The sequence below is a fragment of the Nicotiana attenuata genome, chromosome 2, assembly GCF_001879085.1.
Source record: "Nicotiana attenuata strain UT chromosome 2, NIATTr2, whole genome shotgun sequence".
Lineage (NCBI taxonomy): Eukaryota > Viridiplantae > Streptophyta > Magnoliopsida > Solanales > Solanaceae > Nicotiana > Nicotiana attenuata.
This window is the reverse complement of record NC_031990.1, coordinates 94,576,989-94,649,077: the sequence shown is the minus strand read 5'-3', so window position 1 is coordinate 94,649,077 and position 72,089 is coordinate 94,576,989. Positions and strand designations below refer to the sequence as shown.

The 72,089-nt window shown below is 37.1% G+C and overlaps 5 protein-coding genes across 6 annotated transcripts; 2 read left to right on the top strand and 3 right to left on the bottom strand.

The window, feature by feature from the left end:
• LOC109215461 (vacuolar protein sorting-associated protein 51 homolog) lies at positions 26,862 to 39,574 on the bottom strand. The gene is made up of 20 exons (XM_019379535.1): positions 39,154 to 39,574; positions 36,213 to 36,352; positions 35,860 to 35,914; positions 35,623 to 35,730; positions 34,843 to 34,941; positions 34,664 to 34,741; positions 33,829 to 33,906; positions 32,495 to 32,632; positions 31,504 to 31,604; positions 31,312 to 31,379; positions 30,904 to 30,977; positions 30,759 to 30,825; positions 30,310 to 30,425; positions 29,166 to 29,432; positions 28,961 to 29,077; positions 28,558 to 28,629; positions 28,411 to 28,461; positions 28,005 to 28,235; positions 27,750 to 27,926; positions 26,862 to 27,461 (listed from the first exon to the last, which is right to left on the bottom strand). The coding sequence occupies exons 1-20, from the start codon at positions 39,340 to 39,342 to the stop codon at positions 27,345 to 27,347; spliced, it is 2,343 nt and encodes a 780-aa protein (XP_019235080.1). The 5' UTR covers positions 39,343 to 39,574; the 3' UTR covers positions 26,862 to 27,344.
• On the top strand, positions 45,777 to 47,925 carry LOC109215455 (bZIP transcription factor 53-like). The gene is made up of 3 exons (XM_019379529.1): positions 45,777 to 45,867; positions 46,582 to 46,798; positions 46,907 to 47,925. Exon 3 carries the CDS (start codon positions 47,262 to 47,264, stop codon positions 47,697 to 47,699), a length of 438 nt encoding a protein of 145 aa, XP_019235074.1. The 5' UTR covers positions 45,777 to 45,867; positions 46,582 to 46,798; positions 46,907 to 47,261; the 3' UTR covers positions 47,700 to 47,925.
• On the bottom strand, positions 50,003 to 50,587 carry LOC109215448 (calvin cycle protein CP12-1, chloroplastic-like). Its single transcript, XM_019379521.1, has one exon. The coding sequence runs from the start codon at positions 50,528 to 50,530 to the stop codon at positions 50,132 to 50,134; it is 399 nt and encodes a 132-aa protein (XP_019235066.1). The 5' UTR covers positions 50,531 to 50,587; the 3' UTR covers positions 50,003 to 50,131.
• Positions 58,391 to 64,558, top strand: LOC109215437 (pentatricopeptide repeat-containing protein At1g09220, mitochondrial). Of its 2 annotated transcripts, XR_002066349.1 has the most exons (3): positions 58,391 to 59,794; positions 63,192 to 64,062; positions 64,309 to 64,558. XR_002066349.1 is itself a non-coding variant. In XM_019379513.1 (2 exons), the coding sequence occupies exons 1-2, from the start codon at positions 58,476 to 58,478 to the stop codon at positions 63,205 to 63,207; spliced, it is 1,335 nt and encodes a 444-aa protein (XP_019235058.1). In that variant the 5' UTR covers positions 58,391 to 58,475; the 3' UTR covers positions 63,208 to 64,103. The 2 variants fall into 2 exon arrangements, 1 of the variants encoding a protein (XP_019235058.1); XM_019379513.1 differs by lacking the exon at positions 64,309 to 64,558 and having other exon boundaries at positions 63,192 to 64,103.
• On the bottom strand, positions 65,554 to 66,444 carry LOC109222364. The gene has a single exon (XM_019386733.1). The coding sequence runs from the start codon at positions 66,442 to 66,444 to the stop codon at positions 65,554 to 65,556; it is 891 nt and encodes a 296-aa protein (XP_019242278.1).

Sequence of the window (72,089 nt, the reverse complement as noted above, 5' to 3'; positions counted from 1 at the left end):
GATGTACCCGATCGACGACATCACTAGCCTTATTCTCTCAAAATTACCCGTGAAATCTCTCTTACGATTCAAGTGTGTTTCTAAGCCGTGGTGTTATTGGATTTCAAGTCCAAACTTCAAGTTCTTGAATCAACAACGTCGAGAAAGTCGAGTCGTCGTAATTGTGCATGCCGACCAGCATCCTGGACCCACCTTTCACTACATAAACCAACAACTCAATGAAGAAAAACTCAGCAGCCCTTTGGATGAGAATATTATTTTTGATTATCTTCATCATTATAGGATTTTGGGTTCTTGTGACGGTCTCCTATTAATACGTGCAAATTGGGATATGTTTTTCTTGTGGAATCCTACGACTCGATTATGCACTAAAATAGAGATTAAGTAAAATTTTGATATAGGATATATTTTTCCACGGGGCGGACTTAGTTTTGACTCCTCCAAGAATATTTACAAGGCTGTGATGTTTCCTTTAGAGAAGTTTGTTATGGTTGCTAGTCTTAAGGAGGAGGACAAAACGTGGAGGAGAGTCGATTTGCCTTACCATGATATCCACTCAGTGAAAGATGGGATTACATTTCATGGACGACTTCACTGTAGGATATATTCATATCAAAATCCTTATAGAGTTATTACTTTTGATCCTATCTCTGAAAATTTCGGTTTGTTTCCAATTCCCGAGCCGCCTAAGCATAAATACTTTAATTGTGAAATAGGTGGTTTAGGAGTTTTAGATGATTGTCTTTGTATGAGTCGTGGTTTTATTTGTGATTATGATTACGGCATTGAGATATTGGTTATGAAGGAATATGGAGTAAATGAATCATGGACATCTTTATTTTTCATAAAGAACCGATGCTTTAATCCTTATGGCGAGTTTGCAGTATTGCCCATTAATTACCGCCGCACACAATGGAGAAGTTGCTTTGCTAATAGACGATCATAAAATTAAACTTGCTGTATACAATCCTAAGAATGATGAAATGCGACAACTTTTTGTTGTCGATTATATGTATGGCTGTATATCAGCCTTTACCTATACGGTAAGCTTGAAAGATACATTTCTGTAGTGACGACCGTCACAAAAAGTTTGGATTGCCGTCGCCCGTGCAAAGAAAATACCAGAAATTGAGTTACTCGGAAAAAGTAAAGTAGCTATAGCCTGTAACATGAATTATTTGATCTTTTTAATGTGGGAAAAAAAAAAAACAGTTCTTTTTGTGCATATTTATTTCTCTTCAGGAGTTCGCTTCAAAACTTCAATTATTGATCTCGCTAATAATTGCATTTCCAGTACTTTTTAGCTCAGTAGGAATAGCGTCAATTGCATACTCTGTAATCTGGAGGAATAGAATTATATAGATGCACAGGAATTCTTGTACGTTACTCCCTCCTGTTCACAAATAAGTGTTCAATTTGCTTTTTTATTTTGATTCAAAATAAGTGTCCAGTTATGTAATCAAGAAAGAATTCAATCGCTTTTTACAAAATAACCCCTATGTACATATCCCTAAAAAGTTTTTTTTACTCCTCACATTAAATGTTTAATTAGGGGTAGTTTAGTCATAGTAGGTATTTTTGTATAGAATTTAGTATTTTCTTAATGGGCGTGCTAAAAGTAAATTGGACACTTATTGTGAACCGGAGGGAGTAATGTTTTTTCTTTTTACCAACAGGAAGTAGTTATATTATCTATGTTGTTCGGGCTCTCCAAAACAGTTTCCGTACCTGTGTCGGATCCGCCAAAGATACATTATTTTTGGAGGATCCGACACACACCCATCGATATTTTTGGAGAGCCGGAGCGACATAGAATTTAATATTAATTGCGTACAGAAATATCACAAACCATATATAGTTATGCCACTTAGAGCTTGTTTGGATGGTTGTTACATATCGTTTCATAATATATCGTATCGTACTTTATTATATTGTACTATATCGTTTGATAAATACAATGTTTGGATAGATTGTATCGTTTGCTATCGTTTCATAATTTCAAGCACCATCAATATGATGAATAAACTTGCAATATTATAAAAAAAATTATAATACAAGGTAAATTTATTATATAAAAAAGTAGGGTAAATGATAAAATAAAATTATTTAATAATAATGAAGGGTGAGATTCAGAGAAAAAGACATGGTAACGACGCGACCACACCAAATCGGTTGTTACGTAAAGTGGCACATTGCATCGTTATGTAACGACAGATTCAACGATACGATACAATAAAATTTAAGTAACAATCAAAACAAACATCGTATTTAGATATAATTGATGAGAATTGCTTCTTCATCTTTTTTCCAAGATCACAAGTGTCTTTTTGATTTATCATTTTCAGCATGATCAAGAGTACTATAATTTTATATTACACGGACCATTAAAACAACTTCTCTTTTGGTATAATCATTTCGTATCCACCAGAACTAATTCATATTTTCGTCATATAATTAAGGCCAGTATTTAAGAGAACAACTCCCTATAAGACTTTCTCCATTGGAAGATAGAACAGGAACAATTGCGTGTCAAATATTTGTAAAAGAACCAAAAGGTTTATAGTTAATTAAGTATTTATGCTCTTGTCATATACCCGCCGAGCTTTAATTTCTCCAAACCCAAAATCAACTTTTTCCCCTTCAAAAACTTGTTTTCCCCCTCTAAAGTTGAAGTGTTTGGCTAAACTTTTAGGGTGTGTTTGGTATGAAGGAAAATATTTTCTAGAAAATGTTTTCCAATTTTCCCATGTTTGGTTGGCTTAAATGTTTTGGAAAACATTTTCCTTATCAATTCATTTTCCTCCAATTGGAGGAAAATGTTTCCCTTATCAAAAGAAGGGAAAACATTTTCCAAAGTTCCTTCTCAACCTTTCTCACCCTCACCAACCCATCCCACCCCCTTTCCAAAAAAAGATTTTTTTTTTTTTAAATTTCAGTATTTCCGTTACCATCCACCCTACTACCCCTCCATCCCCCCTCCCCCCCCCCCAAAAAAATATTTTTTTACCTTAAATTTTTTTTTTGCAATTTCAAATTTCCGTTTTTTTCATTTTTCTGCACCACCCACTCCTCCCACCCCCCACCCCCCCCCCAACCCCCGCACTAATTTTTTTTTTACTTTTTTTTTGTAATTTTAAATTTTTGTTTTTTTCGTTTTACTGCCCCCCCCCCAGCCCCGACCCCAACCCCTGCCCCTGCCCCTGCCCCTGCCCCCCCCCCCCCGAAAAAAATTTAAAATATATTTTTTAGTTTTTTAATTTTATTATTTATCGATTTAAAGGCTCAAAATTTTACAAGTTCCAAAATTATGAGTTCAGAGGTTTATGTGTTTGAAAGTTTACGGGTTTAGAAATTATAAAATTTACGGGTTCGAAAATACGCGGTTTTTGCGTTAAAAAGTAAAGCATCACATTAGTTCCTTTAGATTGTGTCAATTTTTAGAGACTCGGGAAGGGGTGGGGGAGGGGGAGGGGTGAGGAGAGTTGCATAAAAAATATTTTCCTAAAAAAAACTATTTTCTACTCTCTAACCAAACAATAGAAAATATTTTCCAGAAAATATTTTCCACTTACCAACCAAACACGAGAAAATAAGTGATAAAACCACTCATTTTCCATGAAAACATTCTCTAGGAAAACATTTTTCATGGAAAACATTTTCCTTCGTACCAAACACACCCTTAGAAGAAAACAAACGCTTTAGTAAAAACAGAAACAATTTTGGAGAAGCAAAAAAGAGTATTTTCTCCCCAAAAGTAGTATTTATGCTCTTGTCATATATCCTGTTTGGCCAAGCTTTAATTTCTCCAAACCCAAAATCACCTTTTTCCCCTTCAAAAACTTGTTTTTCCCCTCTAAAGTTGAAGTGTTTGGCTAAACTTTTAGAAGAAAAACAAACACTTTTTAGTAAAAACAGAAGCAGTTTTGGAGAAAAAAAAAAGAGTATTTTCTCCCCAAAAGTATTTTTTCTAAAAAAATATATACTTAAAAGCACTTTTTAAAAGCTTGACCAAACACTAATTGCTGCTTAGAAGTAGGGCTGCTTATCGGGCGGATTGAGCGGATATTTACTCTTAACGGTTTGGCTTATCGGTTATCGGCTTTTAAACGTATTAATCCGCTAGCCACCCGATAAGATATCGGGCGGATTGGTATCGGTTTACTCTTATCGGACGGTTATCAGAAGGTTTATCGGCCTAATTCAATCTATATTCACAAGTGGTAGCACTATTGCACTAACGACGAAAGAAATGCATGTCATCCAAATTAATCTCTAAACCGTTCAAATGCTTTAAGACAAATTGACTTTCTCCGGATTTGAGCCAAACGATGCGACTTATCAACCTTATTTTCTCAAGATTTATTTTGGTAAATGATAAAGAAAATTCTAAATCTAGCGGATCCTTAATGGCTGTTAGTTGTAGTTATTTGACCTGTATTTGTAAATAATATTCTGGAGAAATGAAATTTAGCGTATAAACGTAAATATAAACGTAACAATAATTAATTCGAGCCCACTGAATTCACAGTGTTTTCTTAAGGAATTTAATCCCCTCCTAGTACCCAAGGTTATGGATTTTTTTGCTTCCAGGATAGAACAAATTACACATTGGTGTAGCGGTACATTGATAATAGGTGAATTTGACTATAATCACACCTTAAATAATCACCTTCTTGTGTAGTTTTAATGCTAAAAGTGATGACAAAATGCTCTTATTAGTGCTTTTCATGATTTGTAGGTGATATATGTATAAAGACGGCTAAGGAGCAGTTTTGGAGTCAAAAGTGATGAAAAAGAGGCCAACTGTGAAATTTTCTAAGTGACCCGGGCAAAAACAGGCCGAAGATTCAGAGAATTGGATCCACCGCGGTTTCACCGCGACCGCGGCAGAACCGCGGTGGGAAGCAGCTGCAGAAGTTCAGAGATTCCGCGAGGGTGTTTGGCCGCGGTTCTACCGCGACCGCGGCAGAACCGCGGCAGGCGCAGAAACTTCTGGGACCAAAGTGTCAATTACGGGATTTTTAGACCTAAACCCTATTTAAAATATTAGACTTCGCCCAAGAGAGGCATGTATTGATTTTTTAGGTTTCTTAGCAAGGAAAACAATTGTGAGAAAGTACTCTTAACATCTTTCTTCTTTTCTTTTGATTTTATGATGAAGTCAATCTTAGTTTATTTTCCCATAGTCATGAGTAGCTAAATTCCTTGTCTAAGGTGTTGATGGAACCTATTGGGTGATGAACTTCTTGTTTATGTGAATACAAATTGCTAGTTTAATCTTTATTTGTTCAACTTCGTGTTCGTTGTAGTTAATTGACAGGATCCTCAATTAGCTGTGTCTATTTAGTGTGCATAACTTGGAAAAGAGTGCATATTTAGGGTATTGTTGAACAACACCACTCCTAGATTATTAGAGGAATCTATAATTGCGGGTTTAAAGGCGGGATTAGGAATAACGAAGCCTTGGGTGCAATCTAAATTGAATTGTGCTAAATAAAGCAAGCTAGTGTATCTCGGGAGAGTGCAATAGTAGATTACTGTGATTACTCGGGAGAGATTTGCAGCAAGATTAGCGTTCATGATTGATAGAGATGTGTGGGTAAATTTGTATGAGCATAAACAGAAGAGATTCCATCAATAGGGGAAATCATTGCCTTAGCTTTTTCTCATAATTGTTTACAACCCTTTTAATTTAGTTACAGCCATTTAGTTATTTGCAAGCTAGTCATTAAAGAACACTCAACTGAGATTTGAATATTTGGGAAGCTGGTTCTGAAGAATTAGTGGGTCTGAAGATAGTGGTTGATAGGTTAACTCTTTGTGGATTCGACCCTGGGCATAATACTCGGGTTATATTTGCAACGTCCGCAGAGTCCTTTTTATAAGGCATAGTTGGGCGTGATCAAATTTTGGCGCCGTTGCCGGGGAGTTAACGGAATTATCAATTACCATTGATAGAAATACAAAAATTCTTAGTGTGGTCAGTTTTCTCTATACCCAACTTGTGAATATTTGTGTAATTAATTTTTCTTACCTTGGTCTATTTTTATTGTTATTCGTGTTTATTTTCTTAGTTTTGAAAAATGGCATCATATAATGAAAATTGGTCGGATGGTAGTTGTTCACACTTTGATGACCCCTGTCCTTATTGTGGAGGACCACACTCGTGGCAAGATTGTTTAAGTTTTCCCAGGGGTGGATTGTGCGCACAATCTCAAACCCATGAGTGGAGTATTTGTGATAAGTGTGGTTTTCAAAATGGTCATTGGGATGTTTGTGCTTATTTGTCCTTCCCTTCCCCAAGCCCCCACTATGATGATTCTACTTTTTGTGATGAAAATTATAGGGCCATGGGAGTTGAAGAAGTTGAGCATGGCCGAAATGGAGAGTTCAAGCTCATGTTGGAATGTTACTTGAAGGAGGAAACAAGAACAAAGTGCCTTGGAGGAGCTTTTGGAAAATAGTCTCCGAAATGACTTGGCACTTGAAAGGTGTCACTCNGGACATCGTATGAGGATTTTATGGCCATTTTACCAAGGTTGCCCAGATTTTCAGGTTAATGACGAAATTGCCCCTGACGGCGTATTAAAAACCTGCACTATTTGCAAATCTTAAAACCTACATATCTCCTTCATTATAAGGTCAAATTGAGTGATTCAAAAGCCTAAATTCATTAGAGTTTCACAAGGAATCCATTGGGAGCAGTAAAACGCGTGAAAAGTATACCTATAATGAGAAGATCGAGTTTTCTTCCAATATTTGAACTGGAAGAAGCTTCTGAGGCGATTTTTAAGAGAGAAAATCAGTGGGTATCACAGAGGTAAGTGATTTGATTATTAAAACTCGTTTATGGGTGATTATAGACCATAATCCCAGCCTTTAATTCATGAAAAACAGTAGAAAAATAGGATTTTGGGGCCTGAGATTATGAGACCTTTAGGGGTCGATTTGAGGGGTCAAACGGACTCCGATTTTGGTGTTCTTTATATGTACGGAATCGGGAGAAGATGAAGAACACTTTTCTGTAAAAATTTCTGAGTTTCGAGAAGTGGGCCCGGGGCTCAGGTTTTGTCAATTTCGGGATTATTGATGTTTTTCGATTATTTTCGATTGGGTATTGATCCTATAGCATAATGTGACGTATTCGTTGTGGTTTTGGTCAGATTCGACGCGCGAGGAGGTCGATTTGAGAGGCAAGGGCATAGCGAGCTAGGATTTTGGCCGGCTTGAGCTGAGTAATAGATGTAAATGCTGTTCTGAGGGTTTGAAACCCCGTGTTTGCACATCGTAGTGCTATGTTGAGGTGACTTGCACGCCGGATAACGGGCGTGGGGTAGACCACCGTTGGGGATTGTGACTTGGTCCGTCCCGGTAGATGAATATACTGCGTATTTGACTGAAATTCACTTATTATTATTTTAATTGAGCTGATTGCTATATTTGGGCTTCGTGCCAATTGATTAAATCCTTCAGGGATTGTTGTTACTGGTCTTACCATTTCTACATATCATTGAACTCAGTCCTAGAATTTAATATTGTTTTGCAAACTCAGCCACTTTTCTCAAACTAGAAACTTAATTAATATTTTTAAATGAAGTTTGGGCTGAATATTTCTATATTAATGTGCCCGAGAGACTTGTGTGATTTTGGACTGAGTACGGGATCGGGCTGCGCGCCGCAGCGGTATGAAATTTATATTGATATGAGGTCGAGGGCCTAGTTGATGCCACGATATGGCTTATTATTGCGCTTGGACTGTAAGGGGCCCCTCCCGGAGTCTGCACACCCCCAGTGAGCGCCGTCGACGATAAATAAATGGAGCGGGCTGCACGCCGCAGCGGGTACTGGAGAGTACCGGTCTATGTGTTGCATTGCATATTTGATTGTCATTTAATTATTTATCTGTTGTGGGATTTTCCATAATTGTTTTCACTAATTTTACTGATTTTATACTACTGGGTTCAAGTTGCTGTATTTATAGAATTACTTTGTGCCTATTCAGGATTTCTTATTCTCAGCCTTTATTTATGTTTATTACTCACTGGGTTAGAGTACTCACATTACTTCCTGCACCTTGCGTGCAGATCCAGGTACACCTGAGGCTGTGTGAGGACTTCTCTGCCTAGCACCATATCTAGAAGTTTCAAGGTAGCTGCATTTGACGTTCGCAGTCCTGATCTTCCTTCTATCTTATTTGCTTTATTTCCGCATTTCTAGAGAACGATATGTAGTAGGTTGATACTCATGTATTAGAGGCTCAGACTTGTGACACCGGATTCTTCGGGCTGTGTAGTAGTAGTATTTCTACTTGGGTTTTCCGCATGTTTTAACTATATTTCAGAGTTTCAGTATTATGACTTAGTAATTATTTGTGTTAATTGAATCGTGAGCTGTATTAAAAGGGTTAAGGTTGTTGAATTGGTCGGGCTTGCCTAGCAGTGTGTTGGGCGCCATCACAATCGGGGTTGGGGTCGTGACAAGTTGGTATCAGAGCCTAGGTTAGTTGGTCTCGCGAGTCATGAGCCGGTTTAGTAGAGTCTCGTGGATCGGTACGGAGACGTTTGTACTTATCCTCGAGAGGCTGCAGAACCTTTAGGAAAACTTCACATTCTTGAATTCTTATCGTGCGTCCTTGATTCAACTTGAAAAGAAACTCTTGAAATTCCTTCCACGTGTTCGTACGCGCGCATGAGCGCTCAGTATCAGATGTGCCTTGATGGCTTGTGATTCCCCGATCGAGGGGCGAGATGTAATCTCTGTGAGTTTATGTTGCAGTATGAGTTCAGACTCAGGAAGACTAAGCGACTGCGTACAGTTTAGGACGGTGGAGGGTATACAAAAATGGTAGTTGGAGGCAAAGCAGGTGGGTCATCTCCTGCGGAGTGTTCTAAAGTTGTGTGATCCTTATGTTATCTATTAGAAGATCTCATTTACAAGTGAAGAAAATGTGTTGACATCTAAATTGGATCGCCTAGAGAGTGGGCTTAACTGTTGTGTGAGTGAATGCGAGATTTGCAGAAGAGTTTAAAAAAAAATTCTAGATGATTTGTGTTTCCACAAGCTTATGAAGGATTGAGTTTAATCTCACTATGGTATTAAGGCAGCAATAGAGTATGTGCGTTATGAGTTGTTGGGAGTGTTTTGATCTATGGCTTCGAGCCAAGTTGGGGAGTTTGCTATTGATTAGCTAATTGTACAGTTATGTGATATGTTGGTTCCGGTTTGAGGCATGCTGGCGAATCAGTTCTGGTTGCGGAAATTGAGCCGAGGATGGCACGAGTGAAGCAAAATTTTGACAAAGGTTATATGGTGCTTCGTAGATGTGTGAGAATCATAGGATGTCTTAAGCTGTTGTTGGTAAAGAATGCTCGATGCATAGAGCAGGAAGATGCTTGCTTGTATTGTGATGAGGTCATATCCTGCGGTGTCAGAGTGCTAACGAGGCACGGGTGGTTCTGTTCATTTGATCAGGCTAAATGCAGTTAAATAGAGTAAATGACTCTCGAGAATGGTACTAATGTGGTCGAGATTCTACATATGACAATTGGGTATCTTAAATTTGTATATGTGATTAGAAACTGAGTCTCCATTGGGAGAGGTCAAGATGTGTAATTTTTCTATATCAATTGTGGGCTTCTATGTAGCACTATCAGGAAGGTGCAGGTAATGGCTCGGAATTCGTAGAATATTTTATGATGTTTTGACTTGCAATGTAGCAGTTGGAAGGTACGAAATGGTTCGTGGGATGTGAGACAGCATGGTCTCGTGATTCAAAGTCACTCGGGATGAGTGCAGATGGATGGAGTTATATGTTGAATACAGTTACCATTATTCCTAAGGAATCAGGGTAATTCGAAAGAAGATGGATTGTTTAGCCATATATCTGATGGCATATTGGTGGTAGAGGTCAATTCCTTCAGCATGATCAAGTTATGCGTGTGATTTGTGGCGGTACAGGTGAGGCCTGTCGTCCGTCGTAATTGATGTTATTCAAGAGTATTCCATTGTTATGGGCCTGTTACGTGTAGGCGGATCCCGAAAGGGTTATGGTGGGTTAGACCACTACTTAGAGATTGGCATATTCTACGGTTATGAGAATTCACCTGTGTGTTGCTATGGTTCTCCTGAAGTGAGTTAAGTGGAAAGTTTTGTATGATGAAGTGTTAATCTAATAGTGGTTCTGAAGCTTTGATGAAAAGCGTGTCCTATCGTATGTTGGCATGTTGGGTGCAATGAGTGGTATGGAATTTGAAGTGAAGATAGAGGTAACAGCTCGGTATGGACAAGAAGTCACGAGCTCGGATGAGCAGAGAAGTAGTTTCGACGTTTAAGGTAAGTCGGTATTGTCTTCAGCGTCACCTGAGAACGGTGTTTTGTGAAAAGGCTTTGCATCCTGGTTGATATTTCTTGATCGCTTTTCAGCGTTAGTGTGGCTGATGGTTTGGAGGTACGACCCAGTTATCTGTAATGGTAGGTTGTGGGAGGGTGTCCCATAGGAAGAGTGTGTAAGTATGGCTATTAGTCACTTGATTGATTGAAGACTTGAACCAAGTATGAAGGTTGTGTTAATATCGTTGAATTGAGAATATATGCCCGGAGGGCACTCAGTCTATTGAGTTGTGGACTACGGATGATTCCTCCGACTTTGATGGATGTTCTTATGTGTTACGAGCGGAAGATGAGTTGTTAGGGACCTTTGAAAGGTAATTAACCTAGTTCAGCGTGATCAGAATCGGCTTGAAGTCGATGGATGGATTCAAATGTGAATATGGGCTCTATGTCAGGCCAAACGGGTTCATTTCAGTGATGCGCTCCTTATGGAGGAGTCAAGGTGTTATTTCGTTGTCAGATGTTTTATGCACTGACACACTGCGCCGTGTGAGTTGTGAGACGGTTTGAGAAAATGCTTATGTGTTGAGGATCCACGTAGAAATGATGTTTATGAGCAAAATGGCTCTCGATATTCAGATTGTATATCGCTCCTCAGTTGAGCTTGAGTTTTGGTAGCTTATAGCGCTATATGTCCCCTCAGGGACGGTATTATGCACTTAGCGTGCTTGTGACCGAAATTCGGTATTTTATATTAATGAGCAATTTAGCTCGATGTACACCTCCTTAGGTGAGTGTTATGTGTGGATCGGGTGGCACGCCGCCATGAGTGTGTTATTTGGATCGGGTTGTGCGCCGCAACAGTGTGACATTGAGCATAGTTTCCTATATGCTATTTTTGTATGCCTTACTTCCTATTTTCTAAGGAGAGCACGTATAAGTGCGTGAGCTAGGCAGTTCCTTCCAGAGTTCGTCTTCCTTTTTGTACCGCGATTTAATCGGTAGCCTATCGGCACTTTGTGGCATCATACGAGACTTTTGATTATGTACGGGTGGCTTATTTCCTAAGCGGTTCGTACTGGATGAGGTCACGCATTGGGACGAAGTTATGTGGAGGCATAATACTGCGAGTAGATTTATGTGTTCTGTCTCTATGGTAGGAGACGGGTTCTCAGCTTTGTGTTGTGGTGGTACTGGAGGGCTTGAAGTACAGCTCTTTCGTTTGAGCCATTTTTTTTCATGATTTGAGTATGTTCGGACTGTTGCTTATTGGTGCGCGTATTGTGTGAGTTGTGGCTTAGGCTTGTACTAGTGTGTAATATCACCAGAGTGGTGTGTTGATAAGATGAGATCGTTGGGATATTTAATGAGTACGAGCAGATTTGATTTCAGTATGTCGGAAGGATAATATCGAGCTTCGGCTAAGAAATTTGATGTAGTATTTGCTAAAGGAGAAGTGGTTTCATGAATGGTTGATCTGAGGAATGGTGATGGCTTGCTGCGTGTTTTAGTTATCAGTTGCAGTATATGTAAAAGTATTGGAAGGAAACTTTAGTTGTTAAGAGGTTTTCTACCGGTATTCGGGTGTTGTGGGCAACTGCTGTGAAGTTATCGTTTCGAGTGTTTGGGTTAGTAGAATGTCATATGATTGCACCTGAGGTAGCAGGTATGGGTTATTATAGCTGGTTCGGGCTTATTCTGAATATAGATGTGAGGTTCTGATCTTGTGTATGATTTCGGAAAGTGCAATGTGGTTCTATGGTTTATGGACTAGATGGGTTGTGAAATTTCAGCTATGTTGTGTTATCGGACCTATGCGAGATAGGGTGACGTGGGATCACCCCCGGGTAAATGCTTGGTAGGGTCATTCAGCTTTTGGTTGGATTCTAGGACAACTCTGGTTACGCTCGAGGACGAGCGTTTGTTTAAGTTGGGGAGGATGTGACGACCCGACCCGTCGTCTCATGAGTTACCGCCCCGTTTCCCCCATTTTATGCTCCTTCATGTTTCATTATCAGTATTGGTGTGTTAGAGTTGATTTGGATTGGTTTTGGTAGAAAATGAGACACTTAGTCTCTTTAAGGAAGGTTTGGATTGGAAAAGTCAACCGGATGTTGACTTATGAGTTAGAAGGCTCGGATGTGATTTTCGGTGATTTGGTTAGCTTAGGGGAGTGATTTGTGACTTAGGAGTGTGATCGGAAGTGAATTTGGAGGTCCAGTGTAGAATTAGGCTTAAATCGGCGTAGTTAGTATTTTGGCGATTTCCGGTTGATAGGTGAGATTTTGATCCGAGGGTCGGAATGGAATTCCGAGAGTTGCAGTAGCTTCGTTAGGTGATTTGGGATGTGTGTGCAAAATTTCAGATGATTCGGAGGTGGTTTGGTCGAGTTTTTGATCGAATGCGTGTTTCGGAAGTTTTGGAAAAGCTTAGGCTTGAATTCGATGAGAATTGATGATTTTTGTGTTGTTGGATGTGTTTTTATGATTGGAACAAGTTTGAATAATGTTGTGGGATGCATTGGTATTTTTGGTTGAGGTTCCGGGGGACTCGGGGGGAGTTCGGATGGTTAAACGGAGAGTTTCGGATTTTTTGCATGGTTAAGGTCTGCTGGTATCTGGTATTTTCGCACCTGCGGCTATGGGACCGCAGGTGCGGTCACGCAGAAGCGGAGGAGGAAGTCGCAGAAGCGAGTCTTGGACTCAGGGCAAGTTCCGCAGAAGCGGAAGTGTGGACCGGAGAAGCGGTCCCGTTGGTGCGATTTCTGGGCCGCAGAAGCGATCGAAGCCTTTAAGTGAAAAACCGCAGAAGCGGTCCCGCATAAGTGGAAACGGGACCGCAGAAGCGAGAAGCTTGGGCAGAATATTAAATTAGTCTTCTTCGCGAATTTTTGAAAGAGTAACCTATTTCACTTCGGACTTGGAGAGTTTTTGGGCGATTTTGAAGAGGGTTTCAAGGACTTTGATCAGGTATGAATTCTTGGACTTAAAACATGATTTTATGGTGTAAATACATGAATTTAGACTGAAAAATAAAGGAATCAAGGGTTAAGAATGGAGGTTAGGGCTTGAAACTTAACAGAGGTATAATGGGGATTTGAGGGGTCATTTAGACTCCGATTTTGGTAATTTTTATATGCATGGACTCGGGGCGAGATGAGGAACCCGTTGATGTTAAATTTTCTGATTATCGTGAAGTGGGCCCGGGGCTCGGGTTTTGCTAATTTCGAGATTTTCGCTATTTTTCGATTGTTTTCGATTGGGTGTTGTTCCTTTGGCACATTGTGATGTACTCGTTGTGGTTTTGATCAGATTCGGCGCGCGAGGAGGTCGATTCGAGAGGCAAGGGCATAGAATCATGTTTCTCTCACTTGAAACTTAATTAATATTTTCAAAGGAAGTTTGGGCCGAATATTTCTATATTGTTATGCCCGAGGGGCTTATGTGATTTTGGACATTATCATGGATCGGGCTGCGCGCCGCAACGGTACTGTATTGATATTGATATGAGGCCAAGGGCCTGGTTGATTCCACGAGATGGCTTATTATTGCGCTTGGGCCGTAAGGGGCCCCACCCGGAGTCTGCACACCCCCAGTGAGCGCCGTCGATGATAAATAAATGGAGCGGGCTGCACGCCGCAGCCGGTACTGGAGAGTACCGGTTTATGTGTTGCATTGCATACTATTATTTTTCATTTATTTACTTATCTGTTGTGATATTTCTGTAATTGTTTTCACTGTTACACTGGATTTTATGCTGCTAGGTTCAAGTTTCTATATTTATAGAATTACTTTGTGCCTATTCAGGATTTCTTACTCTTAGTCTTTATTTATGTTTATTACTCACTGAGTTGGAAGTACTCACTTTGCTCCCTGCACCTCGTGTGCAGATTTAGGTGCACCCACTGAGGCTGAGTGAGACTTTCTCTGTCGAGCATCATATCCGGGAGCATCAAGGTAGCTGCATGACGTCCGCAGTCCTGATCTTCCCATCTATCCTATTTATTTTATTCCACATTTCCTCAGACTATTATGTAGTAGGTTGACACTCGTATATTAGAGGCTCAGACTTGTGACACCGGATTCTTCGGGCTGTGTAGTAGTATTTTTACTTGGGGTTTTCCGCATGATCGAACTTTATTTCAGATATTCAGTATTATGGCTTATTAATTTAACTGTGTTAAATAAATTCATGAGTTGTATAAATGGTTAAGATTATTGGATTGGTCGGGCTTGCCTAGCAATGTGTTGGGCGCCATCACGACCGGGGTTGGGGTCGTGACACCCCTCTTGTCAAATGCAATATTGAATCTATTTTATTGTTTACATTTCCAATGCCTTTCTCTATGTAATATTTTTGAATGATATTTTATTCTTTTTACTTTGATGATTTACCGATAATAAATTATAATATAGTTTATTATAAATAATAATTTTCGTTCAAATTATAAAATAGAATAATTCTTTTATGACTTTGTTACAAAATCTACTGTTATTTTTTATGATTATTATTTTAAGTATGTTCTTAAGTTTCACCTTCTCTCTTATTCTTTATTGTGAATATCGTTTTACTAGTTACGACTGTCATTAGTAAAATATTTTCAAAATTAAAATATAATAATTTATTGAAAGTATAAATATATAATCTTTTAATATTAATAGGTTATAAGGTAAAATAATAATAATTTCTCTCTATAGACTTTCTCTCTCGGCACATGATTGCGTGACTTGCTAACGTGCGCTAGTCGGAAAATGGGGAGGGGACGACCTAGGAAGATGGTGACAAAGGTGCAGTTAGCTGAATTCATCGTTTCAGGAAGTAGGAGTGGAAATCTGGGACGAATTTGTGAAACTGTTACACAAACAACAACTCAAAGTTGTGACAAAGGAACATCAGCGATTACGGCTAAATCTGTAGGATCGAGTAACATGCAGCTGAAATTAACACAGGATCTAGAGAATTTGAGTCCTAATATGAGGAATTCTACACCTCAATCAACTGCTGGGAAGACAGGTAAGGGTAATTTGGAAGTGAGCATTGTTCCATTGGGTAGTGTTACATCAATGGAAATAGTGTGTAAATAGAAGGAGAAGGAGAAGAGCATCATGGAGGACAGGATAACGGGCACTATGAGCAGAGAAAAGACCTTGAAAGAGCAACAATTACTGAATCAGAACATAACAAAGGAGGTAGAGAAAGAGAAAACAAAAGCGGAGATGGGGGGAAATGAGAAAAAATGGTCAAACCTGGTCACTGGGAATAAAATGGCTGCAAGAGGTATGGATCTAATTTTCATACCACCTACCATTCAGGATGGAGTTAGAAAGGTACAATTACAGCAAGGAGGAGATGGAAATGGAGACTGCAAAGTGGCAGAAAGCTATAATCGTTTATGTCATTGGAGAATCACCATCAATAGGAGCCATGGAGAGATTTATAGCTATGCAATGGAACTTTGCTGCCAAACCTACAATTTATTATCACAATGAAGGCTATTTTGTGATCCTATTCAATAGCATGGATGATAAAAATGCAGTACTGTACTCAGGACCATATACAATGGGAGCAAATCCTTTGATTCTAAAGTCATGGGCAGAGGACTTCAATTTGTACAATGAAGTTCTGAAAACTATTCCACTGTGGGTAAGCTTTCCTAATTTGCCTTTAAATTGCTGGGGAAGGATGACTTTAAGTAGAATTGCTAGTGGATTGAGAACTCCTTTGTATGTTGATGAATGTACAAGTAATGCATCTCGAATTTCATATTCTCGATTACTTATAGAAATGTATATCAGTAAAGACTTACCTAAGTGTATTAAAATACAAGACCCTGTAGGAAAAGAGTTTGAGAAAATGGTGGAGTATGATTGGGTTCCACAGTATTGTAAGAAGTGTTTGATGGTGGGACATGACTGTGAAAGAGATCAAGGAAAACCTGGAGCAGAAAGAAGGAATGTTCAAAATGATCAACAACAACAAAAACAAGCAATGCCTAAACAAAAAGGAAGGAGCAATAATGTAACTGCAAATATACAGCAAGTAAAGAAGCCAGTTGCTCAATGGGTGGTAGTAGGGCCATCAAGACAAAAAGAGAAGAACACGGGCAAATAAATTGTCCAACAGGATGATGCACAGAAGCCAAAAGAAGACCAGCAAGTGTGGATAAGAGCAAAGGGCAGAGGAGGAGTGACAAGTCCTATACAGCAAGTTATAATGACAAATAATGGATTTTCTCCTTAGAGAGAAGAAGCAAATGCAGGCAAAACAAGCTGGGCAGATGATGACAAAGCTGGAGGCAGTATGGGAGAAGGTGAAGAGGACATTCAAACCAATCAAAAAACTATATGAAGATAGTTACATGGAATGTGAGGGGCTTCAATAAGGTTCATAAGCAGAAGGAGATGAAGATTTTTTTGAAAAAATAAAAAATCAGTCTTATAGCAATAGTTGAGCATAGAGTTCAGAAGAATAAAGAAAAGGAGGTCATTAATAAATGTGCACCAGGATGGAGTTGGTGTTCAAATAGCCAAGCTAATGAAAGAGGAAGAATCTGGATTCTTTGGGATTCAAATAGCATTCAGTTCACTATGATACAATCTCATACTCAGTACATTCATGGCATAATCAAAAATAGCAGTTCTAGCAAGCAGTTTGCTTTTACAGCTATTTATAGATTACATACTATTGCACATAGGGGTGACATGTGGGAAGAATTAAGGAGAATGGACTCACAGATGACTAGTTCTTGGTGAATCATGGGAGACTTTAATGCAATAATGGACATTGAAGACAGGGTAATTGGCACAGTAGTACAGGATAATGAGATCAAGGATTTTAGATCTCTAATAGAGGATTGCAGATTAAATGAACTTAGAACTGTGGGAAGAACCTACGCATGGACAAACAGCCATGTTTTTAGTAGAATTGATAGAGCTATTGTAAATGCACACTGGATGATGAACATGCCACCATTGCAAGTCTGTGTAATGGATCCTCAATTCTCTGATCACTCTCCATTTTGTAGAGAGCCGGTGTCAGAACTGGAGTATAGAGGGAGACCTTTTAAGTTTTTTAACTGTCTTGCTGAGCATCCAGAATTGAAAACATAATATGAGATAGATGGAACAAGGATAACAGAAATATGAAGGATATCTGGTATAATTTGAAACATGCCAAAGAAGGTCTTAAGAGTCTGAACAAGAGAGAATTTTCCAGTACAACAAGTAAGGTGCATCAATTAAGGGAAGAGTTTGAGAACCACTACCACATCAGCTGATATGTTTGATGCTGAGAGAAACACAAAGCAGCAATTAGAGAAGTGGAGCAGAATAGAGGAAAGCATTTATAGGCAAAGATCTAGAATTCAATGGCTACAATTGGGCGATTCCAATACAACTTTTTTCTTTGCAAGCATAAAAGGGAGAGTAGCACAAAATCAGATCAAAACCTTAACTGATAGCAATGGAAGACTGATCAGCAATCCAAATGGCATTGAACAGGAGATAGTGGGGTTCTATAGAGGATTGTTAGGGAGATCAACTAATAGCATACTGCTATTAACCCTAACATAATGAGGAATGGACCAAGGCTTATAAGATCCCAGCAATTGCAACTTATTTCCCCTTTTACTAATGAAGATGTGATGACAGCCTTGCAAGGGATAGGTGACTCAAAGGCACCAGGTGGAGATGGTTTCAATGCTTACTTCTACAAGAAGACTTGGCATATAATTGGCAAGGACATTACTACAACTATTTTGAAGTTCTTTGATGATGGTATAATGTATAAACCAGTAAATAGGACAACAGTTACTCTGATTCCAAAAGTGAAAAATCCCTCTTCTGTAAAGCAGTTCAGACCAATATCATGTTGCACTATTATTTACAAGATTATATCCAAAATGCTCACAAATAGGTTACAGGCAGTAATGGGGTCACTAGTTGATATGAGTCAGGCAGCTTTTGTACCAGGGAGAATATTGAGTGATAATGTTCTATCGGGGCATGAACTTGTCAAAGGGTATGGGAGGAAAGGTGTGTCACCAAGATGTATGGTTAAAATTGATATGCAAAAAGCGTACGGTTCTATAGACTGGTGTTTCTTAGAACAAGTACTCACAGAAATGAATATTCCAGGAAAGTTTCTTTCTTGGATCATGGCATGTGTTACTACAGTATCTTATGCTATAAAAGTTAATGGAAAGCCAACAAGTCCTTTTGATGCAAGAAGGAGTTAGGCAAGGTGACTCATTGTCACCATACCTATTTGTTCTAGCCATGGAGTATCTCACTAGAGTTTTGAAGAATCTTAAAGAGAAGCCTGATTTCAACTATCATCCTAGGTGTGAGAAGCTGAACATTGTTCAACTCAGCTTTGCAGATGATTTATCGCTGTTTTGCATAGGAGATGTGGTATCCATAAAGCTATTAAATGAGTGCTTTGATCAGTTTTCAAAGGCTTCAGGTTTGATTGCAAATCAAGACAAAAGTTCTATTTATTGTGGAGGGGTTACAGAGGATACTCAACAGGAAATTATCCAGTGCTTAGGTTTTTCTAAAGGCTCTCTACCTTTCAGATATTTGGGAGTCCTATTGAGTAATAAGAGGCTATCTATAACTCAATGTCAACCTTTGCTGGATAAAATATTAGGCAGAATCAAACATTGGACAGCAAAGCTCCTTTCTTACGCAGGCAGGTTGCAACTGATCAAGAGTGTATTATTTGCTATCCAATCATTTTGGTCACAGATCTTTCCTCTGCCTAAGAAGATCCTACAAGGAATTGAGACAATTTGCAAAAGGTTTCTATGGACAGGTGAAACAGAAATCAAGGCTAAAGCTTTGGTAGATTAGAAATAATTATGCTGGCCAAAGTCTGAAGGGGGTTTAAACATCACAGATATTTTCATATGGAATAGAGCTGCATTGATCAAACAACTGTGGAACTTAAACAAGAAGAAGGACAGATTGAGGATACATTGGATTCACACATACTATATCAAACAACAGATAGTATGGAATGTGAAAGCTAAACAAGCCTCTTGGCTAATTCAGAAAATACTGGGTGCTGGCAAGTACTTAAATGAGGCTAACATAGAAACAGAAGAAGTGATGAACATGAAGGAATACTCCATTAGAATGGTATATGATAAACTAAGAGGTGATCTACCTAAAGTGGAGTGGAGGAGATTGATATGTAATAACTGTAGAAGTCCCAAATGGATGTTCATTTTGTACCTGGCAATTCTGGGAAGATTATACACACGAGATAGACTACTGGGATGGGGTATAGTAGTATGTCCAGACTGTTCACTATGTGGGAGACTAGCAGAAAGCCATGAGCACCTTTTTTTCAAATGCAACTATTCAGCAAATGTATGGAGTAAGTTACTACAATGGCTGGGGATAACAAGAGATGTGCAAGGATGGGCTGCAGAGATATAGTGGGCAATAAGACATGCATCAGGGAAGAACCAAATGTGTGAAATCTATAGAATGTTGTTAGCTTGTGCTGTTTACTACATTTGGCAGGAAAGGAACTGGAGAACATTTCGAGGATCACAAAGAAGCTGCGAGGAGCTGATCAAACTAATAATCCAACAAGTGCACTGTCGAGGAAGTTTAAATCCTAAGATAGTTAGACAATTACAGAATTTCAATTATTATCCATAGAATGTAGCTGAGTAGTTATGTAGATTTGAGGACACTAGATTAGGGGCTGCATGTCCAAATCTACATGAGTTTGATAGGGTTCTTGCTATACAGTGTATTTTTATTAAAATGTATACATTAGTATAGTATTCGCGCGAAAACCGTGTACCATGAGACTATGAATAAAAAGGTTTCAATTTCTAGATTTGGTTGTGGTTGTTCAAATAAGTAAACAGCCAAATAGCAACCACAACCCACATTCTCGTTTGGACCCGAATGAGTGAATAAAGGACCATGTCGCGTCCTCGGAGCAAGCAATTGAAACATATCGAGGCTCAAACGTTATCATTGCTAAGGTATAACCCTCTCCCTTTTCATTTATGCTTTATACTAACTTATTGCAGGTGTATGATTGAGAGGAGTCGAAGCACCTTTCAGCCCGAAGACCTTGGATTTTAAAGCATGTGTTGCACTCTTTTTCCCTTGGATCGGGTTTTATCCCAAATGGGTTTCACCGGCGAGGTTTTTAACGAAGCATCACCTATATGCTACCTGAGGGAAACTCAACAAATATTCAAGGCTTCTTTTCAATCAACCTCGAATACTGGGGGGCATCACCCTCGGAGGTTATCTTTTCGAAGGAATCAATTTATGCCTAAGAGGGGCCGGTAGGAGAATGTTGTGTTGGGACAAATGGTCAAATGAATCGTGTCTATGTAGAATAATCGAGCCCCCGAAGGCAAAAACATGTACACATGTACCAAGTAATCAAAGAAGCCTCTTTGCTTATCAAAATGCTTTTTGCCTCAAAGAAGTTTACTACTTTCTCATAAAACAGCTCAAGGGCCAAAAACTCTCGAACGCTCGGGGACTGTCATCGACAGTCAGCTCATCGAGCGGTCAAAAACTCGAATTCATAAGACCTCAATGAGGCAACTTCGAGCTCGTAAGCCCTCAGTGAGGCAGCATCGAATTTGTAAGACCTCAACGGGGCATGCCCAAATTTATATGACCTTAAAAAGGCATAACCCCGATATTAAGTCCAAGGCTATATATTCGAACTTGTAAAACCCCTAAAAAGGCATACCCTCGATATAGACGCCGAAGTCATCTCACCCGGGGACTAAAATGGCTGCGGTCGAACACAAAGACTACGGTCATATCAAAAGGCTACGTCCGAACACAAAGACTACGGTCATATCAAAAGGCTACGACCCAATTAACGTGACTCGGAGACGTCCGACTTCCGCCACAAAATCTAAAGGCCGTCAAACACTTAGAAAAAACTGGTTAATCAGGCTACCCTCGGCATAAGCAAAGGAGCTTCGATCATATCAGCTCCGAACAATGGAAAGGCGTCGAAACAATCAGCCTTCAGTGAAAAGGCTTCGAAACAATCAACCTTCAAGAGAACCTCACGAGGTACTCAATTATCGTCACATATAAACTTATAATCGAGGTTCTTATTTGATCCGTCGAAGAGTCAGACGAGCACAAAACATGCCAAGGCATAATCAAAACTTCAAAAGTCTTTAGCCAAAATAGGGGAAAACTATAGCCACATTAGAGGTCGAATCGACCAAACATAAAAAGAGCCTCAGGGCCAACATAAAGAGCCTAAGGTCCAATCCAAAGAGCCTAAGGGCCAATCTAAAGAGCCTAAGGGCCAAGTTGAAAGTTACCTAAGGGCCAATGTGTGAAAAACCTAAGGGTCGGTGAGCCCGAGTCAAAACTTGATTCGAGGACCAAGCCCTAAACGGTCAAATATTATCAACTGCTCATCAAGCACAAAAACCTAAAGGTTTTTATTTTGAAGTCCAACACATTGAACTAATTATCGGCAAGCATCAAAAGTCGAAACAAAACAAAGACACAAGCAAGTTGGAAATTTATACAAAGGTAAAACCAAAGGGTTTTTTATATATAATGATGGCACAAAGATACATTTACAACACCCCATAGGGAGACCTTTACACAAATCAAGAAAGAAAGACCTAGTCTATCCTTGGGGCCTTAGTCTCCCCCCCCCCCCTCTTGGGGGCTATGTCTTCGTCAACCCATAGGGATTAGCTCCCTCGCTGGCCCTTTACTCATTATCTTCAAATATCGGCTTCGAAATCAGAAAAATAAAGGGGTATGTATACACGTTCAGAAGCCCTTCTACATGGGCCATAATATCCTCTTCCCGAGAGGGTATCTGCAGCACTACTTTCTCTCCCCATCCACACTCTCTCCTCACAGCTTCGAGGTGTCTCTCCTCAATTGATCGAATGTACCTCGAAGCATGTTCTTGATGGCCAGGGGCATTGTGGAGTCTCTGTAGTGTAAGATCTTTCTTCAAAGCAAAACAGTTCGAGGTTAGCTCGCCAAACGTCGGCGGTGTACCACCGGCCGGTGGGAAGCAGAGGTGGGGCTTCCCTCTATCTGGTGAGCGGATTTGTACATGGTAGGCATGATTCCTTCAAAATAAGAAAGGGAAGGTGAAAACTCAGGCGAAAGCTTTGATCTGATGCGGCAGAAGAACTGGTGCAAGAAAGGAACTCTATAGAAAGAAATGGTTGCACAAAGAGGTAAAGCTCTTCATAAGAGGAAAAGCAAGTATATATAGGTAAAGAGCGGTGACTATTCATTAATATAGAAAGCCAACTAGCTCTGGCAAAGCAATTATGACTTCTGGGGAAGTGAGCCAATGGGTCACTTCGGTCACTTCACGGTCACATCATGAGAGTGACGCCATCGCACAACGTTTCGAGGGGTCGAGAAGCTAAATCGATTTCTTACCGAATCACCATAAGAAGGGCATGCGATTGGAATCAGAGCAGCCCGATTATAAAGGTCTCTGCTACTTCAAGGCCAAGCCCGAAGGATTCAAAATAAAGTTCGAGTTCGACCTTTGCATAAACGCTAAAACGCGGAACATTGAAGACATTAATACAAATTAAGAGTGAAACGAGAAGATTCTTTGTATTCCAAAAAGTGTATTTACATGAATACATTTACAAGGCTCTCACGTAGAGCCCACCACAAAAGAAGAAGAAGTAAAAAGAACCAAAAAGAGACCTAGTCTTCATCTTCACTGCTCTTCGAGCCGCTAGCGGAGCCCTCGTCGAAAGTGATCAGTACCGCCGACTCCTCTTCTAAGGCCTTCGCTTCCTCGATTTTGGTAGAGAGATCGAAACCCTTGGAGTGTACTTCCTTGACCCTGCCTTCGGGCTTCTAGTCGAGTATGGCCGAGGGTGCGAGTCAGCTTGAGCTCAGCCTCTTCAGATATCTTCCTGGCTCGAGCATTCGCCGCAGCGGCATCTTCCCGATATGAGAATATGAGTGCATCGGCTTCATACTTGACCGTGGATAAAGAGGCAGCCTATTCAGCATGAAGTGCCTTATATTTGTGGGCCTCCTCTTTCGCGCCCTGAAAAAGCTGTTGTGCCGAAGCCAACTTCTCTCGAAGAGTGTCCTTCTCAGAGGATATGCTGTCCATGCCCCGCTTCAGCTCGAGGATCTCAGCATCTTTGGCAACAATCTCGTCCCGAAGCTGCTCCATTAGATAATCCTTCTGCTTGATCTGAAACAACCAAGTCAAATTATTGGGCACCGAGCTATGAAAATAGAAAGAAAACCTTCAAAGGCTAAGTTACCTACTCGGCGAAGTTAGCCCGTTCTTGGAGCGCTTTCTCCGATCTAGCTCGGAGGTCGTTTAGCTCCTCCTCCCTTCGATCATGAAGAGTTTTGAGCTCATTGGACTCTAACAGGAGCTTCCCGAACTCCTCCTCGCAATGAGTCAGCTCGGCTTGTAATTTGGAAAAGGCCTGGTCATAGAGCATTGTGACCTATAACACAAAGGAAAGAAGGAAAAACGAGAATCAAAGCCCAAAGCACAAATGTTGTGTCAAGAAAATACCTATTTTTGGAGTTTCGCAGCCTCCTCGAGAATAATTGGGGCATCGAGATCAGCCTCCTCCTCAACGCCGGCAAAGTAATCTCCAAATATATCATTCTCTCCCTAGGATGCCCCCATATTATGAGTTTCCCTGTTTTGGGCATCCCTTAGTTGCCCTGGGGGAAACGACGAGCCTGGCGGAAGTTCACCTATGTTAGCAACCCCAATCGAGATCTCCTCGGCATAAGATGTTCCCTGGTCGATGATTGACTCGGGGGCTTCATTCAAACTCTCCTCGAGAGTCTCTTCAGCTCGAGGAGAGATCGTATCTGCAGCCCCTAGCTCGGCAATCTCCAGCTCAGCAGCCTTCGAAGCATCAACGTTTTGCTTCCCCCTAAGTACCAGTGGGAAATCATCATCATCTTTGTCTTCAGCACAAAGACTCTCAGTAGATACCGAAGTTAAGACCGTAGCATTGGCCCTAGGCTTTCGAGCCTTAGCTCTCTCTGGTTTCGGGGACTCCGTCGGCGTCTCCTTATTTCTCTTTTTGTCTTTGGCGGGTTTTTGGGTCTCCACTTAGCCAGGTGGAGTCAGTCTCATCGAAACGGCTTCCCTGAGGCCTGCGCAAGCATAAAAGGTCGATCATACCGCCAAGAAATCTTTTAATAAGGAATTCAGAAGCGACAGTGGTAAGAGCTTACCATGATTTTTGGCCTCCCATCGAGTTTTGGTCAAGTCACGCCAAACGCGCTTGTCATATGGGGAGGTGGAGTTTAAGAGTCGAACCCAGCCCGGAAGGTCCTTGGCCACTCCGGGGAACCACACGATGGCTATGCAATCGGAAATGAATCAATTCAAAAGGGAAAGGAATTAGTTCAAAAAGGGAAAACAAGGCATTTAGTTGATAAAGCATGTTCAGTGTAACGACACTTACGCCTCATATTACATTCCTTAGGGAATGGCATCTTCTCGGCAGGGATGAGGTCTGAAGTCCTAACTCGAACAAAGCGGCTCATCCACCCCCAGTCAAAAAACGCTTTTGAAGATCGACGTTGCAGTTTGATTAGGCCCCCTCGATAGAGACGAGGGATATACAATCTAATCAGATGGTCGAGGGTGAAAGGCATCCCCTCGCCATGTTCGAGAAATATCTAATCAAATTGACGATTCTCCAAAAAGAAGGATAAATCTGACCGAGCGCCACTCGATATTGTCGGCAAAAATTGAGGATCACTGGGTCTATTGGCGGAGAAGAAGAATCTACAGGACCAAAGGTAAAGGGATATGTGTATATGCTGAGGACACCAGCTTTGTGTGTAGTTATATCTTCTTCCGATGAAGGGATCTCCACTTGCATCGCCTCCCCCCAGCGGAAATCTACTTTAACCTTCTCTATGTCGGTTACTAAACTAATGTACCGGGACATGGGTTCACATCGGCCCGGTACCGAGGAAGGTTTATCAACTTTGAAATCGGAGGATGTTTCACAGGGCCCAGGAATACACTCCTCAGTACGGGGAGGTGCCGCTGTTTTGCTCTTAGATGAGCGTGACGAGGAAGGGGCTTTCTCTTTTTGAGGGACTGTCTTAGAAGTTTTTGCCCTGATTATGATAAAATTTCAAAGCAAGAAGAGATGAACACAGAAAGAAGTTGAAAACGGAATACTATTGGTGAAGATTTGAAGATTTGAAGATGCTGTAAAAGTGAAAAAGGCAAAGGATTGAAGTATTTATAGGAGCCATCTAAGTATATTGGAGGAGTTGAAAGGGCGACCAATAGCGATTCGTGGGCTTTTCGAGAACCGTGTTGACAAGACCTCTGTACAACCTTTCTGTCACATCAGTTATTGACCTCACGTGGCTGACGTCACGATGGGGATATGGAAGGCAAGGATTCAAAATCATTTCTTATCGTTTCACTCTAAAGATACGCGGGGACTATCTGTATACGGCCAAAATCGGGGAGTCTGATTTTGAGGTCTCTATGGCACTCCAAGCCCGGCCTCGAGAGGCTCGAAGCAGAGTTTAAAGTTCAACCCCGAAGTGCATCCCTCGAGAGAGCATATCGAACTTCAGTCAATCTCGAAGCAATACAAAATCGACGATCGTCACGGAAAGGCGGAAAATTCCCAAGGACACGTGGCTAGAGCTGATAAGGTCTACAAGAAATAGTACAAGTCCGTACTAAGCTATTATACAGTTGTACCAATAGCATTTTTTGTCATAATTAGGCATGTACTATGTTGGAATTCTCCTCTCATATATAAAGGGGACCCCTGTCATTTTGTAACACACATGAATATTCACTGCAATAGAACATTCTCTACCTTTCTTGCTTAAACGTGCTCAACAATTACTTTACAGATTTATTGTTCTTCATTTATTATACTTCATTTACTGTTCTTCATTCATTGTGCATTATTATTCATTATCAACCGTTAAAGACTGCCCTCGAGGCTCGATATCACTGAGCTCGAGGCCCCCTGTCTTGTGACAACTTTGGTTTGCATTTCTTACTTTCCTTACTCTTAATATTTCTCACTTAACAACTAGTATTAAAATAAATCACATATTTTTAGAACCACAAATCAAATATAATTGTTAATACTGTTTTTCAGGTAAACAATCTTGAAGAGTTAGAAAATAAACCTTGAGTAAAAATATACATGAATTTTATTAAAAATTTATGGTACCTTGGTAAATTTTGACTTTAGGCCAACGATTTCAGTGAGTCGGCCCTGATCCTCGCGTAGAAATTTATTCTGCCAGATTGCATGTGCTTAGAATTTTTGTGACTAGGTGCTTCTATGCCATCCAATTCTCCTCAATTGATGTACTCACTAAGTCTTTTATCATCTCAATCATTTTTTTCCCTCAAAGTTGGATCATTAACTCATATCAGGAGTCCAATTCTCTTGATTAAAAAAAAATTAAGAATCTAATTCTGGCAGGCCAGAAATTGCTCAAGAAAGTTGATGATTATCATAAAGATGGACTGTAAGCTAATTAAAATTGACACTATTATTCTCGCTACCAGCTAAAATGTAAACACATGTTTTATTTGGTAATGTCATATATTAACACAAAAGAGGAAGAAGAAACATCTTCCATTGTAGGTGGGCTTGACTAGCCCTTTCAGGATACAAGTCTCATTACATTCCAGTAAAGGCAAACAAAGACAAATGTTAAGAGTCTGCTCAATACAACAAGTTTTGGTTTCCCCTTCTAATCGTTCGGAGGAGCTTCTAGCAACACGGCATCTTCAGGAATTCGGGAAACAGAAGTTCTCCAGGGGAACTTAACGTCTTTCTATGGAAATGGTAGCTGAGGAATAATGCTTATATCCAATAGGTTGTATATAATCCATACACCAAAAGGCTTACATGGCTAAAGTGTTTCCTTATATACGTGCATAGCCTGTTAGCCAGCATCTTGTGAACGCTTTCAGATCGCAGCAAGCTCAACAGTAGTACGGCTCCCACATTATTATGAGGTATTACCCTGCTCCGAAGTCTTTGCCAACTTTGCTTGGGTAAGCCTGTCCAGGATAGGAGGTTCCAAAGGAATGGGATCAAGACAACGCTCAGCAGCAGCAACAATTACCTGTTTAGAAAGATAAATTCAGTTCGACTCTTGTTAGGCGAGAACAATTAGAAGCATTCAGCATATCATGTACAATTGCAAGCAACTAAACAGAGATGCTTCTGAGGGAGTTAGGGAGAGATGTAACATAAACAAAAGCAAGTAATAATGACGAAAGGAATTTTTTAGGTAATTCTCTTACTGCAGAAAAAGAAGCTATTAAAGAGGATACTATCATGCTACTAGTGCCAAAAGGTTCCTTCGACATAATAGCTCTAGAATACAATAGCGAGGCTTTTGTCTCTTTACCTCATCAAGTAAAAAATCAACAGCAGCTTCATCATCGGCAGCGTCCTTAAGAGTGGTTTTAAGAAAATGAATGTCCAGCTGAATTTGTTGAAATCCGCTACGGTTAAAAGTCTGAAGTCGGACATATTCTTGCAAACTCTTCAAGCAAAGTTTTATAATAGTAGTTATTACTGATTCCTGCAAATTAAAGGCATTCTAATCAATTGTTTTTCAAGATAAATGCAGTTTACCAAGTGACAAGCACTAGCACTCAACCTGTGTATGTTCAACTTTTGTAAAAATTTCCATCTTCTGCTTAAACAATTTCGCCAAATGGGACTCAAGAAGCTGACTTCTAGCCTTCTGGGTATTTGACCGTACCATTCTGTCATCTCTTAATGGATTACTACGGGAGGAAGTGGTGCTCCCATTGCTGTCAGTACGGCGATGCTTACGGTTGAGCCCTTCAGGTAATATACTCTTTACTTCATTGAAGATACCATCTAGCTGGCGATGAGATCAAATAGAAAATGTTAATCTTCTACTAATCTTATTTCATGTCTCTTCTCCGAGAAGAAGTATAATCAATTACATAATTACAACAAGGATGTAAGTTTTCTCCCACGCTGCAGTTTAACTTCCCATTCTTAGAACAGGAAAAGAAGATAAAACCAAGGTTTACCTCTTGAAGAAGCAGATCAACAAACATATGAATTTCCCTGGGTTCTTTATGCTGTACAAAGAGGAAAGGTAAGGAAACATTAGCACAAACCATTCACATTGGTCTGCTCGGGTAATGAACTCCAACCTCATCGTATGTTCTGCTTACCTTGACCCAATTTGGTGTGGTAAACCTTTTTTTCAACACAACTGATATCTTCTGAGTTCTCATGTTAATATACTGAGAGTAAATTGAGATGAAGAGAATCAGAATTTGATTTCATAATCTATTAATGAAGGTAATAAAACAAACACTACAAGCTTCATGTTTCATTTATAGAATTATCATCAAGCTAAGAAGACAATTTAAAATTCAAAACAGAGAAATATGCTACAAAGATAACTGTGCATACCATGCACGTTAGCAATATAAGACTACTCACGGCAGAGACATTAAAACTTTCTCAGTAGTTAAACACGATAATTCAAATTCTGTAGTTAAGCCAGTCACTGAAACAGAATAATGGTGTTGGACATCTGAAAAGAAAATGCACAGATTCTATGGTACATACATGTTGCAAGAATTTTTCACCGGCTGCTCTGAAGGTGCGACAAATTTCTGCAGGAATAAAAGCTGGGCCATTTTCATAGCCCCGAGACCCACCACCAGAAAAAGAGGAGGCAATTTCCTGAAAGATTTGAAATGTTCATAAATACCCAGTTAAATGGGGCGGAATATATAATTATACTGGTTATAACTATTAGACAACTCCTTACCTCGGTAATTCTGGGAATAGCATTTTGCTCCACAAAAACAGAGAGTTGAGCCAGTAAAAGAACAAGCCCAGGAAGTATTTTGTCTCCCTGTATTCTCTCCCGAAAGCTTAGGTCTTGACTGGCTGAATATTTCTTTCCAGAAAGTAAGAGAAAATGATCATTAAGTTTCCTGAAGAAGTCCTGAAATCCTTCTTGTACCCAGTCAACGATCAAGTCTCTCAATTTAGAAAGCAGTTCCAAGTTTTCATCAAGAAGTTGACGGAAATCCTGTCATATGAGAAATTAAGTAAAGGTGTAACTCAAACTAAATTGACTTGGAACTTGGTGCCTGTAGTGTGATACTGATTTTATAGCTTCTTTTTGTCCGTTGGACAGTAGGATTTCTTGTGACATAGGGAGCAAGTTTTGGTCTAGTTGAGTTATATTCCAGGCAGTTGTTTTGGCCTAATTCGTAGTTAAAACTATCTGTCAGTTACTTGAGATCAATTTTATTGTTGTCTCTTACAACAGAGAGCATAGAAGCATTTCGGTAATTTAATAGCGGTACAAATTTGTTAAAGCATGCTTATATTTTTGGCAATGTAACTTCATCAGTAGAATCGTTCAGTATATATGACATTGCTATTCCAAAAATTTTAAAAGCATTCCAGAGGACAATTCACAAGAACATGAACTCACATAACAACAACAACAACATCAACAACGAACCCAGTGTAATCCCATAAATGGGGTCTGGGGAGGGTAGTGTGTACGCAGACCTTTACCCCTACCTTATAAAAATAGGGAGGCTGTTTCCGATAGACCCTCGACTCAAGGCACAATGGAAGAACATGAACTCACATGGAGATGGATTTTACTGATCGAAAGTTCTCAACCTATTACTTTTAAGAACTTTTCAGTCTTTTACTTCTATATCATGCAGATTTCTAAATTTATTTCCAAATAGATTCTGATGCTGAAACTGAACACTGTAGAGGGAAGAAGTAGAATTGATCATCATATACCGACAACTTGACAATCTCTCTCAGCCTGCAGTCCTATAACCGGCAAACTAACAGCTTTAAAAGCCTTTGGGCAAATACATGAACTATTTGACACAAGGATATATAAGGACTCTGCATAAGTGCACTTCTTCTTATTTTACCAGTAAGACATCCATGCTGCCTTGAACTAGAGCCTTTTTACTGGCCTCAAATGTGGCCTCCAAAGAATATTCTTCTTCAATACCCTCCATTTGCTTACCGACTTTTACAACAGCACCTGCCAGTTCAAAAGAATAAAGTACAATCAAAATTAAGATGAATTAGAACTCCCGCAAAACATGTGATTTCAATATTAAGGTCATAGTATTTATAGACATAATTTATTTTCTCAAGGTTAATTATTTAGAATGAAAAAAATTCTTTGGTAACATAAGTTTCCTATCCACTGTAAATTGAGCTTTGCATCTTACATGGAACAAAATATAAGATAGAACTCAAACTTCTGAAGAACAATTTTCACTCGTATATCTTTTGAAATACAAAAAGGTAAGTTAAATCCATATTTTTTAAGTTAAATATTATCTATTTATTGCAATTTAACAGTACAAACCTGAAATATCAAGTAGAAGATGGCTAAATCTGCTACCAACGTATTGTTTAACGGCAACGTGAGCAGCCTGAAACAACACGGTCAGTACAATGACGACAATAAAACATTACTGACTAATAAGAGGTAGCTGTCTATTATAAGCAACCTCCATAGTAAAATCACGCAGACCAGCCTCAGGTAACACTTCATCCATCAGAAGCACATCGGTCCAAATAATCCCTGACGAAGTACGGGTGTCATAAGATACAATTAGATCTTGTTACAGTGTCATCATAGAAGTGCTATCCATGAAAAGCTTGGTTATAGAAACAGTGGACATGACATTTTAGAAACCAGAAGAAACAAATAAACAAGCAAGACTGAAACCAAGAAGAAAATCAATAGTATCAAGCATCTATTACAGGGAGCAATGCTGTAAGGTAACATAAGAAAATGATGTCCAACGAAGGAGATAAAGAGGAGCAGTTGAAATGCAAAACTAAAGTTGAATATGCAAAATAAAATAGAAGCCAATAGTACATCTGTTCATGAGGCAAATGCTAGTGAAACTTACTTAACATGGCAACAAGATTGGAAGAAGCAAGTCGTTTCTTGATGTGCTGCTGGGCGGCTTCAAAATGCCTAAATTTGGAAGCAGGTGGAATTGTAATATTAGTCGCAGATATGACAATATTCCGCACAAATGATGATGAGATAACAAAATCAGCTTCACCAAGAAAGGGGGTGGTGAATAAGAATTGCGTACATTTTAGGTAAATTTTGTGCAAGTCTAGAGAGTTGCTGTTCTGAATCATGGAAAATAGCTCGATAAGCACGGAGAGCCTCGGCAAATTCGCGAATAGATGCCTAAGTCATGAATAGGACAAACATAAGGATAATTATAATTAGTATCAGGAAGGAGAAAAAATAAGTATTACACCAAACAATTCATATCCAGAAGCATACTTATTTTTTGGGTACGAAATCCAGAAGCATTTTTTTGGTTTCACCGTCTTATTTTAAGGAAAATGGGGGGCACTAGCATGTTGCATAACAAATATCTCAGCAAAGTAGTCTTTCACATAAATGTGCAAGTCATGTAACAATGCAGTTCAATTGAAGTTTAAATATGTAGAGCTTCTTTTCCCAAGTACTATTCACACTCTTATCGTACATTCCTCCCTTTTGTAGTGATAATATCCACCTCTTTGCAAGGTTAGGAGGGGTACCCATCTTACAAAACAAATAAAGGGAATATTATTAATGTAACTCATCAAAAACATCATTGACATTATTTCATATCACTATCTTTAGTTTTAGTCATCTGTAACCTTAGTTAGAGATAACGTCTTATTTAGTAGTTAAAGATAGAGTCTTCGCTGTCAAAGATATTTAACTTGTTCAGCGTTTCCTGTTCTATAAATAGGATCTTTACAAACTTTTGAAAACAACATTTCAAACATATTTGACAAATCAAACCGAATATTAAAATCTCTAACTCCTGATGCCCTCCATTCTCCCTTCTTCCCCCCTTCTTTTTGTGTCTTCCTCCCTGTTTCTATCTATTCTCTCCCTACCCTCCCCCCCCCCCCTCCTCCTTCTCCTCTCCCTATCTTCCATCTCTCCCTCATAGTCTTCTCTCTTTCTCCTTCTTGTTTCTTCCCCCTGCTTTTCTCACATCTCTTTTGGTACTACATCAATTAGCCAGCATAAAATAGCAACTTCAGACCATGAGCAATGACCTTGCTTTAACGCACCTCATGTGCAGCAGAAGTAGCTGATTCAGGAGAGTTTCCTTGATCTGCTGAAGCGTGGGGTATTTCCTTAGATTCCAGATGGAGATCCACAAGGAACTGTTCTAGTTTTTCAAATAGTTGCACTTTCAAATTATCAACCTGAAAAAAAACATAGACATTCAAAGACCAACATGGAAAGAAGAAGGCAATAGAGCTTTCATTAATCTTAATCACAATATTGAACTAGTTAGCAAAGAGTAACAACAAACACAAGAATTTTATTGCAGTCAATTTTTTATATTTACAAACTAAACTCAAAGATAGATAGTTATTGTCATATTGATATCCAGTGAGTACGAGGTCGCGAGTTTCCTCTTTATATTTTTTTTTTTTTTTTTTGGATAAGGCTAGACTGCAAGTTTCCTCTTTACATTTATTTTTCTTTTCTTGTTGAGGAACTTATTTCAACAAGCATGCGATGTATATTCCATATCATGAGACCAGCATATAAATAACTTTACTTACCAACAAACCACCATGTCCTTTTGGCTCTATAAACATAAAAAAATGACCGCATTCACCGCCGTTAGCACTACATAAAACGCATCCTTCAAATTTTCAAGTCTCTACTTGAGAAAAGAAAAGGATAAAATTGAAGAGGCATATTAGACAAAAGAAGCTGATTTCAATTCAGCGGTATTGACAACTGTAGGGTTTTGATTATAGTACAGGAGACATAAGGTACTCATATCTTTTTTCCTATCTTAATAGGAAATTTACCATAATCCTTTTAAATACCTAACACGTTTCCCGTTAAGGTATGTATGGCTAAGAGAAAAAGAAAAGGACCTTACCATATGGCTATTAATATACGAAAATCATTTCGCTATGTACTTCACATGTTGCTTACCACATTCCTCCTGCTATGCACTTCACATGTTACTTACCCGCATCCCTCCCCAACCATTCTTTACATCAATGATGTAATGCATCAAGTTAATCTATTCTGCAATTGCTTCACTTGGACCAAACTTTTAACAAAATGCAGCAATTTCATGAATTATTGGAGCAAGGCACGGCCAAATTGAGGTCAACGACATGCTCATCTTCACAGGATGGAGAGCTTAGAAAGCAACTAGAAGTTAAGCTTCTTTCCGAGAAAGGGAGGGTGACATGTAAAATGGGAGGGAAGGACTACATCTTTTTACTACACATTTACTTGAATTAAAGGAGAGTGAAATTCTTATAAAATTGAAAATCTCATCTAAAATAAATTCAAGAATAAGGTGAACCATGCAAAACAAGTAATAGAAATGCTCCTATATGGAAGCAGAGGAAAAAGGTGTGACACGGACCGGAAAATTTAACAGCTTAAGGAGCATAACAGCTTCAGCCCTAGCTTGTATTGAGTCAGAATCTGAAAATACCTTTCCCTGAAACCAAAGAAAAAGTAATATGAAAGATCACCTCTGATCATTTTTGCCAAGTTCTTGAGGAAAAAACAAATAACTTGAACTAGTATCCTGTAAACTTGTATTCAGATTCACCTTTTTCCCCTACTTGAAAATTAGCCCTTAGAGAGAGGAAGATGAAAACAATCCCCAGCATGGCATAGATCTAAATGGTTCATAGGGATTATGACACTTAGCTTCGTTTATTTAGAAAGGAGATGATATAAAGGGAAGGAGAGGGAAGTAGGGAACCAGGCGACCACTCTAAACACAAAATAAGTACTCCCTCCTGATTGTAAATGCTAGAGCCGCCCAAAGGGTGGTCTTTAGCACCCCTTGTGGGTGGCTGCCACCGAAGTGGTAATTAGTACTCCCTCCATCCCAACTTATGTGACAATCTTTCCTTTTTAGTCATTCTCAAAAAGAATGACACATTTCTATATTTAGTAACAATTTAACTTTAAAATTCATGTTTTACCCTTAACGAAGATGATTTAAAGCCCCACACACTTTTATGGTTTGTTTTAGACCACAAGTTTCAAAAGTCTTTATTTCTTTCTTAAACTCCATGCCCAATCAAACACCCTCACATAAATTGGGAGGGAGGGAGTACTATTCTTTGTCTTCTCTCCTCTCTTTCCTTCCAAATCCTTCCATCTTAACATAATGTTTGACTCAGTTTAAGTACCTCAACCAACTATGGCATTTCTCGAGAAAGTAACTAGAAAAGAGAAGAAACCTGCAAATTCTTTGTAATAACAGCAATTGCTTCCTCTGAGGCTCTTTTGCAATCCTGGAACGAAGAGTCCCCATATGCCTGGTGATAAAAAAGTACTGACATTAAAGATGAGACTTTTACATGCGTTAACATCATATAGACGGTGAAGAACAGTGGAGCAAGGACCCCTATGCACAAACCTTGAAAATGGGCATGGCTCCAGTGTAGTATTTCACTGCATCAGCATAGGCTTCTGATTTGATACACTTCGCTAACCTAGCGGGTAGATCATATATGAACTGCTCTTTTCCACAGAAGATGAAATCCGTGTAACTCACACATCACCAGAAACCAACTTTTATACAATGCATAGCAGCACACGACAAGGAAGTAACATGATGAACCTGAATAACAAGTCTATATGATGGCCAAGGTAATAAGACCTTTTATTTTCTTCAATTAACATTAGTATTAATTTACAACTTCACCAATCCTTTTTTGGCAGTGGACTATTTACCAGCTCCAAAGATCTGGTGGCTAAAATATGGAATGGCTTACTAGTTCCTCTTCCTAAGAACAATTTTCAGTTTTTCACTTAATAAGTAAAATTTGCTCTACATATCCCCATAAATAATGAGTTCAAGTAAATTGTACAGTAAGTATGTCATTTTTCGATTAACATCTGGATCAATCTACAATTTCACTGTCGACTGAGCATCTCATTCCCCCTTGCTTAAATCATATTTATAAGCATTTCCCTTTGCTTAAATCATAAAAAGTCAAAAGTTAACCTGCTCAAGATATCGGGGGGCTATAAAGGAAATGTCTTATTACTCTCTCCTCATCCCTAACAGCAAACATAACTTAGTTCAAAAGGTTGTTATAAGAATCCAGAGTTGGTAACTTCAATCCTGAATAAGAAAAGACATGTTTTACAGTGGAGTAAGACATTGCAAGAGTTTAACACCTCATTTTATTACCTGCACTTTGCGTAGAAGATTACGGGTCCGATGCAACTTCTCTATGTGCTCTCTCTTCTCAAAAAGAGAAGTATTGACCCCATCACTTTTAGATTGCACGGACATTATCTGCAAATAAATGAAAGAAATCAAACTCTTGACACGCAGTTTTCAATGTTTTGCTGCTTGAGTCATGATTATAACCAAAAAACAATAAAATACTTCTTTAAAATGGTAAAAATAATACTAAAGAAAAACCTTTTCAAGAAGCTGCTCCATATTTGTCTCCATGCCAACAATATTATTTTTCATCCTGGAAAAGTAATCTTATAGGTGAGTTCTTCTTTAATGCCAAATGAGAACATGACAAGATAAAACCCAGTTAGTCCTGATTCAGCATACAAGCTGAAGCCAAGCATAATAATTTAGGAAACTACTAACAATTGCATGATCTCCCTTATTGTTGAGCACCGATACTGAGGAGCCATGAAACATGCTATAAGTACTAACAAACTCAACCTACATAGAGTTAAGTTGCAACTATATCCCCCTAATATCTGCCACATACGAGATGAAGTGGGTTCAGAACAACATTCTGAAATAGGGTTTACCTTTTAATTGTATCTGTGGCACTTACGAACTTGTTGTAATTTTCATATACCAGCATTTGCAGGTCAGTATCGAGATTCTTTATCTCAGCAGCCATTTCGACATGCCTGTGAAGCAGACCTTCCAAATTGGACTTCTGCACCTGTATGATTGGTGAAATATGTCATTTCTCTTTTCCGGGACTAGAAAAGATGCATGATTAAAAGAGCAGCTTACTCCTTGGGAAAGCAACAGACTAAATAAAGACCCCCCCTGATAAGTACATAACTTCGCAAATACAAAAGCTTTTAAGAAGACACTACGTTAAAGCCAAACAATCACGTCCATTGTGTCAAAGTTTGCTCCTCTAACTTGAGTAGGATGAGATAAATGGGAAAAGTATATTGTACTAGTAATACTGATTGATTCTGTTGCAATAGACTGCTGAACAAAAGTGTCACAACTCATTTTCCTTTTCTTTTCTTCCAGCTACAAGGATTAAACTGACATGGGGCTTTTCTGCCTCTTCTTTGATTCTTTCAGCCTTCTGCTAAGGTTACCAAAAAACTGCCATGGTAATTAGTGCCCTCCATCTCAAAAGGAGCAGTTACCCTATTCCGTTAAACAAGGTGGAGCTTGATTATTACATTGACTATGCATATCCAATTTTACATCCCAAAACCCAACTACCAATGTAGTTTTCAGGTATTGCTATTTGGTAGTAATAGAACCCAAAGTTGTAGTATCATTTTTCATGCTTGTTTACAATTTCTATTCTTTTAATAAGTAATAACTGTACTCGTATAAAAGAATACACAATAGGTGACCGTTCTTATCAAAAGCTTTACAGAATTAATACAGTTTTAGAAGATCTTAAACTAGTAACATAACGTTGTCTGCTCTGAAAAACGGGAAAAGAAAAAAAGAGTATAAGACATTTTCTCGAAAGGATGTCAGAATTATTTACTACACGGTGAAAACATTTTATTTTCTTTCTTTCAAAGATGTCGATCCAACGCAAAGAAGGAAAGCAATCCATATTTTTTCTAGTTTTTAGGTATTGCCTTCCCATGTTTGTTGTTGATGCTATAAGCATCGATGCAAATAGATCAGGAGAGAAGAAAGAGCGAAGCCAAGATAATTTTTTATGACGGTGGTGTCCGGGATAGTTTGCGCGCACCTCAATTACTCAACCGGGTAACTGCTATCTTCCACCAGCACAAGTACTGGGTATCTCTGCCAGTGGCGGATCCAGGATTTTGAAGTTGTGGGTGCTCGCCGATAAAAACTTTAAAAGAAGAGGAAAAATGAATTTACTTGTGGGTGCTCGCTCAATATTTATCTAAATATTTGTACAGTTGCCTATATAAATTTATTAATATGGTCAAAGTTAATGGGTGCTTAAGCACCCATAACTCCCTATGTGCATCCGCCACTGATCTCTGCCCACCAAGGGTAGGGAAGTCAAGATTTCGAAATTGTACTCGATACGGAGTTCTAACCCAAACTAAAGGAGCAACCATATACACATCCCAAGTATTCTTTCTTTTTCGAGGGTACCTAAAATATGTAAACCATAGAAGGATTTCTCTGTGTTAAAATAAGGGCAATGGTCAAGAGTAACTAATTGAAGCCTCTCTTTGTTTAGCTACATAAATGAATTAGGTAGAATATGGCGTTATAGATCGGTACTGAGCACTTCTATGCTCCTTTCTTGCTACTGGATCTGTCATCCATTGCAGTTAAGGGGTAGGGAAAGTTCCAGTTACTTCCAGTTGTGGAGAATGATATTGGATGTGCACAATGATGATAAGCTGCAACCACCTTCCAGGCCATGAAGCTAACAGTTCTAAGACATATTACCAAGAAGAATTCTTTCTTCACCTCCATAAGCCGGGAAGGTAAGAAGTTAAGCCATTATTGCAAGGTTGTCCATGGGGGGTGCAATTTTTGGTTTCTCAGGCAAGAATGAAGGAAAAGCTGACATCTTTGACTTGCTTGATTGAACTTAGAATTTCTGGAAGACCAGCGAGGAAGTGCTAGAGCTTGGACACAAAAGATAGTTACGGTTCATTATTTTATTCCATTGTTCGTTAAGCAATTAAGGAGCTCCATTCCATGTTCAAAATCACAGTATCATCTAATTAAGCCTTCAATATTACAGATAACTTTAGAAAGCAAGAAAACTGAACACCTGAATCTTTCTAAACTCATACGTCCCCTTAATCAGAGTTGATGAAGCTTTTGAGCTACGAGTTCAATTGAATCTGGTTTTTCTGACATGGAACATAGATATAAATATACGTGAAAAACAACAAAATTCCAATAAATATTATGACTTGAACACATATGTTCAAAAATACGACGAGTTTGATGCTAAGAACTTAAAGGCCGAACCTATCAAGTTCAAATCCCGAATCAGCCTCTGCTACCATTTTCTTAGCTCTACCAATATTTATGTATGAACTCCATCAAACCAAACCTCTACATTTCTCCAGCATATCTTCAAAAAAAATTGTTTGAACGGGCCTCTAAGATCATTTTACGTGGCATTCCACACAACTTCAACCTTCTTTGAGCTACATAAATTAGCTTTACTTATCAAAAATATTTATTTTTTTATGATACCCGTACTTCTAAATGAGTTTAAGCTCTATGCACTAACGATTTACAGGTACTTGTAACTAATAAGATTGATTGGTAACCTAAAATAAATGGTCAATAGCCTGCTATAACAGGTCAAATTACACTGATTATGTAAAAACATATATTTTACAATGTCAGTGTATATAACTTAAAATTTTCAAATTGCTAAGTGAAGAAAAAATTGGAATAATATAAAACAAAACATATTTAATTTACTCAAAATTAAAACTAATCCAATACCATCTATTTTTTTTATTCACAATTGATCCGTAAAAAGTAAATAACAGATGTAAAAGGAGAGAAAAATGAGGGGCATACAAGTAAATTCATGTACTGATCGGGGTCGAAGGAGGTGGTATTGATGGTATCCAAAGTGGCGAATCTGGAAACAGCATTGAGCGGCGGCGTTGAAGAAGTAGAATTAGGATCTGGAGAGTAGAAACTTGATAATAGATCTCTCATTCTCTTTGCTTTATCGTCCATTGCTACATCTTCCTCTGCCCCCATTTTTGTTTCTATTGAATTCACGATTTGTTCCTTTTTGCTCGAAGTTTCAAAGACTGCTGCTGGAGTACTGAAGATTTGAGATCTGCTGTTGTTGGTTGTTTATCTATGGCAGCGAAACAATCATGTAAAAATACAGTGATCAAATGAGATTTTAGAATAACAGGTTATTAAAAGGCAGAAGTCGAATATTCTAATTGCGATTTTTAATTCGCAAAGACTAAATGCGATTCGCAAAGGTGACTTATTGCGGTTAATAAGTCAAGAAGGGTAAAGCGATTTGTAAGTCTCGGAGCTAATTGCAATTTATAAGTCGTGGAAGCAAATTGCGATTATTAGTCCCACATGGTAACTACAGTATAGTAACCCCCGAGCCCGGGGTCGGCGGGGGTTGCCAGACGAAACAAGAGAACGGAAGACCACTTGGCGTTGGATGCCCTTTAACCTTCCCACAATTTGCAATTTATAAGTTGCAAATATTAATAGAATTAATATCAACAGCATACCCAATATAATCACATATGTTGGGGCTTGGGAAGGATAGTGTACGCAGACATTACCCTTACCTGATGGAGATATAGAGTTGCTTCTAATAGACCCTCGGCTTAGGAAAGCATAAACACCACATTAGTGAAAAGAAAAACAAGAAGGAACAACGCCAAGAAGCCATGTAAAAGCAGCATAAATATCACAAGATAGTAAGATGACCGAAATGCAAGCAACGATACGAAGTCATAGGAATTTAATACCAAGAGAATGCAAGAGTATAGACTAATACTATCGTTACGCTATGAACAATCTAGACTATCTAACCTACTACGTACCCTAATTTTCAACCTTCACACCTTCTTATCAAGGGTCATGTACTCAGTGAGCTGTAGTTGCGTCATGTCTTGCCTAATCACCTCTCCCCAATTTTTCTTCGGCCTACCTCTACCTCTTATTAGGCCCTCCAATGTCAACCTCTCAGACCTCCTTATTGGAGCGTCTGTGCTTCTCCTCCTCAAATATCTAAATCATTTAAATTTCGCTTCCCGCATCTTGTCCTTAATAGAAGCCACACCCACCTTGTCCCGAATAAATTAATTTCAAGGGTTATTGTTCAATTTTTACTTTATTGCATTCAAATTATTAAACTATTTTTTATTAAATGAATTTACTCATTTTTATCTAAGTATCATGAAAAGCTACGTACTTATGGGCAAAGTAGCTAAAGTAGGTGTTTTAGGCCCCATAATTGTGGGGACCCAAATTTCCAGTTAGTAGGTGTACATAATGCTGTATGGTGGGCCGGGCTGGGACCGGGATCGGACCGGGCCCGCGGTCTTAACGGGCTAAACGGTCCTGGCGGGCCGGTCCCCAATGGTGCAGGAGGCCCGTGGCGGGCCGGTTCACTTCTATAAGCCCACGAGCCCGGGACCGGCAGGCGGGCCTGGGCCGGTTCAACCGGGCCTAACGGGCTCCAACGGCTATTTTTTAAAAAAAAAAATGAACGGTCGGATTTTTAAAATCTAGCCGTTGGCTTTCATAATTTATCCGTTGGCCACTTTAAAAAATAGCCATTTGGCCCCCAAACTTTATATAATTATACTTTTTCCCAATTCTCAACTATAAATACCCCCTCATTCTTTCATTTTTACTCACCAATTCATCAATCTCTCTCAATCTATATCTAATTCTCTTCTATAATTGATTATTTTATTATTGCAATTTCGTGAAAAATTGTGAAGTTGGTGAATTGAAGTATTCAAGTCTTCAATGATTTTCAATTTTCAAGAAGTTGTTCGGCAATTCGGTAAACTCGTTCTAACTCTTAAGTTTTAAGAATATATTTTTGTGTGTTTTAGTTTGCATAATTGTAATTAATATGGCATTTTCTTTGAAAAAAGTGTTTGGTGGTAAGGGAAAAGCTAAAATTGGTGAAAGTAGTCGCCAACCTATTACCTTTCCCCCGGCTCCCCGACCCAGACTTGTTACCCGTCCTGCTGCTCCTATTATTCTTGGCTAGGCACATACAAACACACCCTAGAGATAAAGTTAGATATTTGCAAATGAAAGCGCAGCTAGAGGGGACAAGTGTAGATACTGCGGTTAACCCTAGCACAGGTTCAAATCTAGTTCAACCAGGAATTAACACTGTGACCGGAGGTATTTTATATTACGATCCAAATAAAGATCGTGAAGAATTAGCAAAGATGGTTACCGTTATGTGCTTACCCTATACTTTTCCTTCTAATCCTAATTTTGTGCATTATATTAGAAAAGTTTTTAATCCTACTTATAAAGGTTGCCTCGCGCAACAGTTAAGAACGATATTTATAAATATAAACATGAATATGAACAATATTTGCGGTATTTATTTACTCATATAACTAATCGGATTTCTATTACTACTGATATTGGTAGAAGTAATAATGACTGTGATTATCTAACTGTTACAAGTCATTGGACAGATGAGGAGTGGATAATGCAAAAACGCATTATTGCATATAGAATAATTAATTCACGTCAGACAGGTAAGTTTATTGCTAACACTGTTGCAGATATTTGTAGATATTTCTGCATTAGAGATAAAATAATGGCAATTTCTATGGATAATGCTTCTAGTAACACTAGTGCTATAGGCATACTTACAACAACACTAAATCCTGCATTTAGTAATATATTCCATGCAAGATGTATTTGTCATATTTATCATTTAATTGTCGGTGATGGTATGCGAATTTTAAATTTAGAAATTGAAAAGGTTAGAATGGCTCTTAATTGGCTTTTTTATTCAAACCGTAGAAGTAGACTTAGAGAGTATTTTAAAAAATGTGATGAATATGGCCTTAGAGAAAGAAAGGTTCCTAAACCTTGTCCGACTAGATGGAATTATATGTACGAAAGTTTAGTAGTTGCATATGAATATAGAAACCCAATTAATGCAACGTTTAATGCTCGTGTTGGTGGTGAGGATGATGATGAAATCCTTACAAATCAAGATTGGACGAATGTTAAAATTCTTATAGATTTTTTAGAACATTTTCGAATTGCTACAAATGCATTTTCTGGGCAATATTATCCTACTATTTCAAGCTGTTTAGTTTATATTGCAGCACTATGTGATTTGTTTGTTGAATTTTTGGAGGGTGGGAAATTTATAAACTTGCTATAAATGCAATGAAAGAAAAGTTTAAAAAATATTTTTTCCCTATCCCCCCTATTTATGGTGTTGCTGCAATGTTAAATCCTACAATGAAATTAGGAGGTCCTCACTTTTGGTACTCAAATATTTATAAGGCTTTAGATCTTTCAATGAGGAATTTGCTACACTTGCAGATGCAAAAGCCTCAATTAAAATTAATACTCAAACAATTTATAATGCTTATCAACTTGCCTTAGATCATGCTAGGCCAATGTTCCAACCCCTACTTCGTCTAGTTCAGAATCGTCTAACTGAGCTGTGGGCTTAAAAGCACTTAAATCTTGGACGGAGTTCATGGGTTCTCAAGGTGATAATTATGATGAAACTTCACATCTAGATGAGCTTCAAGTTTATTTGTCGCAGGGACTTGAAAAGGAGAATCCAGACGGCACTTTTGATCTTTTGGAATGGTGGAAGGCAAGGGAAAAACATTTTCCGGTTCTTGCAAGGATGACTCAGGATATTTTAGCTATTCAAGCTTCAACTGTTGCATCAGAGAGCGCTTTCAGTCAAGCAAGACTTCAAATAGGTGATCATAGAGCGTCTATGAGGTAGAGCTTGGAAAAATCAGTACTGTTCAGAGATTGGATCCGCTCGGAAAGAAGAAACTTTGGACTTGCGGAGTCACAACCGGAGATAGATGAAGCTTATGAAGAAATGATAGCGGAACTTGCGGAGGATGCTGCTTCGCCCGGAAGTGGTGATGAACAAGCTTCTTTTCCACCACCACCAACGGAACCTCCTCCGAACCTTGAAGGATTTATGAGATTTGTTAGAGATACAATGTAGATTATGGTGTAACTTGTACTTTGGCACGTCTTCTTTAGTTTTTTTTCCTTTTAATGGTGGTATTAGTACTTGTTGTGCTCATTCCATTGGGGGGAAGAAGACTAAGAAAGATATGCCATTTTTGGTAATAAAAATTATAAGACATGCCCTTGAATATCTCTTTGCAATATTTTTTTGTCTTTAACTTGCAATTATTTATAAGCTATAATATATATACATAACATACAATATATACTAAAAGAAAATATATAAGGGAATATATATATATAACATACAATATATACTACAAAAAAATATATAAGGGAATATATATACATAACATACTATATATAGTATACTATACTAGTATACTATATATATTATATATACTTGAAGAAGTAGTACTATATATACCACAAAACAAGATTTTTCAAAATGAGGGCCCCACCCCCAATGACCACCAACGGTCATATTGCACAAATAGCCATTTTTTTTAATTTACAAAACTAACCTTCTCTAACACTATAAATACCCCCCTCCCTCTTCTTCATTTCAATACTCAATACTCATTCTCAATCTAAATTTCTCTCAATCTCTCAATCTCCAATTTTCAAGACTTCAAGTCTCAATCTCAATTTTCAAGTTAAATCATGCCTCTTTCGGAAAGAGTGCGCTTATTTGTTTCGCAATACAATGAAGTGCTTGAAGAAAATGAAGAAGGCCAAATATTAAAGTGCAAAAACTGTGGAAGAGTCTTAAATTTTCGTTCAGGGTGTACCACAGGCATTTTAAGGAGGCATATAAAGTATTGTGTTGAGGGTATTTATCCGCAAATTCGTCTTTAAGATTTTTCAACAATTTGTGTTATTTTAAAATTATTAGACGTATTTATGCTTCATGTTGTACTTTGTTATTAATTTATTATGCATGCCAATTTAGTTTTACTATTGTTTTGTTATTTTACTTTTTCGTCAAGCACTTTAATAATTAGATTTCTATATTATATATACTACATATATTTATATAGCCATGTATAAGAGCAATTTATATATATACATACATATATGGTTTACAAGAAATTGCCTTAAACAAAAAAAATTAAAAAAAAAAGCCCGGAAATAGAAAAGCCCGTTAGGCCCGCTAAGCACACGAGCCCGGCCCATTTAGCCCAGGACCATATGGGCTTAGGCCCGTCATGAGCTGGTTCCACCCGTTGAGCCCACGAAGTCCGGGACCGTGAAGCCCGGGACCGCTAAGCCCGGCCCGTTTAGCCCGGCCCGTTTAGCCCATTTAGGCCCGGGCCCGGACCACCATACAACATTAGGTGTACATGTTATCTTGTAAACAATTATGTTACATTTCCAAATGCCCATGTAGATTTCTCATAAAATAATGTTAACAGTTCCTCTAACAATTGTTTCAACAGTAAGAATTTTTTTAAAATTAAAATTAAAATATTACTTAAGATCAACATGTCTCAAGATTGATTAAATGGGTTAGCTATATTTTTATTAGAAAAAAGTAATTATAATATTTTCTGAATAACTTTACATCTCAAAAAACTAATAAAATGTTAACTTCAAATAAGGCCTCTCATAAGAGTTTGCGCTTTAGGCCCCCAAATTTATTGAACCACCCAATTTACGAAATATTTTTTTTAACCAAAAGGTCAATCAACAAAAAGTCTTATTTTGAATTTTTATTACTAAACAAGACATGAAAAAGCCAATAAATTACATAGGTTAATCAGTTATTATTCATTGCTCACAAAAAAAAAAAAAAACTTTCATTACACGCGGATAATGATGGACAAATTAGACAGATTGCAATGGTTTACACTAATGATAATCGATAAATAAGAAAAAATAATTATTACAAAAATATAAAAATAAGGAAAAACTATAATATTACAAATCACAAGAGAAGTTATTGTTACAAATCAAAATTCAAAAAGAAGGTATTTGAAACTTTTTCTTATTAAAACCATATCATCAAAGGATTAACAAAGAAATTAGATTATTTATTTTCTATAATAATATCGGGTAAGATCTTCAAGACTTACATAATAAAGATATTGCAAGTATCACCAAGGATTGCGAGAGAATAAATATGATCCTTTCATCTTTAATTATAAATCTTAAATTTGATAGATTAGTTCAAACACGCTACATATGAAAATGGTAAAAAAAAAAAAAAATTGTTACATGCACAATAAAAACGTGGATTAGGTAATAAAAAATTTGGAAATATTTTGAATTTTGCAACAAATAAGGATAGGCGAGCGCTTCCCTCGAATGGAACTCTAGCCGCGCAAATTCAAGTATAATTGAGCTGTAATGTGGATAAAAAAAAAAAAAGGAAAGGCAAAGGAAGCTTACCTCAGGCTTTAAACTCAGTTTAGCTGTCATGAGGCTGCAGCCAACCACATTACACCTATGATAAAACTTTCCTTAAAATAATAAAAAAAAATTCCTTAATTTTCTCAAAAGCCTTGTTCCACTTCCCCTATATAAACCCCTCTTCTCACCCTTCATTACATTCTTTCGACCCTTTTGTTCTTCTCATTTGCAAAGGTATGCCTCATTCTCCTTTTCCTTTTTTTTTTTTTTCCTTTTTGGTTTCTTTATTTTCTGTATTTTCATTTTATGTTTTTTGTTGTTTATTATTTTTATTGTCGGCTTTTAGTTCTTCTATTTGTTTATTTTAATTCCGATTTCTGTTAAGATTAACTCTTCAACCCTTTTTTTATATCTGGGTCTTTCTTTGATTTCAGTTTCTTTTTCTATCCTTATAATTCTTGTACAGTCGTGCAGAAATGACCCGCACATAACGGGAGCTTATTGCACTGGACTGCTTTTTTTTTTTTATATATATAATTCTTGTACAGATAAAGAGAAGATGGATAATTAATCTAAAAAAAATTAGAGGCAAAAAGCAGATGGATTTTATGTCGAACCCAATAATGAATACTTATTAGTATATATATTGGTTGAAAGATCTAAACTTTTTAACCCAAAATTAGAAAAGATTTGAACTTTAGCAGAATTACTCATATCCAAAGTAATTATCAAAATAAAGGTGTCTAAAATAGTTTTATAGAGCTGATTATTGTAAGTATGAAGCTCAATTAATTTGGGTGGGAATTAGTTTATTGATTTGGGTTCTTGTTAGGATTGAAAGATTAGAACTTTTTAAACATTAATTAAGAAAAGATGTGAACTATAGTACTTTTACAGTTTTACCTTTCCTTTGTATGGGAATGTCTTATATCCAAAGTAATTTTTTAGGTCAATCATCAACATAAAGACAATCTCGTGCCGAGGGTCTACCAGAAACAACCTCTCTACATTCACTGTAGGGGTGAAGTCTGCGTACACAAATCCCCTCCCCAGACCCCACTTGTGGGATTATATTGGGTTTGTTGTTGTTGTTCATCAACGTAAAGATGGTCTAAGATAGTTTAATAGAGCTGATGATTCATGAAGCCGACCTCAATTAATTCAGGTGAAACTTAGTTTATTGATTTGGGTTCTTGTTATGATTGACTTCGGTTTGCCCTTTGATCTATTTTTTGGCAGTTTTAATGATATTGATTATTGTGTATGATTGCAGATCTTTTTTGTTAAAACCTTCACCCCCTCTTTGGATTTGGATCTAATCAGAGACTTGACTGATTCTGGAAAATTGATTCGGGGTTCTTAAACAATTTCCATGTTTTGTTCCTAGTTCCAAAATTATTAATGACATACGCTATCCAGATGCGTCGTATTCGTATTCTGCACTCTTTCTCAGTAGTCTTTCTTTACTGGTTCTACGTAATTTCATGAACTAGCCATCGTCATCATTGTCCCTGTCCAATTTAATTTTAGGATTTTCTTAGCTACACTACCAACATTTTCTGATCTAACAAAAAGAGAGAATACAAAGTTTCCCATTGTTTCACATATTGATTGTCAACCAAGTCGACATGGCTTCCACTCAGCAAGCGGTGAGTTCTGCTTCTGATGCAGACCAGCAGTATGCAAAATTTGACGAAAGGAAAAGGAAGAGAATGGAATCCAACCGTGAGTCTGCTCGTAGGTCACGGATGAGGAAGCAACAGCGATTGGGGGAGTTGATGAGCGAAACAACACAGCTACATAAACAGAACAGTATCTGCCGCGAGAGGATTGATTCTGTCGAGAGAAATTATCGTGCGATGGATGCAGAAAACAATGTGTTGAGGGCTCAGATTGCTGAATTGACTGAACGTTTGAATTCATTGAACTCGCTCACTCAATTTTGGGCTGACGCTACTGGATTCCCTGTGGACCTCTCTGAAATTCCCGACACTTTGCTTGAGCCATGGCAGCTGCCTTGCCCTATTCAACCTATCGATGCTTCTTCTGATATGTTGCTGTTTTGAGATTCTAGTCTGAAGATTTACGATGAAATAGAGAAATTCATATTAAATGTCCTTGGTATTTTCTTTTGCTCATCAACAATGTAGCTTTTGTTTCTTACTAGTCCGGTCGCCTTAGGCTATTATTGGTATTAAGTATATGGTTTTGTTACTATGGAATTGCTTTGTTATTTTGTGATATTGTAGGATCTGTTTGTCCTAAGTTTTGCTTGTTTCATGTGTTTGATCATTGATGTGTTGGTCTTTGGGATGTCAATGCTCTAATGCAAAGAGTGTTCCTTGTTGGGAAAATACAAAGTTGGCCGGTTGGCCAAAATTAATTGCATTCACTAGCCAATTGGAAGGGGAGCCTTGACGTAATTGGTAAAGTTGCTGCCATGTGATCAGGAGGTCACGGGTTCGAGCCGTGGAAATAGCCTCTTGTAGAAATGCGGGGTAAGACTGCGTACAATAGACTCTTTTTCCTGGACCCCGCACATAGCGAGAGCTTGACCGGCTGATTTTTACTAGCCAATATATATATATATATATATATATTTGTCGGTTATTATTTTTGGGAACGACTAATAAGGGTATATTTCTCTTCATCACAAGAGATGATTTTCAGGTGATCATGGGATTTCTTTGATTTTCAGGAAATTTGATGTACTATTTCATAAGTTACGAACTGAAGTATGAAATTTTGGCCATAATCAATCACTGAATCTTTGATATTTTGTAAAATCATACTATTGAATGTGGGGCCAAATAACTCCTCAAGATTAGCCATAAATTTAGATTTGGTGTGACCAATATTTAAATATTAACATTAATGATAAGTGGATCTTCTTTATAAAAAGAAAAAACTTTACAAGGCACAAGCTGTTACTTTAATCTAAAGTAATTCATCGATCAGTTTGTAGGAGCCTGATTCATTATCGACAGGAGTTCATTATTCTTTGAGTTCGTTTGGACATAAGGATTTTTTCACTTTTTATCGAATTTTTTTAAAACTCTTTTGAAATTAGTTTTCGGTCATAAAATGAAGATAAATTTTGAAATGTTTCTGAAAATTTGGAAAACTGCAAAAGGTTATTTTTCAAAATTTTCACTCAGATCAATCATAAAATTTCAAAAACAACCTAAAATTATATTCATGTCCAAACACAAACCATTTTTCTCTTTTCCCTTTTCCCCCTTCAAAAGGAGAGAAAAAAGGATACTCTTTTCTTTCTATCTTACATTTACAATGTCATGTACTCACGTTGCCTGCCTCCGAAGGTCTATTGCTCCACACTTTTATGCTTAGAAAATAAAATTTTAAATTCATTTATAGTCTACTACAACAACAATAAAAAAAATCCAGTGTACTCTCACGAGCGAGAGGTCTGGAGAAGATAGTTTGTGCGCAGACCTTACCTCTACCTTGAGAAGGTAGAGAGAGTGTTTCCGATAGACTATCGACACAAGAAAAGATACAAAAAGATGCAACCATGACATCATCAAACTAACAAGACAAACCAAAACGGAAAAAACAGCATGCAGTAATAGAAACTCACGAAAAATAAGAAAGTAAGACTAATCCTAATACTACTGATTTGGACAAGGAAAACGCATGATTACCTACTAACCTTCTATCATAATTCTCGACCTTCACACATTCCTATCGAGAATCATGTCCTCGATAAGCTGAAGCAGCGTCATATTCTGCCTAATCACCTCTCCGCAATGCTTCTTTAGCCTACATCTACCACTCCTCAAACCCATTACGACCAACCTCTCACACCTCCTTGCTAAGGCATCAGTGCCTCTCCTTTTCACATGTCCATACCATCTAAGACTTTAGTCTGAGAGGTGGAAAAGTTAACTCATTTGCAAGAAGAGGACAATCACTAAAATGTATCGGAGACAATTTACTACTACTAAAAAAAAATAGGAATAGCGACAAAAAAGTTCTATAGCTAAACAGAAAATCCGTACTAATCTTATTTAATTATGAGCTATTTAGCGACATATTAATCACAAAGTTCGAAGCTGATTCCAGTACGTTTGGAATATATTATATGCTCCCACGTGATAGATCACATCCTTAATGACCAGAGGCGGATTCAAAATTTTAAGTTTATGGATTCCTAAGGAATCTCAAGTTAATATAGAATAATAAGTGGATTAATGAAGTGGGTTCCAAGCTAAATATTCTTATATATTTAATTGATTTTTCAATACAAATACAAAATCTAAACAAAAGCTACTGGATTCGCGGAACCTGTGGTTATTACGTTGGATCCGCCCCTGTTAATGACAGCAAATCCAAGAAAAGTGTAGTATGAGCTAATTAAACAGGAAACTTTAGCATTCAAGAATATTCATCAGGATAACACACAAGAGTATCAAATTACCATATAGGTATTATGTTTGAGAATAATAACAAATATAACATGACTTAGTAATTTTACTCAATTGTCATAAGTACGGCACTCATCAGTCTCAGGATTATCCTTGCAGTAATTCTCCAAAGGGTCAGAAGACTCTTTCTTCTTGTCCCTAGCATGGCTCGCTGCTGCGCTCGTCTCTTCTACCACATCCCACGCCGCCGCGCACTCTCCGCTAACCGGGTTCTCAGCACAAGCTTCTTCTGCTTCTTTAACACTCTCTGCCACTAAATCAGATAGCTTGTTATCTGGTGTTGCACTTATAGCCTTAAGGTACAATTTTCCATGTCCAAATTGGACTAATGATGAGTTTTTCCATGGTTTGTTTAGGGGTTGAAATTTCAAGACTTGAACCTTAGGGGAATCAGATGTTTTGGATAAAATTCTTGGGGTTGTGATACTAACACCAGCTATTGAGGCCATTGTTGCAAAAGATTTTTTGGTGTATTGGGAAATGATCTTTTTAGGCTATGAGGTGAGATTTAACTATATATTAGGGGCGGATGAGATGAGTAATGGATTAATGAGCACACGTTTCTTATCATTTATTGGCCAATGGGATGCATCCATGTCATGAGAATGACAGGCAGAGATATTGTACTCAGAAATATCTTTGTATTGGCCGTATGAAAAATATTATCAATTACGTATAACTGGTGTAATTAGTGGCAGTCTTGTATTCTAATATTGTATATTTTTAATACTATACGTTGTTTCTTTCGCTTCGTTTTTTAATTTTGTTCTCGTTATTGCTTGTTGCTCTGCTCTATTTTCACCTTTCTTCGTGCCGAGGATTTACTGTAAATAGCCTTTCTACCTTCAATGTAGGGGTTAGATCCAGTGACGGATCTGGTATTATAAAGTTATGGGTGCTCGCCGATAAAGACTTCAAAAGAAGAGGAAAAATAAATTTACTTGTGGGTGCTCATTTAATATTTATCTAAATATTTGTACAATTACCTATGTAAATTTACTAAATATGGTCAAAGTTAATGGTGCTTAAGCACCCATAAGTGCCCATGTACATCCGCTTTTGGTTAGATCTGCGTACGCACTACCCTCCCTAGACTTCACTTGTAGGATTATATTAGGTTTGTTGTTTGTTATTGTTGTTTATTCCCTCCATACTAATTTATGTAACGGTATTTGATTGGATACAATTTTAAACTCTTTTTTTAGAAGTCGTTTGGTTTGTATATAAAAATTATTAATCTCAACATAAATCCCCAACACATTATTGTTTTGGTGATCGCAGAAGAAAAAAAAATAATCGTCATATAACTAATTTATTATTTGATTTGTGGTATTAAATAATGGAGTTTTTAGTCAACATTGTCCATTATATTTAGAGTGGGTTCTTTCCTCTTTTATAATTTTTCGGTCAAACGTGCTAGTAGATTTAAAAAACTTGCTAATTGGCTAAAGCTAAGTGTTATGATTCTATAATGAACTTAACAAGAGTAGTGCAGCCATATAAACGTAACAATAATTGTCAAAAACTAAAGAGTGAGTGTCGCATTGAAGACTCAAAGGCGTGATGTGTCAAACGGATTCATTATATATTATTTTAATAATCGTTTTGTTTTTGTTTTAGATGATAATTATGTGTACATGCATTATTTTTTTCGAGGAAGCGGGTTATTTGAACCCTATTTGATACATGTGGGTCCTCCCCTGTACCTAACAGAAGCAAGCAAACACACTCGAGAACTAACGGTCCTTCCGTTTGTGAATTCACCTAACTGGGTAAAAAATAATTTTCATCGTCAAAATAAGAAGAGTTGGCCGGCGGAGACATCAAAATAACGAGGAAGTCTTAGTATTCTCTTAGTCATCAACTGAAGCACCACAAAATTTCAAAAATGTAACCAAAATATGACCTATAAGTCACAATCAATAATTGTCATTTTATTTAATGATTTATAATTCGCAATCAGTAAAACGACTTATAATTCGAAATCTGTAAGTGCAACTTATAAATAGCAATCAATAAACGACTTCTAAATCGAATCAATAAATGCAGCTCCTCTAAATGAAAATTATAAATCGCAAGCGCAGAATACGACTATAACTCATTAAATCGCATTCAAAAAATTGACTTATAATCTCATTCAACAAATGTTGTAATATGACCAATATTTTGGCCATCTCATATAAGCATAAGCATATTTGCAAAGTAGACCTTGTTGGCAATATTCTTTGGGACCCAAAAATATTGCATTCTGTGGTGGATATCATTTGCACAAGTTGTAACTTTTCTTTTACACCTTGGAGGCCAAGGCTTTTTTGCCTATAAAAGGAAAGGCAATTAATCCACTATAGTGGTATCAGAGCAACATCTAACCGAGTTAGTTTCAATAGCCAAAATGACTCTAACAAATACCTATGTTGAGAAATTTGACCGAAGTGCAAACTTCTGAATATGGCAATTAAAGATGAAAGCTATCCTAATTCAGGATGGCTTAGACTTGGCATTGCAAAGAAAGGAGAAGAAGCCGGATAAAATGACGGACGAGGAGTTTGCCGTCATAGATAAAAAGCCAAAATTAGGTATCATCTTAAATCTCTTAAATGAGGGTTTGCATGAAGTTTCTGTAGATACCACAGCCAAAGGCATGTGGGAAAAATTGAAAACCTTATATATGAAAAGGACAGTTGGAAAATAGACTTTACTTGAAGCATAAGCTTTATACAACTCGTATGGGTGAAGGTACCTCTATTCTATCTCATCTTGACACATTTGATTCCATTCTTATGGATTTGAGTAATATAGATGTTGAAATTAAAGATGAGGATCAAGTTGTGTTATTGCTTTGTTGTCTACCCCCATATTTTAAGCATATAAGAGATACTATGCTTTATGCAAAGGATAATATCTCTTATAAGGATATTAAATATATCTTAAAATCAAAAGAACATATAGATAGTGATATTACTAGGGAAGCTAGTGGAACTCAAGCGGAAGTTGGCTTGTTTGTTAGGGGCAAATCCGAATCAATATCCAGATACAATAATTTAGAGTGTCGTTATTGATGATAGGCTATAATTGCATATTTTAGTCGCTTATTACACTCGAATTTACTGCACTTTAATTGAGTTTGCGCTTTAATCGCTAGTGTTTTGCACTAATTGTGTGTTTTATGCCTTGTAGGTGTGATTCCGAGCTATATAGATGTTATGGAATGAATTTAAGTGATTTGAAGCTTTGAAGTCTGAGTAAAAGCTCAAGAAATTAAGCCGGGATCGTGTTCGGGGGTCAAATTTGATAATTAAGTACGAACGAAGGCTTGAGGAGGCATATTGCGCACTGTCTAGTAAAATAGACATAACTTTTTTCTCAGAACTCCATTTGGGATCCACAATATATGGTTGAAAAGCTAACTCAAAGAGCTACAACTTTCATGTTTTACGTTTTTCCAAATTCCAAACGGAACAGGGTGAAAAACCGCGGTTTTGCCGCGACCGCGGCAGAACCGCGGCAAAGTGTACTCGCGGACAACTGAAGAATCAGAGGGCATGTTTGGCCGCGGTTCGACCGCGACCGCGGCAGGAAGCGAAAATTTCAGGGACTAAAGTGCAAAACATGGGATTTTAAGTCCTAAACCCTATATTAAACAAAGGAGGCCGGCCAAGAACAAGAAAAGAACATATTTTGGACACAAATTAGACCTAAGGAGGCGGAGAGACACTACTTTAGGGTTAGACAACACCCTTGGAGGCAAGAACACATTGGGAGCAAGGCGGAGAATTCTTCTACGAGTTTTTTCCTTCCTCTTCCTATTTTTCATTGTTGGTTATGACTTTTAGTATTGTAATTTTACATACTATTATGACTAGCTAATTTGTTATCTAGAGTTTTGATAGAACCTTTTGTAGGATAAATTCTTGTTATGTTTTTATATAATTGAGCCATAGCTTTTCTCTATTTGTTCAACTACGTTTATATTCTGGTTGATTGAAGAGCTCTCAATTAGTTGTGCCTATTTAGTATGCATAACTCGGGAGAGAGTGCATATTTAGGTAGTTGTTAAATAACACCACTCCCAAAGTATATGAGGGATCAATAACCGAGGGTTTAAAGGCGGGATTAGGGATAACGAAGCCTTGGGTGCGATCTGAAGTGAGCTGTATTAAAAGCCAGCTAGCGTAGCTCGGGAGAGCGCGTCTAGTAAATTGTCGTAATTACTCGAGAGAGATTTACGGTAATAAGAGTGCTCATGATCGGTAGAGAATACTTAGGCGAAATTATAGAAGACATAGCGGGAAGGATTCCGACAATAGGAGAAATCATAACTCTAGACCTCCTTAATCTTTTCTCTAACCCTCAGTATCTTTAGTTGTTAATTTACTATTTTAATTTGTTAGTTAATTAGTTAAACATAAGAATCTTAATATCTATAAGTTAGGAATTGTTCAAGCTTGTCTTCTTGGTGATAGTGAACAGCTGTAGCTAAACCTTAGTTCTCTGTGGGATTCGACTCCGGACTTGTAAACCGGATTATATTTGCAGCGACCGCATTGTCCTTTTTATAAGGCATAGTTGGGCGTGATCAAATTTTGACACCCCACACTTAAACCATTGCTCGTCCTCGAGCAATCAAACTATACTTTTTTTTATAGACACGACCTTTTTAACAATTCTCCTAACTCATCACACTTTTTTTATAGACACGACCTTGCTGCGGATGATTTCAGAATCAGAGACGGCTTTTGGCCGCGGTCTGACCGCGACCGCGGCAGAACCGCGGCGGAAGCCGAAAACTTCAGGGACCAAAGTGTAAAACACGGGATTTTTAGACCTAAACCCTATTTAAAACATTAGACTTCGCCCAAGAGAGGCATGTATTGATTTTTAAGATTTCTTAGCAAGGAAAACCATTGTGAGAGAATACTCCAACCATCTTTCTTCTTTTCTTTTGATTTTTATGATGAATTCAATCTTAGTTTATTTTTCCATAGCCATGAGTAGCTAAATTCCCTGTCTAAGGTGTTGATGGAACCTATTGGGTGATGAACTTCTTGTTTATGTGAATACAAATTGCTAGTTTAATCTCTATTTGTTCAACTTCGTGTTTGTTGTAGTTAATTGACAGGATCCTCAATTAGCTGTGCCTATTTAGTGTGCATAACTTGGAAAAGAGTGCATATTTAGGGTATTGTCGAACAACACCACTCCTAGATTATTAGAGGAATCTATAATTGCGGGTTTAAAGGCGGAATTAGGGATAACGAAGCCTTGGGTGTAATCTAAAGTGAATCGTGCTAAATAAAGCAAGCTAGTGTATCTCGGGAGAGTGCAATAGTAAATTACTGTGATTACTCGGGAGAGATTTGCGTTCATGATTGATAGAGAGGTGTTGGTAAATTTGTATGAGCATAAACAGAAGGGATTCCATCAATAGGGGAAATCATTGCCTTAGCTTTTACTCATAATTGTTTACAACCTTATTAGTTTAGTTTACAGCTATTTAGTTACTTGTAAGCTAGTTGTTAAAGAACACTCAACTGAGATTTGAATATTTGGGAAGCTGGTTCTGAAGAATTAGTGAGTCTGAAGATAGTGGTTGATAGGTTAACTCTCTGTGGATTCGACCCTGGGCGTAATACTCGGGGTTATATTTGCAGCGTCCACAGAGTCCTTTTTCTAAGGCATAGTTGGGCGTGATCAGTCACACTGACCGAATCACGTTAAATTAGTATCTTCTTTATATGCTTTAATTGTCGTTGTTATCAACTTGCATTGTCTTTGTTATTTTCATTATAATATTATTTGGCTAAATTCTGCACTGTCCGGTTTCCGACGCTAACAAATGCGAATTCTAAATTTCATACAAATCAGACTTACAAATCTCATTCAGCAAATACTCGCTAATGTAACTTCCAAATGTTTATAAATCACATTCGGCAAATGTTACGTAACTGTCTAAACATGCATAAGACTCAGAACCCGTTTGGATTAGCTGATAAGCATTAGATGCTGAAAAATACTTTTAAGTGCTGAAACTGATTTAATAAATAAGCAGTTACGTGTTTGGGTACAAGTGCTGAAATTGATAATAAGTTGCTGCAGTATTTGATAAAAAAATGCTGATAAGCTCTTTCTCTGTTAAAATAACTTAAATAACCTTAGAACTGTTTACACTTATAAGGGCGTAATTTTTTCAAAATGTTAGATTCCAGATCGATTCAAATACAAAATATTCTATTTGTCATTTTACATTAAATACAACTGTTCTTAGATAAGATAATTTTTATGATAAATATAATATATTTTATGATAAGCATGTAATCATAAGTTACAATAATTAATAAATTGACAAAAGTTTCTCAGTAAAAAATAAACCTAAATAGGGCAAATTATTTGAAGAGAAACAAACATTGTCTTCATCATCACAACACTTAGAAAGCAATACACCCAAACTTTGACATGTTCTCATTTATTACATACAGTTCAAAGATTAATACACAATCACATAGATATAAGTATGCAAAGGAATAGAGAATTTGCTTATCTTAAATAGTCAATGAGAATTGTAGACTTGAAGAGGTGGGGAGAGGGGAGGGGGGGGGGGGGGTTTAGGTTGAATACTTGAGGCAGTGAGTATCTATTTAGGAGTTTTGTTCTAGAAAGGAATATTTTAAGGATAAAATAGTAAAAATTTTGGTCAAACTTAAAGTGCTTATAAGCTAAAAATTCATAAGGTGAGGGTGATCAGCTTATAACTTTTGGCTTATTTTTGACTTATAAACACTTGGCTTATAAGCACTTTTAACTTTACCAAATGCGTAAATAAGCCAAAAAGTGCTTATAAGCTAGTTTGACCAGCTTATAAGCTTCGCCAAACAACCTCTCAACATTATTAGTAGTTTATACTAACACTGTGTTTGGATCATTGTTCCCCATCGTTTTATAATGTATTGTATTGTACTGTACTGTACTGTATTGTATCGTTTTGATGGATACAACGTTTAGATAGACTGTATCATTTGCTGTTGTTAAATAACATCTTTATTGTTTGGTTTGACTGTACTGTACTACTAAGTTTACTAAAATACCCTCAATTATTTTAAACAAGGTATACATATAGAAAAAACAAATGTAAGAACATACTAAAACAGGTATTCATGTGAATAATATTCTCCATTTTGTTTTCACATCCAAATGAGAAACCATTACTAATTCCTATAGATCTCCTTTGTTGTTGTAATTAATTCTCATTTTTTCTAATATAGGTAAACCTTTAGATGAACTCAATCCACACAATTCAACAGATAGAAAAGTAACTCCATGAAAATCTGAAAATGAGGAAAAAATAAAGAAAAAGATGATATTGTTCCATATCTCAAAGAAACTAAATAATTCCAAACTGAAAATCCCTGCCCTATTTTTGCTCAATCATTTGTCCCAAATAATCTTAAATTTCTGAAAAGATTCAACAAAGTGAATCAAAACCAGCATCGTCTCTGGTTCCCTGCTCCCAAATTTTCCAGTAAACTAAAATTAAAAGCCAAAAGTATCCAGCTAAAACCAACAGTAATGGTACATAATAACAATGAGCAAAAAGCACATGACACACAATAGCAACAATGGAATTAGTTAAAAGAGATGACTAGTTGCACGACAGAAAACTAAAATACATGTCATCAAAGAAATTAGAGAAGCTATTTTCACTTTATAACTTATTTACAAAATTGATCCCAAATCCCATGCCATGCATTAACTCCATAACAAAAACTGCTGAAAGAAAAAGCAATTGAATTGGCCAAAGAAACTTACGACTTAATAGCAAGCAATAGAGCACAGGAATAGCAAAAAAGAGAATGAAGAATTGAATTGGGTTTCGCTAGGTAGAGGAAGTTTGATAACAACACGAAGAAAAGAGATGAAAAGTAACCTGTAAAAATTTTGTTGGAAAGAGACGATACGTCGTTGACTAGTTGCACAGCAGAAAGAAGATGGAGCTAAAGTACTTATTAGTTTGGTGAATATAATATAAATAATAGGGTAAAGGGTAAATTGAAATATAGAATAATAAGTGTGGGCATAATTGGAAAGGAAAACACGGAACAATTCCACCACACCGATTTGGTTTCATAAAATGGGGTTTTTTATTGTTCCGGAACAATAAATTTAACAATACGATACAATCAGTTTTATATTAACAATCAAAACAAACATTATATCTGGCATAACAATACAATACAATACAACCGGAAACAACCATCCAAACAACGCGTAAAAAAAACATGTCGGGAGGGCTGGCTTTGTGTTAAATTATTTAACTAGGTAATTTAGTCCGTTAAGGCTCAAAGAAGAAGCTTTCTTCCCTTTCATGCCATAGTTAAAAATGCAAACTTGCTGCTATTAATGGGCAGAGATGTTAATCATCTTCTTAACCTCGTTAAAAGACACCAAAACTACCGCAGAGCAATTCAACAGATTCATACTCAGTTAATATTCACCACTGCTGAAAATACCTTCAACACAAGTTCAATACCCATCATATTAACTCTCTGGAACTCTGTAATTCGCCATTACTCTCTTGGTATTTTCCCACAAGAAGCCTTTTTTCTTTTCCAGAAACTCCGATTCCAGTATCAAAAAGTTATCTTTTTTGATAGCTTTACATATTCTTTCTTGATCAAAGCATCGGCCAATTTAGCACAACGGGGTACCGGGAAACAGCTTCATTGTTTGAGCTTGAAGGATGGATTCGAGTCCCATGTTTATGTGCAAACTGCTCTGGTTAACATGTATGGTGAATGTGGGTTTGTTGGGGAAGCGAAGAAGGTGTTCGATGAAATGCCTGTTAGAAATTCTGTCACTTGGAATGCTTTGATCAGTGGTTCTATTAAATGGGGTGATGTTAAGGTTGCTCGGGCGGTGTTCGATGCAATGCCGGAGAAGAATGTCATTTCTTGGACGGGGCTTATTGATGGGTATACGAGGATGGGTCGGTTTGATGAGGCATTGTCATTGTTCCGCGAAATGGTTGTGATCGAGGAGATAAAACCGAGTGAAGTGAGTCTTTTGGCTATTTTCCCGGCTATTTGGAATGTTCGGTGTCTAGAGTGTTGCCAAATGGTTCATGCTTACGGGGAGAAAAGTGGTATTAATGCTTTTGATATCCGTGTTATGAATTCGCTTTTAGATGCTTATGCTAAATGTGGAAGCATAGATGATGCTGTGAGAGTTTTTGAGGATATATTAAATGAAAGAAGGAATTTGGTGTCATGGACGTCGATAATATCAGGATATGCAATGCATGGGATGGCAAAAGAAGCTTCTGATAGTTATCAGATGATGGTGGATGCAGGTGTTGAACCGAATCGCATAACGTTTTTGAGCATGCTCAATGCTTGCAGTCATGGAGGTTTAGTGGATGAGGGGCTCGAGTTTTTCAGGAAGATGGTTGATGAGTTTGGGATTCAACCAAACATTAAGCATTATGGTAGCTTGATAGACATGTTAGGCAGAGAAGGTAGGTTAGTAGAAGCAGAAGAAATAGCTTTGGAGATACCTAATGCTATGTCTAATGTTGTGATTTGGAGAACACTATTGGGAGCTTGTAGTTTTCATGATAATGCAGATATGGGAGAAAGAGTTATGCAGAAGATCATGGAGATGGAAAACAAATACGGTGGTGATTATGTGCTTCTTTCGAATATCCTTGCAGGTATGGGCAGGTATGTTGATTCTGAGGTTGTGAGGCGAGTGATGGATGAGCAAAATGCACCCAAAGCTCCCGGCCTTAGTTTTACTTAATTTAAGATTGTAAACTGATCGATATATTGTTCATAAGTCACGTTTTCCTTGATAAGTTTTTTCTTTCACTGGAAGTAGGAGCAGCACCAAATTGGTACTCATGCATTTCTTCGTTTATTCTCATTTATTTCGTGGCCTCCTTTTGCCCATTGCTTAAACTGATCTCAGAGCTTCGGCTAATCGTAACTTGCCTCCTAATCTGATTAATGCTTGTCCTATTTACTATAAGGCTCAGGCCTGAATGCAGTCCAATCTTTTATAATTAGAAAGTCTGCATGGGCTAGCTGTTGAACGTTAAAATTTGAGTACAAAACTTTAAGCATTGAGCTTACAGCTTCGTTGCTTGTTAGCGACATAAACAGATCAATAATTTGGCAATCTATGCACAAACTACCAAATATAATATGATCTACTGAAGTGATCACTGTTCGATGTTAACCTCTGTTAATGAGGTGATGAAATATAGCTGGATTTTGTTGAAAGGACTGGCAGGACAATGGATGTCTATAAGAAACGCCATTCGAGAATAAGAAATTCATCACTTACTAGTGGATGTGCTTTATTTTTGTCAGGTAGTCATTAGTTAAGCAAGAAATGAGTATGTTATTACGGAGTATACTTGAGGGGTTTTTCAAATTACTGTTAGAGAACATGAAGGAATTATCAGAATACCAGCATTTTATAGTAAATGTAGACAAGAACCTGCTCATGAAATTAAGAAGGCGCCCTAGAAACTGTCTGTAAACAAAATATTGCAAGGCTGAATGGCATCTATCTTGGACTCTTTGTTTTCTTGTGACGGTTATGATGTTCGCTCACTGATTCTTTCATTTTTATCAAAATGAGGTTGAGAAACAAAAAAAGCATTCTGCCCATGGTATATTTGGGTTGCATGGCAAATCGATAGCTGTTTGAAGAGTCATGGAGATGCCCAAGATGATGCCAGCTAAAGTAACACAACAACAACAACTACATCTCAATCGCAAGCAAGTTGGGGTCGGCTATGTAAATCATCACTGACCATATCACTCCATTTAAGCTCATCTCATATCAATATTATACAAAATAAACAAAAAATGAAAAAGTTCTCTATTTTTTCTCATATAAATCTTCAGCGGGACTAAAAGAATTTTGAAACATAGGACCTAAACAAAACGTACTAATTGATCAAAACATATTCCCAATTAATTGGTGTCGTCTATGTTGATCTTTTTCTTCCATTGTGCCTATTTTTCGCTAGGTCTTCGTGGATTCCAAGAGACTTTAGGTCTTTAGGGACAATTTTCTTCCATGTGATTTTAGGTCTACCTCGTCCTGTTTTATCACTTTTACTCGCCACTATTGAACACCTACTGACTAATGCACGAGGTCGACACAGGACATAACCTAACCATCTCAAACGGCTTTCTCTCATTTTATCCTCGATATGTGCTACTTGCATTTTCTGCCTAGCTACAATGACTCTAAGCTATCCTTTTTAGCGGTCTTTACAAGAATTTCCAAATAGAAACAGATTCAATGGGTGTTCCTTTCCATCCTACAAGGAGGGCCTTCCCATCATTTTGAACATTGCAGGAACTGCCTTGGGAAAATTGCTTGAGAATTAGATTTGCTTGATACCAAGATGACTCGCTGAGCTCCATTTCAACCATTCCAAACCTTGCAAAATATGCTCTCCATACATCAAGCTTCATATTCCGTGTGAACCTTTCTGCACCCTCAGCTGCAACCATATTCCGGATACCTTCACCAATATGAAATACCTCAATCCTCTTTCTAACCAAATTGTCTCTATCCATGCAGTCCTCAAAGCAATCAAAAAGCACACTATAAAAGAAAAGTGCCTCCACAAAACGGTTCAAAAATGAAGGTGAGTTATGGTTTGCTTCCACCTCACAGACAACAACTACAGATGGTCTGAGTCCTCTGATTACTCGCATCGTGTTATCCATATACTCTGGCCTGCTGATCATTGTCCTTAGTACAATGTTACAATAGACAGCCACAGTTTCATCTGCCTTAACATTGACTGATTCTACCCTGAGATCTTTCATGTCAGACATGAAGACTATATTAAATGAAAAGGGCAGATTCAAGGAATTGGCAAAACTTTGTAATCTCTTGCCTGTTTCTTCGATTTTCTCTTTTTCTTGGTGTCCAATGGCAGTTATCTTCAGAAGCTCAATTGGACGGTCACGTTGTTCTGCAAGAGCTTGCATCAAGCCTGTACACTGAATTCCAGTTCTGATATTAAAATCAACCAAATGGATCTTGGTTGCACCTTTAACATTTTCAATTATTGCTTGAACTCCTGCGAACTGCATTACTTGGCTGAATGGAATTTCTGTGTGGCAGGTTAAGGCTTCAGGTGTGGTACCTAATGCTAGAGTGCTTAAAAACCTTAATTTTCTTTCAAAACTTGGGGACCTTCCTGTTTCTCGATCAATCCTTTCTTGTAAAGCTTCACCAAAATAGAAACAAAGTCTCTGGATTGGGTTACCTGTTGAAGATATAATCAAGTAAATACATGTGTATTCTCTAGATAGTCACACAACTCAACATGGTATAAGATTGGGTCTTGGGTTCAAGTCTCACCACCACCCACTATAAAAAACGAATCCCCGCGTGCTTGCCGATGAAAGAATTAGACCCGCAAGTGGGGGAGCGTGTTGGAGATATAACTAAGTAAATAAAAGTGTAGACTTTCTAATAGAAGTGATCACAAAGTTCAACATTACCTGTAGCAGATGCCTTGCACAGGCAACGTGCAACGGATTGGCTAGCCAGATGAAATTGCTGTTGATCCACTTCTTCTGCAGCAGCTAGAAGGAGGTGAACAAGTTCCATGTCCCTTGTTTGCTCCATGGAAAGGCCCGAAAGTGCTGACGCATAAGGATGAATAAACATGGAAAGGCCATCTACCATTTGGGTGGAGTACTGTATATATCTTTCTCCAGCAACTCGCAAGATTTCTTCTGTTGACAACCTAGGGATATTACCTACACGAGCCTCGTTGATGTGTACGTTGCTCAAGTTTTTCTTGCTTGATTTCTTGAACAATCTCCCACAATTGTTCAACAGTTCCAACGATGCTGAAGAAATGGGATTTGTTTTCTCTCCATGGAAATTGCCAAGCCTTGGTTCTTGAGGCTGAATCCTATTAGATGCTTCAAAGGTGGACTGAATTTGGACAGGCTGCAGGGGAAAGTCCATGTTGGAAGAAGAGTCGTCACTTTGAGTGCAATAATCTGAGATGTTCTGTTGCTGATCTTCTGATAGTTGAACATGTTTGTCTGATGTATTCTCTTGATATTTCAGGTCAAAGACAGAGTAAAGAGAAAAAAGATCCTCACTATCCAATCCAAACCAAGGATCTACTACGCCATTGTCGACCAATTCATTTCTCCCACTCTCTTGAAGATGATTGTGACCACCCTGGAGAACACTGAAATCAATGGCGGGGATCGACACTTGGTCCATGCCTAGAACTGTACAATCTTCTCCCTATTGTATCGCTAACTTGTTACCTGAAGAAGTAGTCTAGATCAGATTTATAGTCTTGGTGATGTTAGGCTTTCAGCAAGCTGTATTTTACTGCTGGAAGATATATAGCAAGGAATTTACCCGGGTTTGAAAGTGAAGTTTTTGTCCTCACGAAGAAAAATAATTTGGTCATGGCGAAAGTTTTGGAAGATCAATGCCAGGATGATGTTTTCATGCTTAGGACAAGCAGAGAAGTCCAAATGAAAGATAGTCTCAAATTGTTTGTATCTCTAAAAGCAACCTTGACTGAGGTAGCTCATCATTGGCCTTAACGAGTTTGATTAAGGAATTTTATGCATTTGGACAAGACGATTGAGACAATGAGATATTGTTGAAATGCCATGGTTAGAAGGAAATGGGCATAAGAGAAACAAAAAGGAAAGTCTGCAGGCCAAATGTCTGTCTCAGTAAGGAACAGAAGTGATACAGTGTGTAGAGCAATTGAGCTTGTGAATTGATGTCTTTTTGGTCAAAGTAATGGGAAAAAAGGAGGTACATTATTATGTCATTTTAGTTATGACAGGGCACAGGACAAAAACCTGATAATCATAGGACTTTGTTTGGCTTACTTGTCTTAAGGAAATAGAAAAGAAACACACAACAGAATAAACATTTCTGATTGTTGGACATCCTGGAAATTGAAGAGGTCAGTAGTCTTTTAAGTTTTGTGCATTTAAACTAATCATGGTTTCTTTGGATAATTCGCTCTTGGATTATAATATTTGAGTACTAATCATGATTGCAAACTGAACAATTTTTGAATGAAGAGTAACTTTCCATCATCCAATTTATGCTTCTTAATGTAATAACCGTTCTTTAGATTTAACAGAAAGTTTAATTAATGAAGGGGAGCTTTGGACCTATGGTAAAGTTGTCTTCGTGTGACCTATAGGTCACGAGTTCAAGCCATGGAATCAACTATTGGTTCTTGCATCAGGATAGGCTGCCTACATCACACCCCTTGGGCTGCAGCTCTTCCCTGGACCCTGCGATGGATGCGGGATGATTCATGCATCGGACGGCCTTTTTTGAAAGCTTAATTAATTTCGTCGCCTCGTCGGATCTTTTGTGTATAACTGTGGGGTATTATCACTTTTAGCCCCCGACAGAAACTATTTACATTTGGTAGCTGAAAACGTGTATAAAACTTGTATAATTTTTGTATATAACATACAGAATGTATATATATACAAAAAAATATACAAATTCTATACAGTCAGACCTCATCCTTATATAACAACACTTCTCTATAAAAGTCAAATTTTTCCGAGAACCAAATCTCATGTTCTATTATAATATATGTTTTCTATAACAGCAATTCGCTATAATATCCAAAAATATCCGGAACAAATGAGGCTGTTATAGAGAAGTTGTTTTTTTTTGGGTAACTAACTTATTTTATTAATCACCAAGTAGCAATTACAAAACCATAGCAAAACTAACACAGCTTGCTATCAATCTATGGACACTTCATACTCTACTTCCTAGAAACATAAGCTATACACAAAAGACTTGTTCCTAGGAGTAACTCGAACACTAACAACATAAGCTATTTCCTTCGCAATCTGCTCCCAGACTCTATGTTTTTGTTCAAAAATACGCCTGTTCCTGTACATATTTTCGGCTAGTATTATTTTTAGAGCGGCTATACAATTTCATTTTTTCCTATAACTGTCGTTCTTTAATGACTTTAAAGTTTAGGAGCAGAAATTTGTTCCGTTTCACCCTTTCATATCACTTAGGTTCCAGCAAATTAAAAGGGCTTGAATAACTACAATTAAATTAAATGAGTTATATGGAAATGTAGAATCAATCAATCAACCATGGTAACTTTTATTTAATTCTTTTATTGTTTTCCTTTCTACTATTTTAATCAAATTTTCTTGTGAGCCATTTATTTCAATCTGAAACAAAAGATTAAAATTATCTTTCTCCGTCCCAACAAGTCGACGGCGTTACACCATCCTCAACTATGGCTTCAATAAGAAATTCTTGTATTTGCATTTGTTTTACTAAAAAATACATACATGTCCCCCTCATTGACCAAACAAAAACAATAATCTACTCCCTTTTTAACAATCAAGATTAGAGACAAAAAAAAAAAAAAAAAAATTAAAAGAAAAGATCAGATCAACTCTCAGACCTTGTCATCATTTCTTGTAGAATAGTCAGCATTTTCCAAATGAACCACATTCCCACAAAACATAACAAAACAAACCCAAATAAAACCCTTTACAATCTTAACCATACCAATTGCCAGAGTCATATAATACAACCACCAACCAACAAAATCAACCAAATCAACACTACCTATCAACTCTCTTTTCATCTCAGCCACAACAACTAGAGACTCAACTTCATCCCTCAATTTCCACCACCACAACACACCAAAACTCATTGCCATTGCCACCTTCTCAACCATCCTATCATCCGCCGTTTTGACCCCGAAAACCGTGTCGTCCACTACCGGCTTCACCACCTTTTTGGCCCAAAACGACGTCGTTTCATGCAACCCGAAAAAGAATATAACTCTACTCAATAAACATAATCTTTCATGATGACTAAAACTTGAACTACCACCTATTCCAATAGCTATGCTACCTTCTACACCTATGCACACACATATTTGAAGCATGAAAAGAAAAAACCACGCGGTATACAGACAAGGTTTAGAATAAGTCATGTGATCCGCGGATTGTTTAATGAACAATATGGTTCGACCTGTTAACCCGTGGATGAGAGCTGAAACAGCGACAAGTGGAACTAGTACGTGCAAAATATTGGGATTCGCATAGAGGAAGATTTTGACGAGAAGAGAATCAGGCCGTGTGTAGTACTCAGTTGAGGTGGTAATAAGATAGCGAGCGACTGAGAGCCTGGCGAGGACGATAAAGGAAAGAGGGAGGAGAAGACTGAGGAGAATAATGGTAAGGCATTGGAATGATTCTTTTAACATATTGGCAACATAGTCAAAGAATGAAATGGTTTTCTTCTCTTCTTGGTGGCATATTTGTGAACTTGAACCCATTTAACTCTAATTTGACTTTAATTAACAAGCAAAGAACTGGTTTCTCTTTGAGAAATACATAAAGGGATGAGAAATATATAAGTGATCAAAAATATGAAGAAACGAATTAGTAAAAAGACTATAAAGTGGTTGCCACGACTATCTTCTCTAACGAGTTTGGTGTATATATCTTTTATTATGGACTTATCCAATAATGTACTTTAGTTTATTCATACATATTTCCACCAATTGGTGGCCGCCGTAACACGAAAGATATTTTATATTAATTGTTTTTTTTAAATATAAATTTGAAAAAATTTACACTATTAGGTCACGTATTAGACAACTACAGATAATCGGTCATAAACCTAAAACTAGTAACATAGAGAAATAAAACGGTTACCTACTATAATAGGTTAAAATACACTAAAATTTTAATATTATCAGTGTATATAAGTTAAATCCTACTGTAAGTTTACCTCTTAGCATAGTGATAGCTTACGCAAAAAAATTATTCAAAAGTATACAAGAGAATTTAATTTTCTAACACTCATTTAAGAAGCTGGCAAAATCTTATCGAGACATCTAAGTATAAATTTCAACTTATGCAAAATTGTAGGAATTGCTTTCTGTATTGACAATATAGCACACAGATGGTATATAGAAGTTTTGACAAAAATATCATAGATGCAAAAATTATGATACTGGTTATAAAGTGTTTCTAAGTATATTCTTATCCTGAATTCAACTTTCATCTTCCGAAACTAAGGAATATACTTTTAAATTTGTGTGAAAATAATTTTTAGTATGCTTATGTTTTGCAAATATAATAAATAAAGCACAAGGACAAACATCCTAAATATTAGACTATATTTACTGCAATATATTTTTTTGCACGAACAACTGTATGCTGTACTTTCAAGAGGGATATCAAGACGACAATAAGAGTTTTGGTTAAAGCAGAGCAACCAATGCGTTAGGAGAAAACATACACAAAAAAATATTGTCGACAAAGAAGTGTTCGTTAAGATACCATCACATTAAATACTTTTAAACTATAATATATAATTATCTAACTAACATGACAAAATTGATCATTTGTGTAAGTTTGATGATGTACTTTTATTTTAAATTCATGTATTATGCTAATGTAATAATATGTTTTGGCATTTAGATGATTGTTGTATTATTATACATAAAATTTCTCTTATTAATTAAATTTTATTGTTCCTTCATATAAATAAATGTCTAAATCATCACGTGTCATTATTAACGTACAATGCACGTTCATAGATACTAGTATAAGTTAAATCCTGCTATAAGTTTACCTCTTAGCATAGTGATAAGTGACCAAATAATTTATTTAAAGGTATACAAGAGAATTTAAGTTTCAACTTATGCATCGTAGGTTTTTATGCCAAAGAGGAAGAACTTTTTCTATTTTCGTTCAAGTATAATACGTATTCAACACCTCTTTACATATAGAATATAGATGCAAATATACATAGGGAAAGGAAGCATCCGCAAGTGCCAAATATTAAGGAAAATTTGACTGTTATCTACATTGCTAGTGGTATAGAGTAGTGATAATATGAATTAGTATAAGGTTTGTCGCATTCTTTCATCCTTAATCAGAGGTCTCGGGTTCGAGCCCTGTGTGTGGAGTCGCCTTTGTTAGGGAGCGCTTTATCCCTTAATGTAAAACTTTCTGATGCAAATCTAAATTTAGTCAGGTCCCAATACAAATATCGAACACCGGATGATAAAAAAAAAGAAGAAGATAATATGAATTATATCATCCTTGCAATTTAACATTATGCGTATTTGAGTTGCATTAACCAATATCTAGAAACTAGAATCCAATCAAATACGAACATAAATTCTAACAACTTAATATTCTAATTTTTTTTATGTCCAAGTGGATGTAACTAGAACTACGTGCTATAAAAGGTCGCTTTGTTGTTGGATAATTAATTGGACTTCAATTATTCCTTTTTTAGAGTGAAATTTTTATAATTAGAAGTGATCGTGACAACGACAAACCCACCAAATCCAACGTGATGGCATTATATGTGGCTTTAATTCAAAATTTTCAATTTGGCCTTAAAATAGAAGCTAGCTAGAATATTGTAAAAACAACCATTTTAATGGACAACACATTCGCAACATGATGAAAGCATGCAAAAAGGCTCCACACGGATGGCAACTCTACCAAAGATTGCATTTGCACCCCCAATTAAAAAATTAATTTAAGTTATATACATTGTTCGTGTAATGACTATTAAGGTTTAAACCAATGACTTATAGATCATACATGTACAATTTTATCGTACTCAAAACTCGATGAGATATTGAACAAAGCTTGTAACTGTATGTCTCAAGTAAACCGGTAGCATATTAAGAAACTTAGCTCAAAGTAATAATATGAAACAAGCAAATAGACAAGAATATAGAGAGAAAGAGAGGAGAGATTCTTATTTCTTCAATGTATTCCCAAGTGTGTATAATGTGATGCCCATAGGTAATACAGAGGGACGCCATGAACATGGTATTAACTATTGAGAACATGGGGGAAGATCATGAAGGTGTGGGAGTTACATCCATAATGGTAAGAAGTAGTGGGAGGTTAATGGAGAAGAGTAGTGGGAGTAACTTCTTTAGGAGTTATAGACATCCACTACAAAATATAATATTTCATAACACAGCCTACTTTATTCACTACTAGAAATCCGAAAATTAGCGACCAAACTTTTGCGACCAGAATTGGTCTGTCCAGATAAGCGACCAAAGTTGGTCGGTAAAGGGGAGAAAAATATTTTATATTTATTTTAAATAAATTACCGACCAAAGTTGGTCGGTAATGTGGTCAACAGGTTGACCGAGCTGGTCAGACTTATGTAGTCAAAGAAAATTTCACATTACCGACCAACTTTGATCGGTAATGTGGGACCCAGTTATAAAATTTTAATAGTTATATTATTATTTAAAATATTTTATAAAATATAAAGAAATCTTATTTAAAATTACCGACCAAAGCTGGTCGGTTAATACAGGGGAAGCATTTACCGGCCAACTTTGGTCGCTTTTTTTTAATATCTAGAAAATAACCGACCAACTTTGGTCGGTTATTAGGTCAACATTGGTAAAAATTTAAATCACTTTTATATTTACTATCTAAATAATATAAATGTAATCCGTTAACACTTTTGTAATACAAGGGATGAATACACTAACATATACTATAACATGCTATATATATAGGTGAGACGTTTTGTTTTTAATATTAAACGATGCATCTAAGTAAGTTATAAGTCGATGAATCGATTTACAAAGAGATATATTTGATGATAAACTATATATTTAATTAGGATCTTCACAAGTCTATCAATCCCTAAAAGAACATGACCCTTATCTATATAGATATAGATATAGGTCAGACGTCTTGATTTTAATATTCAACGACTTATAACTTACTTAGATGCATCGTTGAATATTAAAAACAAAACGTCTGACCTATATCTATTAATAGTAAAAACAAAACGTCTCGGCCTATAACGAAGTGTGTGTGTGTTATATATACACACACACTAACATATACTATAACAATGAAGTGGCTGTATGTGTGTGTGTGTGTGTGTGTGTATACTTTGATAGTCGTATATATATAAGAACATGAAGCGCTAGGAACACATGGTCCGGTTCTTTTAGGGATTGATAGACTTGTAAATTGATTCATCGACTTATATCTTATTTAGATGCATCGATGAATATTAAAAATAAAACGTTTTGACCTATATCGATTAATATAAAAAACAAAACGTCTCGACCTAAAATAGAATAATATTATATTGGTTTATCAATTGATTAATTATTCGTACGTACGTAGTAATGTATAAGATTGATCATCAATTACAATATAATTTGTGTGTGTGTAAAACTACTCATATATTTAAATATAACTTAAAAATTCACTTACATAGATGCTATTATAATCTATTAAAAATAATTATCTATTTAATATAATTTTTTGTAAAGGTTATTCTTATAGTTTATAATTATTTATAATAAGTTAAATAAAATAAATATTTATAGTTAATAATAATTTTTTTTATAGCTTATAATATGTTAAAAAATAAAAACAACAAAAAAAGAATTTAGTTTTTTTAAGAAAACCAACCAAAGTTGGTCGGTATTTGGTCAAACGGTCAACACTTAATGTACCGACCAAATTACCGACCAACTTTGGCCGGTAATTCTGAAAATCAGAAAGAAATACGGGTTTCCCCCCATTTCTCTTAATTTCTTCCCCAAAATTTCCCTAACTCCTCCCTCAATACATTCCCCTCCCCTTCTCTATTTCCCTCACACAAATCCCATTCCCCACCCCGTGTAGCTACCGCCCGTCGCCGTCGCCGTCGCCGAAGCTGCTGCCGCTGCCACTGATTTTGGGACTGCCGCCCCTCTCCTTCTCCACCTAAAAATTCTAGGTCTGAATTACAACCCATTTCTTTGTTATTTCTGTTTTTTGTTTCAATTATTTGAACATTGTATTTTATTGTTTCAATTAGTGTTTCAATTCTTTGAACATTGTATTTTACTGAGGACTAGGGTTTAGGTCTTGTTTTAATTAGTTTTGTTTATTAATTTTATTAACTAATTAGTTTAATTAGTCTTGAATAGTTTAGTAAGATTGGAATTATACTTTGTATAGTCTTGAATAGTTTAGTTAGAATCTAGGGTTTAGTAGTAGTAGTTGAACTTTTAGTTTATGAACTGGACCTTTTGGTTATGAATTGGACCTTTTGGATATGAATTGGATTTTTAGTTTATGAATTGAACTTTTTGGATATGAATTGGACTTTTAGTTTATAAATTAAAATTTTAGGATATGAATTGAACTTTTAGGATTTGTAGTTGAATTTTTAGTTTATGAATTGGACCTTTTGGATATGAATTGAATTTTTAGTTTATAAATTAAAATATTTGGATATGAATTGAACTTTTAGTTTATGAATTGAACTTTTAGTTTATAAATTGAAATTTTAGGATATGAATTGAACTTTTAGGATATGAATTGAACTTTTTGGATAAGAATTGAACTTTTAGTTTATAAATTGAACTTTTAGTTTATAAATTGAAATTTTAGGATATGAATTAAACTTTTAGGATTTGTGGTTGAATTTTTAGTTTATGAATTGGACCTTTTGGATATGAATTAAATTTTTAGTTTATAAATTAAAATATTTGGATATGAATTGAACTTTTAGGATATGATTGGACTTTTAGTTTATATATTGAAATTTTAGTTTATAAATTAAAATTTTAGGATATGAATTGGAACTTTTAGGATATGAATTAACTAAAAAAAGATTATGATATGAATTAACTAAATTAATTTGTTCTTGTTTTATTTGTATAGATGGAACATCGTACTTGGATGTACAATAGGAATTATTCTAATCGGCTGATTGCGGGAGGATTTTGTAGAAGGGGTTGATGACTTTATTAGACATGCAATGTCACTTCCACCATACCAAAGTGAAGGAGTAATTAGGTGCCCTTGTGTTAGGTGCGACTGTATGAAGTTTGGAAAACCGGAGGAAGTTAAGCATCATCTTTATAGGAAGGGATTTATAGAGAATTACTTTGTGTGGACTAATCATGGA

Excerpts from the sequence above, each read along its gene's own strand:
- LOC109215448 (XM_019379521.1), bottom strand. The coding sequence starts at position 50,530 with ATGGCCTCAATAGCTGGTGTTAGTATCACAACCCCAAGAATTTTATCC.
- LOC109215437 (XM_019379513.1), top strand. The coding sequence starts at position 58,476 with ATGGGCAGAGATGTTAATCATCTTCTTAACCTCGTTAAAAGACACCAA.
- LOC109215455 (XM_019379529.1), top strand. The coding sequence starts at position 47,262 with ATGGCTTCCACTCAGCAAGCGGTGAGTTCTGCTTCTGATGCAGACCAG.
- LOC109222364 (XM_019386733.1), bottom strand. The coding sequence starts at position 66,444 with ATGGGTTCAAGTTCACAAATATGCCACCAAGAAGAGAAGAAAACCATT.
- LOC109215461 (XM_019379535.1), bottom strand. The coding sequence starts at position 39,342 with ATGGGGGCAGAGGAAGATGTAGCAATGGACGATAAAGCAAAGAGAATG. Across the intron at positions 28,462-28,557 it reads CCACACCAAATTGGGTCAAG|CATAAAGAACCCAGGGAAAT; the intron begins GTAAGCAGAACA and ends CTCTTTGTACAG. Across the intron at positions 27,462-27,749 it reads TTGATTTTTTACTTGATGAG|GTAATTGTTGCTGCTGCTGA; the intron begins GTAAAGAGACAA and ends CTTTCTAAACAG.